The 72,089-nt window shown below is 40.9% G+C and overlaps 1 protein-coding gene across 1 annotated transcript; it reads right to left on the reverse strand.

Annotated features, from left to right (window-relative positions):
• Positions 1-19,329: 19,329 nt before the first annotated feature.
• On the reverse strand, positions 19,330-21,762 carry LOC149022150 (uncharacterized). The gene is made up of 2 exons (XM_089147557.1): positions 20,964-21,762; positions 19,330-19,400 (listed from the first exon to the last, which is right to left on the reverse strand). The coding sequence occupies exons 1-2, from the start codon at positions 21,760-21,762 to the stop codon at positions 19,330-19,332; spliced, it is 870 nt and encodes a 289-aa protein (XP_089003683.1).
• Between the last annotated feature and the right edge of the window lie 50,327 nt (positions 21,763-72,089).

The following is a 72,089-nucleotide window of genomic DNA, read 5'->3' on the forward strand; positions in this document are numbered from 1 at the left end:
CTCCAAAACATTCTCTTTGGAAATACCAAGATACTTTGATATAACAATCACATGAACCAAGTAAACACATTTACTCATGAAAATTGTAAACCCAATGAACTGCTGTAGTTCCAAAAGAATCATGCCTTTAACTTTGTTATGAAACAATAAACTCAAGGCTAACAACTTTGATCATTTAGAGTTTTTGCATCCAACCCAACAAAAGCAAATCATATTAAATAAAACATGATAAAGTTGGGTAAATATCTTGAACAAAGTATCTCACAGAAGAATAATATTCACAAGATGAACTTAAAATCTTTTTTTCTTCCCATACTTCTTAACGGATTTTTAGTCGTCACAATTCAATATGTACTAGATGAACTAATTGAAATCATAATTTCAAAACACCTAGTATTTGAAACTAATAAGAACCAATGTAATGGTGCCTTGAGCTTGAGTAAGCAATTCTTTGGAAAAAAAACCTTTTACTTACCCATATTTAGCACAGGAAGATGAAAAAACCATATAATCAATACACATCATCATCTTCTCTTCCTTTCAACTTTATTTCTCCTTACATTAAATATATAGAGAAAGTAAAGTAAATAACATTATAACTTATAATGACGGTTAACATTTTAAACAACCAAATAAATAGATGAAAACCCATGGTTGTCATCCTTGTAAATTCATTCTCAGAATTAAAGGAAGGTTTTCATACTAAAGCAACAACCACTATATAATATCTCAATGAGGATTTTCATTAGAATTACATATAATAAGCAAACATATAACAGTCTTGTACTGATGGTTCAAACATCAAAATTGGTAAACATATCATATGGTCCCCTTTCATTAGGTCTTTAGGAAAGGAGCATCAAGCAATTTAGATAGTAGTTCATGGAGTTTCTTAACAGCTAAAGAGTCTAAGAAACTCTCTACCCTTACCATGATGTCCACGGCCAAAATGGACATAACCATGAGAACTATAATTGTGCCAAGGGAATGTCTGTGTGGAGTATATCATCATTTACACAAATGGCAGAACAATTCAAGGACATCGCATCTACTGATCAGCTAGTAAAGTAAATATACTTTCACAAGGGAAGGTTCAAAGGCAAAACCTACCTATCCTATGCAGGCTTTCACCGTAGAATTCTATCACCTTGTCGGTCGTTGTTTATTTTGTTTTTTCCATCGTTATTTTCATTCATGTGGGGGGATTGTTGGAATATTCTCTTTGAGCATGAGTGAATGTGAATGAAAAACCATTCATATGGAGAGTTTGTGGAAATAAATGAATTTGTGGATATATGTGTATAGAATACCAATGGACTATTTGGTGATTCATTGCACTAAGAGAGGTCATGAATGAAGGGTTATGGGAATACCTATGGACTATTGGGTGTTTCATCTCCCAAGGAGAATTCATGAATGGAGGTTATGGGACCTTCTATTTCCTAACAACAAACTTCTCATTTCCCTAAGATAATTATGGAGGGTTTTGGGGACTCTTGATTTCCAAGAAATTTCTCTTTTCTAGCTTGGTTATTAATAAAGCTTTTCATTTCCATAACTTAATTCATTAAGTTTGGGGAATAATGACTATGGCTTTTCATCTTTCAAGCTAGTTAAAGAGACATAGAATTCCTCTATAAATAGGGATCCCCCCTTGGTGAAGATAGGTAGTTTTGTGTTGTGTTTTCTTTTATGATTTAAGAAGAATGCTAAGTGTGTTTTAAGGGTCTTCTTAAAAATGATTTGTGAGTGTTGTCAATGGTTTGAGTTTGGCTTCGAGTTTGGTTTCCTATTTGAATCATGTGGTGATAGAAGGAAGGCACATGCCAAGTTCGTCGTTGCGATATACTTTGTGCTAAGTACATCGTTGTTCATCGTTGTATCCTGGGAGACAGACGTCTGTTGAATCTTCAAGCACACTGTGGAGGGGACGAATCTGTTTTAAGGAAAGCGTCTAACGCGCCTCGATGGTTTTCCTTTACTCTTCTTTTTCGGTTCAAGTTCTGTCTTTCCGGATCTTCTCTTAATTCTTTGTTTCCTTTATTATATTATCAATTTTGGCTAACAGAAGGTGGGTGGAGAAACCTGACATTAAAGGGTGAATAAGTAGCAGTGATGTTTGCTCTCCTGCGTGTAGGTTTCGTGACTTTCCAACTTAGAAGTTGGACGGAGGGAAGGAATCACTTTATCTTGCTACTAGAAAGTTCAAAAAGTTTGAAAGGAACGAATTGTTTGGGGAAATTATACCTCTTGGGAGGAAGCACTATTAGTTGTATCTATTCTAGATAAATCAAGTGTTTTGGTTTAATGGATGAACGTGTCAAAATTAAATTGAGTTTGCATATAACAGTGCACAAGGGTGGTTTGGAATTGAGTTTGTATATGATATTGCATGAGGGTGGTTTCAAAGAGTATGTTATTTGCTAAAGTTTGAAAGGGTATGTCCAATGATGGGAAAGTATGTTGTTTTCAATAAAGGGTATTTTGGTCTAGTGAAAAAAGAAACCATAACCGAATTGAAGTTTTACTTTTATATAGTTGTATGATGTATGATTGTATGATATGTAGTATGAGAGCATAGTATAGTATAGTATAGTATGATAACATGATTTTATCTAGTAGTATGATAGGTGGAAAATAAGGGAGGTGACTACCATTTGGGTAGAAGGTGTGAATCAAGTTTTTGAGGGGTGCTTTGTTTTGAAAGGTTGTGTTCCATGACAAGGGATATGTTGCTTTGTAGGAAGGGTATTTTGGTCCAATCAGAGATCGTCCATAACAAAGTTGAGGTCTTACTTTGAAATAGGTACTTTCAAGGGATGGATTATGAATCTGAATCTAAGATGTTTGAAAAGGTATGTATACTTTGGGAAGGGGTGTCTATAGTTAGGAAACTGTATTTTGGTCTAGTGAAAAAACGAACCATTACTGAATTGAGGTTTTCCTTGTATATAGTAGTATGATAGTATGATATGATATGATAGGGGATGGGAATATTACATATGTCGTCTATGAGAATCGAACCCATGGCCTCTTCACTAAGAGGTGTTGGTCATTACCAACCGAAGTGATAATTTCTTTAGTATTTTGTTACCATGTAAAAATGGGGAAAATTTTTGTTTTTTACTCTCCTTTCCTTTTGTTAGTTAATATTTTAATCTTATCAATCATACTATCATACTATTATTATAATAGTATGAACTCAAGGGACATGGCTACATTCCGTTTTCCACAAATACCCTTTTGTGTTCAATCAACTAGACCTTTGAATCAGTATCAAATGATGTCTAGAATTGTAAATTGAAAATTTTAAATTAAATTTAATTCTCAATTTCTCCTATTCTCATTTTTCAATAAATCATTAATTACCTGATACGATGTCACTTTGTTTTTTTCCGCAAAAATGAGATCCAAATTAATTAGATATATTTATCACCTAACCGAGAAAATCTATGAAGTAATGGGTGAAACAACACCAAGCACAAAGCAAGAAGAAACGATTAGAAGAAGAGATGTTGGAATAGGATTATGGGAGATAAAACCCTTAATCGATTCCTCTTCTTCTCTTTCTCATCATTTCTCCTCCTCGTTTTTCTCTAACAAACCCGCAAATCTGCTACTGCTCTATTTCTCCTCTTCGGTCTTCTCTACCAAAGCCTGGCAAATCTGTTGCTCGAAGAACTCACTAATTGTCACACCCCACCCACCGGTCTCGGTTACCCACCTGACAACCTGTGGGAGTGATCCGTCACAGGATTCACGGTTTTTGTCCATCAATAATAATAAATGCAAGTAAAGACAATCATGAGCAATAATAAGTTCAATAATTAAATAAAAGGATTACAGGAGTCCAAATACTCCAATAAAATAGTCAAGGAAAGAATAAATAATCAAAAAGAATATGAGTTCAGCGGAAGCAATAAAAAGAATCAAATGATTTTCTTTCCAGTTTCTTTCTCTAAAAGCTAGATAATGTTTCTCATGTATTTCAAGAAAAGGGGTCGTCCAATTCTTCTCCATACGATGGGCAAACTGCTAGGCAACCTGTCTCCTCCGCCCATCAATGGGTGCTATAAGCGCATTCTATGCACTCGCAGGAGCTCCCGCATAGGCTATCGCCATTTCCCATTGCCGATGCCACATCTTCTTCATACGAGAAGGCTCCTTCATGGGAAACCAATCCATCTTCCGGCGTATATCCTTCATCTGTACAGGCTAATATAACATAGACAAATAAAGGAATGAGTTATGACGAACTCAATAAGAACAACAATAATTCTCATCCATATGTCAAACCATCAGAAATGCATATATGATATGTATGGAGTTCAAAGTATGAATACCGCTAAGATCTACTATGCAAGTCTTTAACAGTTGACATGCTTTAAGATATACACCAGCCCTCCTCTGGGTAGGTCTAGTCACTCTGATCCAGCAAGGACTGGTTACCTCTGTAGGGATCTTGGGTAAAATGGAAAGCCCACACCTGGCTCTCAAACCATGGCTGGGGTTAAATCAACACTCTCTCACCACGACCATTGGCATGAGTACTGGCGCATGTTGGGGTTTCTAATCCAACGCAGGTCATAATGGTAACATACTACATGAAGTCCAGATACATCCCCTATGGCACCAACCAACTCGGTTCAGTATCCTTCGCAACCTAGAAATGAGAACCCTCACGGACTGGCTACCGCTATTGGACTCCATTCCATAACCCTATGGTCATCCACATATTGTTGGGGCGGAATGCTCTCATGACTCCTCACGACACCCGGTCCATTCCTTGGACATCCATGAGCTCAACCCTACCATTGTATGACCAACAGTGGACCACTGAGTCTTCGCAAGGACAGGTTACCGCTGTAGGATGAAACAGAGTCACATCACCGTCGTCACGGGTCATCTGGCTTCAATTTCCCTACCAAAAGGGTAGTAGTATGTGGGGTACCTGGCCATGCAACTCTAGACTCTACCTAGGTATGTCATTCAGTAGTTATGACAGTGTTGGAGACATCAGCAGGCATGTGTCCCATACCACAGCCCTCTAATATCTCAAGCCAAGATATCCCAATGGAATACCCTTTCCATCAGAACCACAATACATCAACCATCATCATACTACATTCACAATTGACAAAGTATATGTAAAGATAGTACAAACAGCAAGCATACATTAAGATCAGCAAGCTATTCATGGTTACAGTAGTATATAAAATGAAAGAGCAGTATTGAAAGACACTGGACTAGCATGTTCAAGTCATTTTATAAAGATGAGATTGTATGTCCTTACCTATAAATAAGTAGAGTTCCTCTGGATTGCAAACAAGAAACAATTATAAAACTTTTACTTGGAACAGAGGACACCTATAAACAGGGTTACAATAATATGTAACTCGAATGAATCAAATTGAACAAAATCCAAAAGTTACAAGCTCACTAGAAACCAGCCGGTCGCTTAGGCTCGCGACCGCCCCAAAAACAAGTGAGTTTCAATCCGAAACTTAGGCTTCTGATCATCCGTTTTCAATCCGATTTTTGGATGATTATAGTCCGAATTTCAAATCTAACACTCCCACAGCCAAGGGTAATACGAAACCTAACAATTGACACCAAATTGGTTATTCAGACTCCTCCCCTTGATTAGATCAGTCCTTTTCACGAAAGCAGGGTTTCGTTTTCGGACTTGATCTCATCAAGATCATTAAAAAGGTAGGTACTGTAATAGAAAGATGTTGGAATTTATTAATATAATTAATAAATTAAATGCCCAAGGGCAAATTTGGAAACTCACTATTAGGGCGGTTACAAAATAGGGTTATATATTTTGGTAACCACCGCAAAAGTGAGTGAGTTTACATTACGTAAGTTTTTCCAAGAAAAGGGGGCGGCTCCCATCTCTTTCTCCCTCTCTCCAAGAAACGCAGGAAGGAGAAACCCACTGGAGGTAACTTCCTTTGCCTTAGATCATTCTTCCATCTTCTTTCCACACGGCATTTGGGTTGTGGAAATACTTCCCTTTCCTTGTGATTGTGGAATCATCCCGGTAGAGATTTGGTGGTGGAACGAGAACGTGGATCCAAACTTACTTCCGCTGCGAATACTTCATAAAAGGGAAAGCGAATCCAGGTAAGGAATCTTTCCCTCATCAATTAAATAATATTGATACATATGGAGAATTACCAACATTGGCATCAGAGCCATTGGTTCCCACGATTCTCAGTTCCTCCCCATTGTTTAATTTCATTGTATGGATCCAATGGGAGGATTAAGAGTTTATGAAAACCCACGGAGAATCCAGGGTTTAATACGAAACCCATGGGAGAATTGATAGGGTGTTTTGGAAACCCTTATGTTTTTTGTTTGGATCCTTAATGGGAGGATCCTTGTATTTTTCCCTTGTGATTTTTTGCATGAATTGATAATCCATGATAATTATTTTTGTTAAAAATTTATTGTTGGATTTTTTTCATGTGTTTTTTGATGATTTTTTGAAAGAAAAAAAACGTGATTTTCCGTTTTTTTGAAAAATTTTCGTTCAAGAAAATTGAAAAAAAAAAAAAACCGCCGTTTTTGGTCACTTGGGACCAAACGGACGTCCGTCTATTGTCAAACTGATCACAGTGACCCAGACGGAAATTCCGTCTGGGCAGACGGTCATCCGTCTGGGTACAAAAGGCAGACGGTCATCCATCTGGGCATAAAAGGCGAACGAAATTCCATCTGGGCAGACGGCAGTCCGTCTGGGAGATGGATTTTTTTTGGATATTGGTCTGTCCAGTTCAGAATGTGTTTCTAACTTACTGGACACCAATGGCCCGACAATCTATGTGATGTTTGGGCATTGAGGGCCTAATGGGGCCTAGTGGGAGCTAATGAGGTAGAAGTGTTCGTGTGAACCACCTCATAGCATTAACATGATTGCATGTTTTATTTTATTAAAACTTTTTTTAATTATGGGTCTATCAATCATGTTTCTTGCACAAAATGAAACTAGTATATAAGTCTATGTGGGTTTGCATGAGAATTTGATTGAATGTTTGTGAGCATCTCTTTTGGTTTAAATGCTTACCCCATAGGTTGACTATGCTAGTGTGATTTGTTGTTGCTTGAGTTGTGTTTTATGCTAGAATAGTTAAACTCATCCTAGTATATAATGTCTCTAGAATAAAACTGCTACCAAGAGCATTGTTGCTAACTTCGTGAAAGGAGATAAACTAAATGAGAGGTATTATGACCTTTGGCACCAAAAGGTGCAGTATCTCCTAGAAGAACAGAACATGTTGGAAACCGTAAACTAGACCATGTCCCCACCTAAGGAAGGTACCACTGCACAGTATCGCAGGAACCTTGAGCTTTACAATGCCTGGAAGAGGAAAGACCGGGTAGCTAGGATTAGTATCCTAAGCTCCATGAGGGATGACCTGATGCTTCGATTTGAGAAGCATAGGACTGCAATGTCCCTGTGGGAGGCTGTGAAGTTCCAGTACGGAGGGACTTCCACCACAATAGGCCGCCAGCTCGAACTCACCTTTGACGGTTATAAAATGCGCTAGGGTCACACCATGAGGCAGTATATAACCATCATGTCTAACATGATTAGTGAGTTGAGCGCATGTGGGCGCCAAAAGACTGATGAGGAGCAAGTCTCCATAGTCATCAGGTCATTGCCAAAGACTTGGGAGCATATGAAGATCTTCTTGACTCATGCTGATGATGTCAAATCTTTTGATCAAGCTGCCAAGCACCTGGAGCTAGAGGAGGATCGGATGTTGGCCGATGCCCCTCAAACTGAAGTACTTGCTGTTGAAGCTAGCACTAGTAAGGGTGCAGGCTTCAAGCGCAAGAAGGAGAGAGCTCAACCTCAGCGGTCTAGGCAAAGTAATAGAGGTGGGAACAGAAACAAGAGTGGTTTATGAGACATGGTTTTTAGAGTTGTATTAGAAAACAATTCTTTGGTTTTGTATCTGGGTGATACAGTTTATGGTTATGGTTTTCTTAATAATGGTTTTATTGTATTGAATGCAATTGATAATTTATCTAATCCTAGTAATGCTTTTGTTTGCCAAAATATTGTATGTATTGATTCTAATTTGTGGCATGCTAGACTAGGACATATTGGCTTAGATAGGATGAACAGGTTGGCAAGTCTCTTAGGCCAAGGGTCACTATCTGATTTGCCAACCTGTGAGTCATGTCTAGTAGGAAAAGCAACTAGAAAACCATTTAAAAAGGCTTTGAGAGCCTCTCTTCCTTTAGAACTTATCCATTCAGATGTGTGTGGACCCATGAATGTGCATACTAGAAAAGGACAGGCTTATTTTATCACATTCATAGATGACTATACACAGTATGGTCACATTTATCTAATTTCTCATAAGTCAGAAGCTCTGGAATGTTTTAAGAAATTCATGAGCTTAGTTGAGAATCAGTTAGATAAAAGGATTAAAACTCTTAGAACGGATAGAGGTAGAGAATATCTCTCCGATAAGTTTAAAGGGTTATGTGATGAAAAGGAGATATCTAGACAACTTACTATTCCAGGGACTCCACAACAAAATGGGGTTGTTGAGAGGAGGAATAGAACCTTGCTAGATATGGTGAGATCCATGATGGCGCAGGCAAATCTACCCATCTCTTATTGGGGAGATGCTTTGCTGACTGCGGCCTATATCCTCAACAGAGTTCCAACCAAATCGGTTCCTTCCACACCATATGAGTTGTGGACCGGAAGGAAGCCAGATTTGAGTTACTTGCGCGCATGGGGATGTGCAGCATATGTTCACTCTACTTCTCACCAATATGGAAAGCTTGGACCCAGAGGAAGAAAATGTATCTTTGTGAGTTATTCTGAACCCTCAAAGGGCCATGTCTTCATTGGACTAGATAAGGGTGAGAGGAGAACGAAACTTGAGTCTAGGGATGCAACATTCTTGGAGAATGATTTTCTATCTCTTTCAGGAGTTAACAAAGAATCATCGGAATTCTTTGAGATACAAGATAGTGGTCTTGTCACTCCAGGGATTCAAATTCTGGATAATGAACCTGGGGTTCATCCAGAAGATCCTAGTGGGAGTGGGAGTGCAGATGTGATAGCTACCTCAGATGGTGAGCAATCTGATATGCACTTGTGCCGTAGTGGGCGCGGGCTAGTTCCTCGTCGACGTTTCGACATAGAGGATGAAGCCTACATGGTAACTCCTGAAGAGATCAACTGTGATATGACTTCAGTCGATGAGCATGAACCGAAGAGCGTGCAGGAAGCTCTTGCAGGGTCAAGCTCAAAGGAATGGTTGAAACAATAAAGGAAGAGTTGGAGTCGATGAAAGTTAATCATGTCTGGGACTTGGTTAACTTGCCGTCGGGCCGAAAGGCAATTGGGAACAAGTGGGTTCTCAAGATCAGAGAAAGGCGGATGGATCTATTGAGAGATTCAAGGATTTTTTAGTGGCTAAGGGTTACACCCAACGAGAGGGTGTTGATTATGAGGAAACTTTTTCCCTTGTGGTTAGGTTTGTGTCAATTCGCCTCATTCTAGCCATTGTTGCTCAGTTGGACTTGGAGCTTTATCAGATGGATGTAAAAACTGCTTTTCTCAATGGAGAACTTGAGGAAGAGATCTATATGGATCAACCTGAAGGCTTTGAAGCTAATGGACTTGAGCGCAAAGTGTGCAAGCTTAAGAAGTCCATATATAGCTTAAAGCAAGCATCTAGACAGTGGAATGTGCGCTTCCACCAAGCTATGATGGAAAATGGTTTTTTCATGCTTGAGGAAGACCACTGTGTTTACACCAAGAGATTTGATGGTAATTATGTCATTCTGACACTGTATGTAGATGACATACGTATGGCTAGCAATAGCAAGGAGCTATTGGAAACCATTAAGAAATGGTTGTCCTCTATAAATGATATGAAGGACATGGGTGAAACAAGCTATGTGCTTGGTGTCAAGATTGTTAGAAATAGGCAAAAGAGATTACTGAGTTTATCTCAGGAGACCTATATTGATAATGTCTTGACAAGATACCAGATGCACAACTGCAAACCAATTGATACTCCAATGGAGAAGGGTTTGCATTTGAGTCTTAATATGGGTCCTAAGACTCCAGAGGAGAAAACCAAGATGGAAAGAGTTCCATATTCTAGTGCAGTGGGTAGCCTTATGTACGCTATGATGTGTACTAGGCCGGATATTTGTTATGCAGTGGGTTTGGTTAGTTAGTACCAATCAAACCCAGGCATAGAGCACTGGAAAGCAGTCAAGAGGATATTGAGATATCTCAGAGGAACGAGTAACTACATGTTGTGTTACCAAGGATTGGATTAGCGCTTAGTTGGCTATAGTGATGCCGACTGGGCTGGAGACATTGATGAGGGCAAATCAACCTCTGGATATGCTTTCTTGCTGAATGGCGGGGCCATTTCATGGTGTAGCAAGAAGCATACTTGTATATCCCTCTCGACCATGGAAGCAGAGTATGTGGCATGCTCATCTGCGGTTCAAGAGACTGTTTGGTTGAGGAGATTCCTTCGACATACTGGGATTGTGATGACATCCAAAGAGGCTACCCTTGTCTACTGTGATAGTACGGCAGCTCTTAGCTATGTCAAGGACCCCAAGTATCATGGGAAGACCAAACATATACAGTTGAGATATCACTTTGTTAGAGACATTACATCAAGGAAGAAAGTTGTACTTAAGCACATATCTACTAGTCAGATGGTAGCTGACCCTCTTACCAAACCTATAGCCAAGGATGTTTTTATTTCTCATGTAAAATCCTTGGGTTTGCGTAGATTGTGACTTATTTTTGTACTGAGACTTTCTTATTATTGAGTAATATGAGTTCATTCCAGCATTTATTTTATTCACTTTCTGTGTGATTGTGTTTCTTCTAGCATAAAACAAGATATGTCAATAGGCAAGAGAATGGCTCACTCACACGAGCATTCGCCTCTAGCGCCTTAGAGGCGAGCAGAGATGAGACGGATTGTGAATGACTTTGTGTAGGTCAATTCATAATCATGATGTCGCCTTGATTTGGAATCAAGATGAGTTTCTCTATTGTGAAGAGAATCGACATGAATGTTCCCACTATTCATGTTGTCTATAAGAGCTAGGTGCGAGTACTTTATGTGGCGCTAGGGTGGCGACAATAAAGAAACTCGAGTTAGGCGCAAGAGGTTGCGACTAGACTAAGACCTGTATGGTGTTGAGATGGACATACGTTCTATTGTATATAGAATGCTCCACCATAGCACGTATATCATACTATGTGTGCTTAGCGATCATTGGAAATGAGAGGATGGATCCATGTTCCTCTCATTGTGTGAGTCCTGGACTTTATGGTCCGTTAGTGTTCTTAGTGACTTTCAACGACATCATGAAACGAAGGGTTGATGTGGCTACTTTGGGGTGTTACCTATGGTCATGATAGATTCGACCTAAAGGGGCACTACTGGGAAAGGAGTCAATCCTAAGTGTAGTGATGGTCTAGGGCAAAAGGAAAGGTTTGATTCAACTGCACCCTAAAAGTGTTTGCTGGCGCCAACTGTATGTGTTACAGTAGTGAACATTTTAAATGACAAGAAGGTGATCTCTCAGAGGGATCGAGATACCTTTGGTCTGGTGAGTTTGAATAAACCTAGGACACTGTGTTATACTAATGCTTATTTGATTTGTTTCTTTGAGTGATGTGGCATTCTGGCCTTCTGGGAAGGTTTCTAGTTTGGGGCTCACGCGTGCAGGTATATCACCGGTCGCACGACCCATTTGCTAGTACGACTTGTGGATATTAGTGTCTAGGACACAGGTGGTCTATGTATCTGGGATCATAGTGAAGAAATCAATATATATATATATATATATATATATATATATATATATATATATATATATATATATATATATACTATATATATATGTATGTATATATGGGATATACATATGTGTCTAGGACACAAGAGGTCTATGTATTTGGGATACATAGGCGAGAGGTTTCTCTACCCTATACTTTTTTATAATACTTTTCGTTTTTCTGCCATTAATTTGTTGTGCTGGTGATCCCCCGGATAAAAATCCGGTATACACCACCAGCTTATTATTATACAACAAAGGAGAAACAACATAATATATTGGTTCCCTACCTCTTGAGATCGCCGGATCCCTAAGAATCTCATTCGTCTTCGAGATCATAACCCCTTGTCATCAAACATGCCAGAGTCACCGAATATATCATTTCCCGCGTGGTAACCTTCTGACAACTCGTGGGGCGTTGGAATTAATTTGCTGGAATATTGAGGAGGCAGACTAATTGGGGTCGGGGATCGAGGTTCGGTTCGGGGGGGGATATGAGGCGGGACGGTTGGGCTCGTGGGTAGTGGTGTTTGGGTTCAGCGAGGTTCGAGGCAAGGATAGATTCAATATGTATAATTCATGATTACTGTCCAATTATCCTGCAACTAAAGGCATAAAAAAAAAGAAAATTTTTTTTGGTTTTTAAAAAAATAGAGGGGAGGGAGGGGGGGGAAAAGGTTTGGGGAAAAGGTAGAGTCATGCTTTCATGTAGTAGTATGATATATATATATATATATATATATATATATATATATATATATGTGTGTTGTCTAGGACACAAGAGGTCTATGTATTTGGGATACATAGCGGGGGATATATAGCAGAGAGATTGAATGTGTATATCTGGGATATATATGTGTGTTTGGGACACATTGAAAGATTAACATTTGCCCTTGTGCAAGTGGGAGCTGTTGGAATTTATTAATATAATTAATAGATTAAATGCCCAAGGGCAAATTTGGAAACTCACTATTAGGGCGGTTACAAAATAGAGTTATATATTTTAGTAACCACCGCATAAGTGAGTGAGTTTACATTACGTAAGTTTTTCCAAGAAAAGGGGGCGGCTCCCATCTCTCTCTCCCTCTCTCCAAGAAACGCAGGAAGGAGAAACCCACTGGAGGTTTCCTTCATTTGCCTTAGATCATTCTTCCATCTTCTTTCCACACGGCATTTGGGTTGTGGAAATACTTCCCTTTCCTTGTGATTGTGGAATCATCCCGGTAGAGATTTGGTGGTGGAACGAGAATATGGATCCAAACTTACTTCCGCTGCGAATACTTCATAAAAGGGAAAGCGAATCCAAGTAAGGAATCTTTCCCTCGTCAATTAAATAATATTGATATATATGGAGAATTACCAACAAAAGATCATGAACAACCAAAGAGGAAAACTAATCTACTTTAATCATAGTCAAAGGTAGAGTATGAGTGAACAGGAAATCACTTACCTCAACCAGATCAATTAGAAAAGATAGTAGAATCTGGAACACTAACAACACTTCAGATCACCTTCCAGCACGTCTCCACAGCCGCCTAACCACCAAAAACAACAATCCCGAATATAATATTTGTAAAATAGACGAAGGTTGCTATTTATAGAAGTCTGGGGGCAAAATAGGGCAAAACCCCGCAACCAGGACCAGGCGGTCGCTTGGTCCAATCAATCGCCACTGGCAACCGCCCCTTAGTATATCGCTATATAAGGGTGCTTTGCTCAGGGGGTTGAAGTCCAAATACAACCTAACCCTAATGAACACATGGGGGAGGTTTTACCTTCATTTCGGACATCTCTGGACATCATTTGCCTTCCAGAGGTCCAACTATCAAGCAATGCAGGCTCTTCAATAAGAGAATCTAGATCCATGGGTTCAGGAGGGTATGGATCATGGACTTCTATCTGGACACTCCACAAAGTTACCCGGCTAGACCTTCATGTTTTCGGACCTACAATACAGATCCCGGGTTAGAAATACGGGGGTTGTTACACTAACAACAACAGCAATCTCTGCAAACAAATTGAAGATTCAATAATCTTAGAGTTAGTCTACTTCGATTCCCTTCTTTGGGAAGAATGGCTTCAGAATCTCCGAGTTCGGTTCTCAAAAGTTAGTACAACACTTCTAAATCTCCTCTTATCATAATCTTTCGTTTGACTAATTTCATGAAATTAATCCATCTGTGATTTCAAAACAGTATTCTAGTGTTTTCTTCTAATTCTATTTGATGTACATAAGTCTTAATGTTTCCCTTCCTAATTTAAGTTTGATGTAGTTTTCACCGTTCCTCATTTGCCGATCTCATTGCAAAATGGTAAAGATCAAACCCTCACAGTCCCATTGTGAAAATCCCTCAATTACATGTAATCTGGCCATATATTTCATTTACACCAGCTTGGATCTGCATATTTCTTTCGGTTTCTTCTCTCCTCTAATTGAATCAGTAGAAATTCCATCATTATTAATTTCTCAGGGTAATATTTCCTATTTTTATTGATTGATCTCGCATATATTTTTTAAAGAAAGGTTTGGTAGTTATTGTTAGGGCGGTGATCGCTTATTTTTAATGGATGGGAAAAATAGATCTATCTGTGCGTGATTTCAATGCTTCTCAGTATTCTCTTTCTTCTCTGGTTTGCTGCAAAATACATGAACATGTTAAATGTATAGATTAGCTGTAGAGAAATTTCCACTTGTTTGAAATATGATACCTCTGGCATATTAATCAGCAGTTTAGGTTATTTTGTGTTCCACCTTCATTCTGTGATCTACCATGTGCTATGTTACTTTGTCTTGAAATTTATCTGTCAATCTCTCTCTCTCTTTAAATTAAAAAGAAAGCCTCTAAAGACGATTTTGCTTTGCCATGGGATGTGCGCTTTGGCTGGGATTTACCTTCTTATTAAATTGGAATGACCAATATTTGCAGCCTCTTTTGGATTGTCTATCAAGTAAGCTTCCAGTTTTACAATAAGCTCATCTAGATTTTTAAATTGATACTCAGCTAGCTAGATTTCTACATGTTGATTGCATTAATTGGAAGCGTACAAATTAGTTCTTATAGTTAGTCCAAGGATGAGCACTCATTGTTCAAACAGAGTAGATTTTGATTTGACTCCATTTGTTAGGCATTTGAGGAGTGGACTATAGGATTTCCTATATTTATTCTATTGCCAATTAAATGCATATGAATCACCTGTGAAAAGGGTGCGGAAGTGTACTATTCATGTCGAGCAATAACTAAATAACATCCGTCAAATTGGTACAATACTAGATGTAAACCAATCGCCAAGTCAACAACAGAATTATCAGTATACCAATGGCATCCAAGCAAGCTAACAAAGCTCAGTCCATTTTGGTTTACTTTATATTGTAAGGGAGTTGCCTTTGGCTTGATTCCAGTCCCTGTTAATATATTATCATATTTAATGAAATATTATGACATATACAAAGGGAGAGTTTCAAGGACTGACTCTGGTTCCTATGTGTTTAGAAGGATGTTAATGCACTCAGTTGAGTTTTTGTGTGGATGATCTGTGATGCGGATCACTTATGCTTTTGGATCCGGTTGAGTCACCTCTCGTATCCGGGACGATGAGTCCTGCAAAAAGGGTTAGATGCGGGCCGGCCGGCTTGTGTACCGGGCAACCGCCTCCGATGATGAAGTCAGAATACGAAGAGCGAGAGGTCTCGTGTTAAAGCTACACAAGAATAGACTCAGTGTGTCTTGGTTTCTTACCGGAAGGGTAGGTATATGCATTTATAGTGTGAGTGTTACCTTTCGTGTACATGTTAAGTCAGCTGGACGAGGGCTGATGTCTCTCCTTGGATCATGCTCCCTTGTCGTTAGTCCCTTTTAATCAGCTATTGAGTTGACCTTCTATAACAAGGACGATTGCCATATCTGTGACGTGCATTACGCTTTTGGTCATGGATGATCGGCATCCTTCCCGATCAACTGTCATGTGGAGCCCAATCCGGTCCGAACCCGATCACATTTCGTCCTATTAGAACCGGGTGTAACCCGACTAACATGACAATGTGTAATATTCGGGTTATACCCGTTTGGTGCTCATCTTTCCGTATCATAAGCCCCCTATCCCGATCGTTGCTTGCGATGTTCGGGATAGCTAAGTGATTGGAGTGAGTTGTTCCTCGGTAGATTCCTGAGGTTCCTTTACCTCGGGAGATTCCAAGAATACTCCTTAATGGACGCATTAAATGCCTGCGCACTAAAGTGATCAGCCGTTTTTTGTAACGGCTATCCTCAAGACTTCGCCCAGCCTGGGATTGACACGTCAGGTGGCTAGGCGTAGGCTCATAATGAGAGCCTCGGGGGAGGCGAACCGTCTCCACTTTGTAACCGTCGATCATCAAGAGTCGTAACCGTCTGATCAAGAAGTGTAACGCCTCTTCCGGCAATATAAATAGGAACCTTCCTCTTCATTTTCTTCCTACTGCTTTCTTTGCTCTCGACTAAGCAACGCTCCCGACTGACTTCTGAAGTTCCTCAAGCCTTTTCTTGCTTTTAATCAGTAAGTTTTCTTTTCTTATGGCCTCGAGGAGATATAAGGCCCCGAAGAAGCCGAAAGTAAGTTTGAGAGGGTTTAGGCATCAAAATAAGGTCCCCGTTCCCATCTATCGTGATAGGCGTCGTCGGGCCGAGGGTTATACGAGTGAGGGTGATAGCGATCAAACCAAGAGGTATAATCTGACCGGGGATCATCTGAAAGAACTCCATGAGCAATCCTCTGATGAGGAGAAATCCAAATCTAACAGCTGCTCCATCCCGGACGACGATCTTCGGCTCTATAATGAGATCCAGGAGATGTTCCGCAAGGACAAAGAGAAACAAGCGATGCAAGCCCTGACTACGTCCCTTGTACCCGATGAAGTAGAAGGGGAGGTAGAGGCCGGGGTAGAGGCCGAGGAAGAGGCCGAAGTTGAGGCCGAAGTTGAGGCTGAAGTAGAAGTCATTCCTAGTTCAAATTCGAACCCTGCCCCTGCTTCTGATTCTGCTACTCCTTCTGCCCAGAGTGCCCTAAGACCTGAGTCTACGGCCACTTCCCGAGATCCCCCTGCTGTATCTTCCCAAGCTTTCCTTCAGACGGATGTCCCGTCTACCTCCCGGGTATCTAGATCGAAAGCTCCCCCTCGACCACCTTTTCAACGTCCTAGCGGTTTTCGGGGGGCCATTCCCCGTAAACCTGACTGTAAGAAACTCGACTCCGCAGCCTTAGAAATGCTTCGAGCCGAACCCTTAACTCCCTGGCACATTAATTTCGTCCAGAATTCCTCGGGACCTGAATTCTATCTCTGCTCCCTGTTTCCCGAGGATCTGGATAGATTTTTGGGTAGTTTTGGTATTCCTGAGGGTTATCAGGTTATTATCCCGACCGACAGCCAAAGAGTAAACAGTCCTCCCGAGGGATTCTATCCCTTGTATTATGATGCCTTTATCGGGGGGTTACGTCTCCCGTTGCATGATCTTTTCATAGATGTGCTTGACCATTATAAGCTCAGCCCTTCTAATTTGAGCCCAAACAGTTGGAGGATTATGATCGGGTTCGTTGGCTTTTGTAAGTCAATAGGGGTCTTCCCGACTTTCGGCTTATTCCACCATTATTACTCCCTTCATCCTCACAGCCAACGCGGTTGGTTTTTCCTATCCAAGAGAATTTCCCCTTCTCAAGGGAACTTCATCTTAAAGGATTCCCTCCCGTCCACCACCAAGAAATGGCGGGAGTTTTACCTTTTCTTTAAACCACCTTCTCTCCGAGCCCTTCCGTACTCAATTCCAAGAAATCCCCAAGGGGAAGATCGACCGTCTGAATATTCCTGTCGCCCTACATCCCGAGGAGGAAAACTATATTGACATAATAAACTCGGTTGACGATGACGAGCTCGCAGTCCATGGGTACTCCATGGAGTACGAGTCAGTTCTTCAGCTATGGGGTTTCTCCCCGAGTAAGTCTCTGTTTTATTGTTTCTGTGTCATCTATGTTGTGCTGACCTGATACGTATTCTTTGTTTTTCAGTGAGCCAAAATATCTCTGAGGATGATCTTCTGGCAATGGCGCTCGGGAACATGGACGAGGCAAGGAGACGGAAACCTGTGCCTTCCAGCAAACCTCCTTCGGGAGTACTCAAAAAAGCCCCAGCACAAGTTCCTGCGGCTGCAAAGACGATTCCCCCCTCCAACCGATCTTCTCCCGAGAAGAGTCTGAAGAAGAAAGCTCCTTCCTCTAGAGCTGAGAAGCGTAAAGCGGGCGGCCTGCCTCGTCTTCAAAAAAGGGTTCGTATCGACGAACCAACTCGGGAGGTCGCCCCCTCTTCTTCAGCCGGTGATTTCGGTTTTAACACTGTTTTCAGTGATTCCGAATATGCCGAACAGTGGCTGAATGAAGCTACAAATGATGCTGATACAACGTATCTGCGCAATCTCCCGAATAGGGAATTTTTTAATGAAGGATTCAGGTACCTATCTTTTCCTCCCTTTGTTTCCCGAATCATTACCATCATTCTTCTTATCCGGGAAATCTTTCTTCAGATATGTTGCTGGTGCCGTCCACATTTTTTCTGAGTCTCTTCGTAGGGCTCGGGACCAGGCTAACCAGTTAGCGCTGGCCGAACAGCTCCACGGGGAGTCGAACGTTCGGGCCCGCACTGCTATCACGGAAAAAGAAGAGGCGGAGAAGAAGCTGAAAGACGCCGAAGACAAAGCGGCCAAGCTGAAGAAGGAAAGGGATGTCCTTTCCAAAAGCAAAAGCAAGTACAAAGGGAAGGTCAGTGACCTGGAAGAGAAAGTCGGGAAGGTGTCTGAAGATTTGAGGGCGTCTGAAGCCCTCTTATTGGCGGAGAAGAATGAGAATGCCCAGCTGAGAGACAAGTTGAAAGAGCTGGAGTCCTCGGGTCCTGGAGCCTCAAGACGAGGTGTGCTGGAGGAATACTTCACGACTCAAGAGTCTCACTCTGGCTGTTGCTACTCCCGCCTTTAAGAGAGGTATGCGAGTTGCCTTTAAAAAGGCTCTGGAGCAGACAGATCTTCCTCGTCCCCGAGAGTTGGAGAAGCTGCTGGACCCTCTGATTTACGATGAGCTCAAACGCCCTCGTCCCGAAGGTCTTCCCGAGCTTGAGGATTTCCCTTTTCCCGATGCTGTGGATTATATTAATCCTCTTCCCCAACCCTCTCCTGAAGACAAAGTAAGAGAGGAAGGTGAAGATGAAGAAACAATAGCTCGGGAAGAAGATAGTGAGTTGCCAGAGGAGCACGATCGGGGCGAGGAAGAGATCCAAGGTTCCCCTGCCAATACTGTAGGCATGCTGGAGTCCCTAGAAGGCGCGACTGAACCAGCTGCTGGAGAAGACCTTCCCGGAAGTCCTTCAGTGAAAATTGATTAAGTCTTGATGCTGAATATTATAATCTTTTTATGAATGAATCAAGTTTTTTCTCCATTTGTGTTGCACATAAGCTACCAAACAATTTCCCCCTGTGGATTATCGAGATAAGCCCGAGTGATTTGTATCTCCTCGATGTAAGTTCCTTCAAAAAAGGAGTAAACGATAGTAAGCCGGGTGACTTGTATTTTTTAAGAAAAGATAAGTTCCTTTAAAAAAAGGAATTGTTAATTAATCACACGGGAGTGACCCGAGCGAATGGTATCTTTAAGGAAAGATGTAAATCCTTGATCAAGGAATTGTTAATTAATCGGGAATGAACCCGAGTGAATGGTATCTTTCAGAAAAGATGCAATTTCCCTCAAAAAAGGAATTATTAATCAAACGAGAGTTAACCCGAGTGAATGGTATCTTTAAGAAAAGATGCAATTTCCCTCAAAAAAGGAATTATTAATCAAACGAGAGTTAACCCGAGTGAATGGTATCTTTAAGAAAAGATGCAATTTCCCTCAAAAAAGGAATTATTAATCAAATGGGAGTTAACCCAAGTGAATGGTATCTTTAAGAAAAGATTCAGTTTCCCTCAAAAAAGGAATTATTAATCAAACGGGAGTTAACCCGAGTGAATGGTATCTTTAAGAAAAGATGCATGTTCCTTCAACAAGGGTTGATCAAACGGGAATGAACCCAAATTTATTGTATCTTCCTTAGAAAGATTTGATCTGGTAAAAGACGAAGTCACAAACGGAATTGACCCGATGTCTATAGTGGTTATTGGTAGAACTTCTCAAATTTGTGGAATGCCATGAACGATCAATCGGTTTTCCGTCTTCTATTCTCTTCAGTCGATATGATCCCGGCCTTGTTTCTTTTTCTACCAGGTAAGGTCCTTCCCATGTTGGAGCTAGCTTTCCTTGATTTCTCGGGTCTGAAGCCCCAGTACGTCTTAAAACCAGATCTCCCGATCTATATCTTCGGTTCTTAACCCGAGAGTTGTAGTGTTGTGCCGCTCTCCTTTGATACAATAGATTCTTCTGTTGTGCTTTTGTCCGGGATTCTTGCAAAAGATCTAAATTCTCCCTGAGCCCTTGATCATTTTGTTGTTCGTTAAACGCATCATAACGCAATGATCCAGCCAATACTTCCACGGGAGCTAGGGCTTCAGTCCCATAAGCTAAACAAAAAGGGGTTTCGCCAGTTGGGGTTCGCACCGTAGTTCTGTATGACCAGAGTACACTCGGGAGTTCCTTGACCCACATTGCCCGATTATCTTCCAACCTTTTTTTGATCCCATCGATAAGTGTCCTGTTGGTAACCTCCACTTGTCCATTGCTCTGGGGGTAGGCAACCGAAGCAAATCGATGTTCTATATGGTACCTCGTACAAAAGGATTTGAACCCGGCGCCTTCAAATTGTTTGCCATTATCCGTCACTAAGATCCGGGGTATCCCGAACCTATATATTATCTTCTCTTCGAAAAATTTTTCCATCTGTTTCTCCGTGATGGAAGATAATGGTTCAGCCTCGACCCACTTTGTGAAGTAATCTATTGCAACCACCATATATTCCCGATTCTTAGGAGCTTTTGGTAGTTTCCCGACTAGATCCATTCCCCACATCGCAAATGGCGTCGGGATGGAGACGGATATCATGGGGACCGCTGGTAACTTTGGAACATTAGCGTGTTTCTGGCATCGTTCGCACTTACGGACATAGTCAATCGCGTCCTTCTGTACTGTAGGCCAGAATATTCCCGACCTTAATACCTTTTGTGCCAATGCCTTCCCGCCCATGTGTGCCCCACATATGCCTTCGTGGATTTCAGCTAGGGCATAACTTGCTCGGGATGGCCCAACACATCTCAAGAGAGGATTCGTGAAGGACCTCCTATACAGCTGATCCCCGACCATGGTGAACCGAGCGGCTTGATTCCGGATTCTTTTTGCTTCCTTTGGACCAGTCGGGAGAATGTCATCCCGAATATACGCAATCAGAGGCGTCGTCCAGTCTGGTTCCTTACTGATCTCAAAGGTTTCTATTTCCTGGATACTCGGGCTACTTAATTCTTCAATATAAACAGCCGAGTCCAAGTTCTTGTAACTTGCCATTGACAGTCGGGAGAGCTCATCTGCATTTTCATTCTCCTTTCTTGGTATCTGTCGGTATGTTACCCGTTCAAAGAAAGTCTGAAACTGTCCAACCTTGACTAAATACTTAGCCATTCTTTCATCCTTTGCTTCATACTCCCCCTTGATTTGGTTGACAACCAGTTGGGAATCGCTTCTTACTTCCAGCTCCCGAACCCTAAGGGCTCGGGCCACTCGCAAGCCTGCTATGACAGCCTCATACTCTGCTTCATTGTTTGAGGCTGGGAATTTAAACCTTATAGCATAGCTAATAGTGAAGTTTTCGGGACTACAGAGGGTCAAGCCTGCTCCCGATCCGGAAACATTGCTCGAACCATCAACATGTAGAATCCACAACTCGGATACTTCATCCGTCGGCATTTGGTCGTTCCTCTATGGTATAGTGCTTTCGACAACAAAGTCGGCCAATACCTGGGCCTTTATGGCTGTCCTTGGTCTAAACTCAATTTGGTACTCGCTAAGTTCCACGGACCACCCGACCATCCTCCCTGCTACATCAGGTCTTTGTAGTATTTTCTTTAATGGAAAATTAGTCGGGACTATTATCGGGTGTGATTGGAAGTAAGGCCTGAGTTTTCGTGATGCCACGAGAAGCGCCAACGCCTGTTTATCGATGTCCGGGTACCGCTTTTCAGCATCTATAAGCACATGGCTCACATAGTAGATTGGGTTCTGAACGGTATCACCCCGAACCAAAACTGCACTGACCGCCGTAGGCGAAATTGCCAGATAGATCGTAAGGGCCTCTCCAGACAGGGGTCGGGCCAAGACAGGTGTTGTCCCGAGATACGTTACAAGATGATCGAAGGCCTGCTGGCATTCCGGTGTCCAAGTGACTGTTCCCGAGCTTGATGTAGTCTTCAAGGCTTTGAAGAACGTGTTGCACTTTTCCCCAGCTCGGGATATGAACCGGTTCAAAGCGGCCACCCTCCCGGTTAAACACTGGATTTCTTTTATTGTAGCTGGTGGTGTCATCTCAATCAGTGCTTGAATCTTTTCTGGATTAGCCTCGATTCCTCTTTGGGAAACCATGAACCCAAGGAACTTTCCCGAGGAAACCCCGAAGGCGCATTTTTCAGGGTTCAGGCGCATTCGGTATGTCCTGAGAACATCAAATGTCTCTTCCAAGTCAGCCAAATGTCCTGCCCGAACCAAGCTTTTTACAAGCATGTCGTCTACATATACCTCCATGTTCCGCCCGATTTGCCTTTGAAAAATTCTATTGACAGCTCTCTAATAAGTTGCCCCTGCATTTTTCAACCCGAACGGCATTACTCGGTAGTAATAACTCTCCCGATCAGTCATAAAGGAAGTGTGTTTCTCATCCTCCCGACTCATCAAGATCTGGTTATATCCCGAGTATGCGTCCATGAAACTAAGGACTTCGTGACCAGCAGTGGCATCGATCAGAAGATCAATCCTCGGGAGAGGGTAGCAATCCTTAGGGCAGGCTTTGTTTAAGTCAGTGTAGTCGGTACACATTCTCCATTTCCCGTTTGCTTTCTTAACCATAACTACATTGGCAAGCCAGGTCGGGCATTCGATTGGTTCTATGAAACCCGACCTCTCCAATTTTTCAACCTCGACCTTGATTGCCTCATGCTTTTCAATCGCAAAATTTCTTCGTCTTTGGATGATCGGAGTTGCATCCTTTTGTATCCAGAGTTTGTGCTCTGCAACCCGTCTGTTTATCCCGGGCATATCATTTGCTGACCACACGAAGATATCCGCATTATCACACAAGAACCGGGTAAGTTCCTCCTTAAAATCGTCTGGCTGCTCTGAGCCAATAAACGTTCCTCGATCAGGAAGGGATTGACTAAGTTGGATCCTTTCCAGCTTTTCCACGGGTTCCGCCCGTTGCATGCTTTCCTCATCACGATCATCCCGAACCTCGACGTTCATGGCCGTTCCCGAACTTTCTGGCTTACGCTTTTCCTTCAAGTAGTTTGTATAACATTGTCGGGAAGCCGATTGATCTGAGCAACATTCCCCGACTCCTGATTCGGTCGGGAACTTTAACTTCATATGTCTGGGGGACACCACTGCTTCAAGTGCGTTCAATGTTGGTCGTCCCAGAATGACGTTATATGCCGACAGCTCCCTGACCACCATGAAGTTCACCTGAACCAAAGTATCTCGGGGTGACTTTCCAACTTTGAGATCCAAATGGATCGTTCCTTCTGCCACTGTGGATGATCCTGCGAAACCATATAGTGGCGTTGATGATGGGGTTAACAAATCATCAGCCAACTTCAATCTTCTGAAGGCATCATACGAGATGAGATCGACAGAGGATCCTGTGTCCACCAGAACTCGGTGAACCTCCCGGTTTGCTATTTTGACTTTAATGATAATCGCGTCATCATGTGGTGACGTGACACCATCTAAGTCTGCGTCCGTAAAAGTTATGGGCTCGGGACATACCGGATTTTGCCTTTTCTTAGGCAAATGAACAGCTCCCACGAACCGAGCCTTTTGTTTTGCCTTTCTGATTGACTCCACAGTTGGTCCCCCCATAATGACATACACAGGTGTTTCTTCCCGATCAACCTTCTCCTTTCCCTTGTCCGCTTTTTTGACAAGCTCTTTTGGACTTGGGGATCGTCCTCTTTTCTTGGGCGCAGGTGAATACGCTTGGCTCTTCCCTGACTGCCTTACATATTGACCCATCTTTCCTTGTTGAATCAATTTCTCTATTTCAAACTTCAGATTCCGACAAGCATCCGTATGGTGGCCATAATCTTGGTGGAATCGGCAATATTTTGTCATATCCCGATCCTCTGGAGGTGCACGTATCTTCCCGGGTCATTTCAACTCCTTTTTATCCCGAATATTCATCAAAATCTCTGACGGCTTCGAGTTTAAGGGAGTATAGTTTACTTGTTCACGCTTCCAGTTACTTTTTGGCCTCTGATGCTTGTCACTCGGGGATGGTTTTTCCACGTCCCGATCTGATCTTCTGTCCCGATCTGCCTTAACCCGAGCATCTATCACTTCACAAACACTGGCTTGCTTTTGACACCTGCGTAACAGCATTCCGTACGTTCTAGGCTTGTCCGTCAGCAAGACTTCCAGAAGCCTTTGGTGAGTAATGCCACTCCAAAGCGCACTGTATGCTACTTGATCATCGAGCTCCTCGATCTCGATGGCAACTTCGTCAAATCTTTTCAGATAATCCCGAATGGACTCATTTCGGCCTTGTCGTATGCCAAAGAGACTGTCGGACGTCTTTTTACTCCCGATCGCACTTCGGAACAGGGCTATGAATTTCTGGGCCAACTCCCGGAAATTATTTATTGATGCCGGTCGTAGACTGCTAAACCATTTAATAGCCGGGCCCTTAAGTGACGCTGGAAAAGTTCTGCAGAGCAATTCATCCTCCCGACCTAGCACAGTCATTACTGATTTAAAGTAGCTGATATGCTCCTTTGGATTTGTTTTCCCTTCAAAAGGGGTGAAGGTCGGCATGATAAAGTTTCTTGGGAGAGGCATGTTCATGATTTCGTCTGAGAACGGCTCCCGATCTACTACGTCAAGATCCTCGTCATGATCCCGATCTTCCAGCTTTCGCTCGACCTCGGCCACTTGCCTTCGCAGCCGGTTCTGCCTTGTACCATCCTCATCGGATTCGACACGTTCCAACTTTGAACGAGGGTTTTTTGTCTCCTTCCTTTGGGATGGTGCCCGAGATGTCGAAATTCTCGACCTTGAAGGTTGGGGTTGGCTTTCCCCTTCTTCCTCCTTATCCACGATCTCATCGACCTCTTCCCGACGATCCCTGGGGGGCAAGGATCCTGTTTTAGGCGGCAACGAAATGAGTTCTAAAGCACTGATCCTTGTCCCATTAGGCGTGGTTTGGCGCTTGCTACGATCGGGTTGTATTTCCCTTTGTTCCCGAGTAATTTTTGTTCTCGGGATGCGCCTTGGATGTCGGGCTCCTCGTACCGTCCTGAAGGCTTTCATTAGCCTTCCAGACTGGGTATTACGCTTTGGTCCTTGTTCGACCCCAATTTGATGCACTAAACCACGTAACACCCCTTGCATTTCGAGCATACCTTTGCGTATTTCATCCATATCTGCCATAATGGCCTGGTCCCGGGGACCTCGCGATGTTCCTTCTTCATTTGGATCGTCCAGAACCATGTTGTCTGGAAGTACCTCTTGTTCCTCGTGAACCGATGGATTAATCATTTCTTCGGGAATTACTCGATCATCCCCTGTACTTTCTTGTCGGGAACGTCCGTTAGTTCGCCGCACCATGACTTCCAAGCTTTGTCGTTCCCACAGACGGCGCCAAACTGATGCGGATCACTTATGCTTCTGGATCCGGTTGAGTCACCTCTCGTATCCGGGACAATGAGTCCTGCAAAAAGGGTTAGATGCGGGCCGGCTTGTGTACCGGGCAACCGCCTCCGATGATGAAGTCAGAATACGAAGAGCGAGAGGTCTCGTGTTAAAGCTACACAAGAATAGACTCAGTGTGTCTTGGTTTCTTACCGGAAGGGTAGGTATATGCATTTATAGTGTGAGTGTTACCTTTCGTGTACATGTTAAGTCAGCTGGACGAGGGCTGATGTCTCTCCTTGGATCATGCTCCCTTGTCGTTAGTCCCTTTTAATCAGCTATTGAGTTGACCTTCTATAACAAGGACGATTGCCATATCTGTGACGTGCATTACGCTTTTGGTCATGGATGATCGGCATCCTTCCCGATCAACTGTCATGTGGAGCCCAATCCGGTCCGAACCCGATCACATTTCGTCCTATTAGAACCGGGTGTAACCCGACTAACATGACAATGTGTAATATTCGGGTTATACCCGTTTGGTGCTCATCTTTCCGTATCAATCTGATATTTCATTCTTGTACTTGACTAATAGCTGACAATAATTTCGTAAAATTTTTTTCTTTGCTCCTACTTTATCATTCAAAACTTAAAATACCTTTGAGTTATTTTGATATTTTCAGATGACTTAAGGTGCCTTGCACATCGGAAGGTGGAGAAGTTTGAGAACAACATTACAAAGAGAGGAACAATGCTTGAAATGACTACAAAGAAAGGAAATGACTACCTAGTTGGACATTAGTATTGGGGTTCTTTGTCTTTGTCGTCATTGGATCTTGTAAGTTTCTTCAACACTCTATTCATTGAAGAAACTTTACTGAATATTCTTCTACACTCCAAAGAATATTCTTTGAGAACTTCACTGTTACTACTCCTTGGTTGAGCTGTATTCTATGATAAAAATGCCTGGATTTTTCACCTGGATGCATGATTACTGATATCAAATTAATTTTCAGACAGAGTGGATGCATGAAGAGGTCATTCAATGGAGGTATTGTGAGGGAAGTGATTTCATTAATTAGGAATATTAGATTACAACATACATATAATGAGTAATTCAAGTACAAGAACGGAAGGATGGTAACACGTGAACAAACAGTAACCATATGATATACCATCCAACAGATATCACTTGGACAGAAAGGGAACAACTTCCACGTGGAATCATAGAATAAGGTAGAACAACTAATTTATTCTTCATTTCATTACCAGTGATAACTTACTGAACTTAAATTCAAATATAACTTTTCCATTTTATCATTATTGCTTACTTCTTTTCTAGCCCATATTGTTGGAGGATCGATGACTTGCTCTGTGGATCTTCTGTGGAAAGTTGGAACTCTAGGGGTGCATGGATGGAGGTTCAAGCAAAACACACACAAAATGAAAATTTGAAGGACTGAGGTGAGTAGGGCTCTTAAGTTCTGTTTTCTCGTAATTTGTGGTGAGGGAACATGAAAATTTCTAATTTATAGCATGGACTGGATGGTGAACTGTTTAGTCCAATCTAATTGTTGCATAGATATGGTTCTTCATTGCACTACAAAAAAAAGGGCATATTACCGCGGAATTTTTCGCAGTAAAATGTACCGAAATCCGTAGTAATAGCCTATAGCTACAGATTACATGCGGTTTATTATCTGTCGCAACAGGCTCCGTCGCAAATGCAATAGCTACATATAAAATACTGCATGTACAAGGTTGTCCATAGCTATGGTTTTTTAGTTACAGGTAATTATGTAGCTATATCTATAGCTACGGATTGTTAGTTACAGATTTTTCCACACCCAACTTCTAGCTATACGTATTGAAGTGGTGCATATTTTCGTGGTTATATATCATTTAGCTGTGGAAAAAATAACTGCGGATGTTTCCGTGGTTACCCTATAGCTACGAAAAATATAACCTTGGATGTTTCCGTATCTAACTTCTACCTTCATATATTATAACGACAGATAATTCCACGGTTATATATCCTCTAGCTGCGGAAAGTATAACTACCTATGTTACCGCGGCTACCCTATAGCTACGAAAACTATGACTGTGGATATTCTACAGCTAACTTCTAACTACACATATTGTAGCGCCAGATGTTTCTGTGGCTATATATCTTTTAGCTGTGGATGTGTTTGCATCTCACTTCTTGGTATACACATTGTAGCGACTGACATTTCCGTGGCTAATCTATAGTATATTAACTACGAATGTTTCTGCTACAATGCTTTAGGTGTGGAAATTTATTTGTAGGTATTTCATCCACAATGAAGATGTGACTACAGATTTTATTCTATAAATGTATTCACAGGTCGTCTAGGTACCAATATTAGTGTGGATTGTTTTATAAAATTGATAAGTACAAACTCTTTTGATAAGTACAAACTCTTTATAGATGCTATAACATATATAGACACAAATTAGTAGATATACATTTCTTCACAATAAATATATATTTACTGAATTCATTGTCATATGAAATCCATACACATAACTTAAAAATAAAAAGAAAGTTACTTGTCATCCAACTGACTCAAACTAGGATAACTGCAAATTAAAACTTAATTCTAGATAAAAGGTCTATGCTAAAGTTCAAAGTGTACTTAAAAAAAAAACACTAGAATCAACTAGTCGATCCAAGCCTCTGTGCTTTATGCTATGTGCAACCCTGCAATGGTTGAATCACTTCTTAATAAATTATCCTGCAATCAATATAAAAATAAATAGATAAATAACAATTAATAATATTGTAACAAAAATTCATAAGAAACCCAAAGCTTAGAGTATCAATTACCTTCAATTACCTTCATGAGAGCAAGATGCATCATTGCTCCTAGAAGAGTGATTTCCTTCATGACTATTGAAATGATTAAGCCCCTATCATAGGGATACAATATTTACAAAATTAATAACAACAAGAATCATAAAATTTTAGGAATAAAATAAGCTTTAGAGATAGATAAAATTTTAGTAACATTACCTGTTCCTCAGTTGAAAAATCTTCCGTCTGACAATCTGGATTTGATTGACAATCGAGAAAATCCTGGTGACTTGAGCTTCTAACATATTAACTTTATTTTTCAGAAAAGTAACTTGTTCAGGATCATCTTCTCTTCTGTTTTCTTTAGAGGTAAGCCTAGCTCCCTAGCCCTTGAATGCGTCTACGTTTATCTTTCTTTAACACTTGAGAAAAGATGTCGGTGTCTCAATTATTACTCTCGCCATTACCTTGAGAGGCATCAATTTCTGCTTTCTTTTCCTTGATTTTTTTCCTGCAATTAACATATAAAATATACATATCATACACATTTATTATGCTTGATTTTATTTGGAAAAAAAAATTAGCTGACTCATATTTTAATTTAAACATAAATAAAAAATGAAGGAAAACATACAATTGTTTTTTGTGCAATCCCATTAACTGGACGTCAATCTGCATGTTTATGAGTGATTATGTACAAACCAGCACGGTCTAGTTGTACTCCTATTTTTTTCAGCTATTTTAACATTGTAAATATCATAGTTAAATATTTGATACTATAATATTTATAAATATATAAAATATAAGAGTTCTATAGTTAGCTTTTCAAATATTACATTTTCATGGCGAATTCGTGCAAAACTCTTCTGACCTGCAGTATGTGGTGGACCTTGATTAACCACTCCAAATACAAGACTATAAAGTAATGATGTCTTGTCTTGACTGAGAACCTTTTACACACCAAAGATCAGATATCAGTAACATATCTTATAACTGCCTTAGTCATATAAGGACATTATGACCCTATGCAAAACAAACAAGCATTCAACCACAACAAAAATACACATGGAAAAGAGAAGTATTAGAGAACAACCGAAAGAAAAATATGATCCACTGAAAACTGCCCCTTTAATCTAACCAACACAAAGCAGATTTACTGAAAGCAGGGGTTTATGCAACCATATCAATCACGTACATGAAAAGAGTGCAGAAAGCACTATGCAAGTATTGAAAATTTGCACGATGTACAGTACAGCGAGAGAAAAAAAATTCTGTAGCAAGGTGATTGGCATTGCAAAATTCATTTAACAAAATGGTAAACAAGCCCCAATGATAGTTGTCAGAGTCTAGGCAATTCAAGGTGTTGGACAGGCCTAGATGCATACCAATGTCTCAACGTCTATGGACCAAATATCTGCATAGATTCTGGGCATAAAGTGACAGCTTTATCAAATATAATCATTCCTTACAAATTATCAACACACTGCAAGAGATATTACTCTTCCACAGATCCTCACTAGAATGGATGCCAAATAAGCTAATAATTCACAAGCTTCTTACGCGGCACCCCTAAATAAAGGAAGGAAGTCCGTTACATCTCTAGCATCCTTACCTTGAGAATTAAACACAAATTGCATATGAAATCACTAATTCACCAGAACCGAATTAATACATGGGAACAAACACTACGTGAAGGGAATATGTTCCTTGAGAATTAAATAACTTTCAACACTTTGAGAGATAATACCAAAACACAGTGCTCATTTGAAGAGAGATTAGAACATAGAAAAGGCAATATGGCTTTTGGTTTTTCCCACCAACAAGGCCTAGATCAGAATCTCTCTAATCCTAGAGTTTCACAGCTGAGTCTCACAGCAGCAAAGAGGTAATACAATTGCTTCATTAATAAAATCGTAGGATGCCATAGTAACTTAAAAGCTGTTTTTCTAAAAAAGGAAGACCATAGCTAAGTAAGAGAAAATACTCACTTGGTAAAGATCTTTAAGTGAAACAAATAAAACAACTTAAAGGAAACCATCTGAACTGTTTTTAAATTTTTTTTTAATCATATAATAACACCAACAAACTCGTTGGTTCAATTGGTCCCCATTTAGTCATGGTCAGTCATGTGGGCTAAGGTTGCTAAATTAGAAGCCCAGGATATCTACTTTTTATTTTCACTTTAAGTAGTAGGTTTCTATTTTCAGAACTAGTAGCTGAGAAGAGTTAGCAGTCCACATTGATAAGGGATAGACTTGTAAATTCTGTAATTGTTAGAGGACAAAGTGATAAGATCATAATGTATGTTTTACATACTGTAATTACCATATATAATAAAGGTAAGATCTCAAATGGAATACAATCTGAGAAGGATATTTCTAACTTGGTATCATCAAGTCAAACAGATTCCTTGGGCATTCTGTTTCTTTTTCTTACGGTTTTCTTGCTTTTCTTGAGGTTTTCTTGCTTTTCTTGGGGGTTTCTTGCTCGTTTTCTGCAAATTTCTCTCATGGCTTCCGCTTCCTCTCCCTCTATGTTTTCCTTTTCTAATATTCACCATTTTCTTTCCATCAAACTCTCTTCTTCCAATTACCTGGTATGGCGATCTCAATTTCTGCCTCTTCTTCGTGGATCTGATCTTGAAGGATTTGTTACTGGTTCTGTGGTTGCCCCAATCGAGACTCTGGTTTCTTCTTCTGGCTTATCTGAACCTAATCCGGCATATATCGCTTGGATGCGTCAAGATCAAATGGTGTTAGGTTGGCTACTCTCTTCTCTGACCGAGGATGTTCATTCTCAGGTCGTTGGCTTGTCTTCCTCTGCTGCGGTTTGGCAAGCTTTAGAGACGACTTATGCTTCTCATAGCCAGGCTCGAGTGATGCAACTTCGTCTTTCTCTTCACAATTTGCATAAAGGTTCTGATTCAATGGAGCTCTATCTTCTGCGTCTCAAGAAGATTGCTGATCAACTGGCTTTGATTGGAAAACCTGTTTCTGATGATGAACTTGTTCTTTTCACGCTTGGTGGTTTAGGATCTGAATTTGCTTCCTTTGTTACCTCTGTTACTACAAGGGAAAATCCGCTCAAGATGCGAGATCTTCATGGTTTGTTGTTGAGTGAGGAGATTCGCACTTCGTCTGTTCTTCAGGAATTGACCAATGTTGTTGCAAATGTTGCTACTACTCCTGGAGTTTCTCAACCAGTTGCTTCTGCCACTGTTTCTACGGCTTCTCCTGATTTTGATTATGGCCGACCGCTCAGATCTCCTTCCAGATTTACTCGTGGTAGAGGCGGTTATCGTGGTTCTGGTTATCGTGGAAATTATTCGCGCTTTGATAGGACTCCTACTTGTAATTACTGTGGTCGTCTTGGTCATTTTGCTCGCACCTGCTATCAACGTAATCCTAGCTCTCGTCCTCCGGTGCTGCCTCAAGCTCATTTTTCAGCCTCTGCTCCTCAGACTTGGTTTCCTGATACAGGTGCTACGCACCATATGACTTCTAATCTTCAAGCTCTTCATGCTCCTCATGAGTACACTGGTTCTGATTCCGTGTGTATTGGTAATGGATCAGGTCTGCGAATTGCTCACTCTGGCTCTTCAATTCTTCATTGTTCTGATAAGTCATTTGCTCTTAATCAGATGCTTCATGTTCCTGACTTGACTTATAATCTGTTATCTGTGCGTAAATTTGCTGAGGATAATTCTGTATATTTTGAGTTCTTTGCTGACCGATTTCATGTTAAGGATCAATCCTCGGGGACTTTGCTGCTCAAAGGCCATGTTGAAAGAGGCCTCTACAAGCTTGATGTTCCTGCCTCACCTGTTGTTACTGATTCTGTTGCTTTGGCTTCTGTTCGAGCTTCTTCTTCCCTTTGGCATGCTCGGTTAGGACATGCTGCTGCTGACATTGTTCGTCGTGTTCTTACAACTGCAAGTCTTCCTGTTACTTCTTCAACCGACCCTGCTGTTAGTGTTTGTTCTTCATGTCAACTAGGGAAGGCTCATCAGCTTCCTTTTGGTAGTTCTACTTCTCTTACTACTGCCCCTTTACACCTTATTCATTCGGATTTGTGGGGACCAGCACCTGTTCTTTCTCTTAATGGACATCGTTACTATGTTTTGTTCATTGATGATTACACTCGCTTTACATGGGTTTATACTTTAGCTAAGAAATCTGATGCATTGCAAGCCTTTCAATTGTTTAAAGCTTTGGTTGAGAATCAATTTAGTTCTTCTATTAAGACTTTCCAGTCTGATTGGGGTGATGAGTTTAGGAGTTTTTCTCAATTTCTCTCTTCATGTGGTATTCATCATCGGTTGTCTTGCCCTCATACTTCAGCTCAGAATGGGGTGGCTGAGCGTAAACACCGGCATATTGTTGATATGGGACTTGCTTTACTTGCACATAGTCACTTACCTTTTGAATTTTGGGGGGATGCATTTGCAACTGCTGTTTTTGTCATCAATCGTCTTCCTACTGCTGTATTACAATACAAATCTCCTTTTGAGCTTGTATCTGCTGTTTTACCTGACTATACTCAGTTCAAGGTGTTTGGTTGTCTCTGTTACCCATTACTTCGCCCTTTTAATCAACATAAGTTCAGTTTCAGAACTGCTCAATGTATTTTTGTTGGGTATAGTCCTCAGCATAAAGGTTTTAAATGCTTTAATCCTCTTACCAGGAAGACTATTATTTCCAGAAATGTCACATTTGATGAAGCTTCATTTCCTGGTTTTCCTTCTTCTTTTTCTTCAATTTCTCCTCATGTTTTTTGGCCTGCATTTCCTCCTATGTTTGTTTCTTCCCCTACTCCTGACTCTAGTTTAAATCGTGACCCATCTTTAAGTTCCTCTTCTCCTGCTTCTTCATTTCTTAATGAAGGTTTACATGGGCCTGCTAGTACTCTTCATACTTCAAATTCTGTTTTTAGTCCATCTACAATTCATGGTTCTGCTTCTCTACCTAGTACTTCCAGCCCACCTTCTTCAGGCCCACCTTCTTCTCTTACACCACTTGTAAGCCCATCTTCTGTTATACAGCCCATTAGGCAGCATTCTATGGTCACTCGGTCTATGGATGGCACACGTGTTCTTCGGGTTCCTTTGAGTTTATGTGCAACCCAATTTCCTATACCTATGGCTTTGTTAACTTCCATGGACACCGAACCTACTTGCTATTCCCAGGCTGTTAAGCATCAAGTCTGGCGGGCTGCTATGGATACTGAATTTGCTGCTTTACTTCAAAATAAAACATGGTCTCTTACTTCTCTCCCACCAGGGTGTCGGGCTATTGGTTGCAAATGGATATATCGAATTAAACGTAAATCTGATGGCAGTGTTGATCGTTACAAAGCTAGATTAGTGGCGAAAGGATTTTCTCAAGAATATGGCATTGATTATTTTGATACATTTAGTCCTGTTGTTAAGACTACCACCATACGGTTATTGCTTTCTTTGGCTGTGTCTCATGGTTGGACTATTCGGCAACTTGACGTTACTAATGCGTTCTTGCATGGTTCCCTTACTGAAGATATCTATATGATGCAACCAACAGGCTATATTGATTCTCACCAACCCTCCTTTGTTTGCAAACTTCACAAGTCTCTGTATGGTTTGAAACAAGCCCCGCGGGCCTGGTTTTTCCGGTTGAGTTCTTACTTGGAAGTTTTGGGTTTTGTTGGGTCTCATACAGATACTTCCTTATTTTATCGTATTGATTCTCATGGCCCAGTCTTTATTTTAATCTACGTTGATGACATTCTTGTTCTTGGGCCATCCACTATGGTGATTGATGATATATTGGTTTCTTTAGCTCATGAGTTTGCAATTAAAGACTTGGGCCCAGCCCGCTACTTCTTGGGCATCGATTTAACAGCAAATTCAGATGGACTCTTACTTTCTCAAAGAAAGTATATTTTTGATTTACTAAAACGAACTAATATGCATGATTGTAAGCCCATCGGTTCTCCAATGAACTCTTCTGCTGCCTTGTCTCGCACCGATGGATCTCTTTTGACAGATTCAACAGAATATCGAAGTGTGGTAGGGGCTTTACAATATGCCACTCTCACACGTCCTGATATTGCGTTTTCAGTGAACAAGTTATGTCAATTTCTTGCTTGCCCTACTGATATTCATTGGATGGCTGTAAAGCGTGTCTTACGCTACTTGAAGGGTACTTTGTTTTATGGGCTTCAGCTTTATCGGTCCTCTTCTATGGATTTACATGCTTACTCCGATGCTGATTGGGCCGGCTGTATTGATGATCGAAAATCAACCGGTGGTTATCTCATTTTCTTGGGCTCCAACCTCATATCATGGCAATCTCGCAAGCAAACTGTGGTAGCCCGTTCAAGTACCGAAAGTGAGTATCGCGCTCTTGCTTTAGCTACTGCTGAACTCACTTGGATTCAGTCCTTACTTCGGGAACTTCATCTTCCCTTGATTCGTGCTCCTACGCTATGGTGTGACAATATTGGGGCCGCTTATCTCTCTTCCAATCCGGTTTTTCACGCGCGTACCAAGCATATTGAAATCGATTTTCATTTTGTTCGTGATAAGGTCTCTCGTGGTGATTTGTTGGTTCGTTTTGTTTCCAGCGCAGATCAGTTGGCTGATCTTCTTACAAAGCCTTTGCCTGCACCTCGATTTACAATTTTGCGTACCAAACTCAATCTCCTTGATGGCGAGTTGAGTTTGCGGGTGATAAGGGATAGACTTGTAAATTCTGTAATTGTTAGAGGACAAAGTGATAAGATCATAATGTATGTTTTACATACTGTAATTACCATATATAATAAAGGTAAGATCTCAGATGGAATACAATCTGAGAAGGATATTTCTAACTCACATCAATCTTAGAAACTGATAGTGTCTTGTAATTTGTAGTAAGTGGTCAACGTTGGAAGCTTCTATTTTAAGGCCTCATAATTTTGATCCCTGCCATTATCTGTTTTCTTTGCAATCAATAATACAACCCAGAGACAAAAGGGACACAGCAGGCCGTGATTTGTGATTCACTATTCTTGTCAAGCTACCACATCTACTGATGTGTCCCTCAGTGTTTGATCCTTGGACAAGGAGCAGGTGCGAATCATATTTACTCCCTGCAGCATGAAACCCAGGGGGGCACTTCTCCAGGGCTTAAAGCCATCAGAAGACTTATCCACGAAATTGAAACAACCTGCTCCTGCCTCTTCAGTTCCTTGGTTTTCAATTGCTCAACCAAACCCCTTATCAGAGCCTTCCTTTTTTAGTCTTCTGAAATAAGTGTGATTGAGTTGATACATATCGAAAAGAGTAACATGCACAATCAAATGTTGTACAAAACTCATGGTCACCTAGGATCCTTGAGAAAAAACAGACAATTCAACGCCCACCTCCAGGTCAAGAGCACACCAGCATCTCTGCCTCATCCAACTGAATTGGCTGAGTTCTTTTATCCAATGCTTTCTTTTTTTTTTCTTGGGGGAAGGGGGTGGTTGTTAAGAATCCAACACAAATTTTAATTTGCCAATATTTCAAACAGAGAATACATTTCCAAAGGATAAAAAGACTAATATTTAATATGACTTAAAAACAAAACATTTACTAATATGGTAGTTGAACTCACATTCCTCCTATTCTAGTACTGGACTTGCCTAAATTGTGATGCAGGCCTGGTACACCACCCCTCTCTCCTTTGGCTCCCTGATTCTGGTAAAATTCTGCAGAAGCTCAACTTGCTGCCCTTTAAGAACAATTTGAATATCTATTTTTCAAATATTGCTACTGGGTTGTTGTTCTCACAAGTTAATGCATAACATTTTACAAGATGTAAAATGTTTAGCAAACACCCATTAACAAAAAAGTAAATCCATTTTCATTAATCAAAATTACAAACTCTCATTCAAAGAAAAAGAGAAAAGAACCAAGGAGTTCAAAAATACATCCGATACAAACACTATCAAGCTTACAATGAGACCCACACTAAAATAAAAGCAACTAATAAAGTTATAATGGCTTATGAAACAACTGAAACATGGCACCTTCCCCTGTCTCTCAACCACAATTATTATTGACTCAAATTATAAGTCTTCAAAGCAATTAGGGGGGGTTTAAAGACGAAGCAAGAAATCACAATCCCTAAATACAAAATCAGATATGTGGGTCTTGAAGGAACTATGTGAAATAACACAAAGATAAGGTTTTAGAACTGTGGGTGTGTTCAAAACATAATCCAATCCCTAAATTCAAAATCATATTTGAAATCAGGGATTAAATACCACAGAGAACTACAAACCAGCAAGATATACGACCAATCAGGGTCTATAAACTGAGTCATCTAACAGTAGAAGCCATTGGTACTCACCTTGCAAAATTTGGAATTGGTAGGAGATCAATCCTATCTACAGAAAATGGAGGAACCACCGATGAGATTCTGACTCGTGCGATCGAACATGAAAAAACAAACAACACATCAGAGTTGTGTTGATTCATCAGTTCAGAAAGAAGAAAAAAAATGAACAGAGAACAATTCTGGATTAACCAACAACGATTATGTTGGCAATACTCCAATTAGTTCAATTCAATTAATTGAAGGGGGAAAGATTCCTTACCTGGATTTGCTTTCCCTTTTGTGAAGTATTCGCAGCGGAAGTAAATCTGGATCCACATTTTCGTTCCACCACCAAATCTCTACCAGGATGATTCCACAATCACAAGGAAAGGGAAGTATTTCCACAACCCAAATGCCGTGTGGAAAAAAGATGGAAGAGAGATCTAAGGCAAAGGAAGGAAACATCCACTAGGTTTCTCCTTCCTGCGTTTCTTGAAGAGAGGGAGAGAGATGGGAGCCGCCTCCTTTTCTTTTGAAAACTTACGTAATGTAAACACACTCACTTATGCGGTAGTTACCAAAATATATAACCCTATTTTGTAATCGCCCTAATAGTGAGTTTCCAAATTTTTCCTTGGGCATTTAATTTATTAATTATATTAATAAATTGCAACAGCTCCCACTTGCACAAGGGCAAGTGTTAATCTTTCAATGTGTCCCAGACACACATGTATATCCCAGATATACACATTCAATCTCTCTACTATGTATCCCAAATACATAGACCTCTTGTGTCCCAGACACACATGTATATCCTAGATATACATATTCAATCTCTCTACTATGTATCACAGATACATAGACCTCTTGTGTCCCAGACACATATGAATATCCTAGATATACATATATATTGATCTCTTCGCTATGTATCCCAGATACATAGACCACCTGTGTCCCAGACACTAACATCCACAAGTCATACTGGAAAAATGGGTCATGCGACCGGTGATATACCTGCACGTGTGAGCCCCAAACTAGAAACCTTCCCAGAAGGCCAGAATGACACATTACTCAAAGAAACATATCAAATAAGTATTAGTATACCACAGTGTCCTAGGTTTATTCAAACTCACCAGACTGAAGGTATCTCGATCCCTCTGAGAGATCACCTTCTTGTCCTTAAAATGTTCACTACTGTAACACATACAGTTGGCGCCAGCAAACACTTTTAGGGTGCAGTTGAATCAAACCTTTCCTTTCGCCCCAGACCATCACTACACTTAGGATTGACTCCTTTCTCGGTAGTGCCCCTTTAGGTCCAATCTATCATGACCATAGGTAACATCCCAAAGTAGCCACATCAATCCTTCGTTTCATGATGTCGTTGAAAGTCACTAAGAACACTAACAGACCATAAAATCCAAGACTCACTATACTTGGGTGATTTGTCATCCGGTTGATCCTCGACACCATTCTAACTTGAACCAACACGTGGGGGGGGTCCTTACCTTGATCTCAGACATCTTCAAACTCAACTTGTCTCAAACTAGAGATGCACCTTCCCAGTCCATCAAGGTTTCCGCTGGATCTCCTTCAGGTTCCCAGTATGTCAGGTTCTTCATTGGTAGAATCTAGATCCATGGGCTTAGGGTATGGATCATGGGCTTCAATCTGGATAGCCCATAGCTTCTTTGGGTTGGAATTTCATGTACTCGTCCCTGCAGTACAAATCTCGGGTTAGAATTACAAGAGTTATTACACCTTGTCTTCCCATATTCAACCTTCCTCTTCATTGAAGATTACATTTGTGCTTATGATAATTTTCCCATTCATAGTATTTTATATTTTATATGCCTTTGATTGGGTGGAATACACTACAAAAATGCATGTCGTGGATTTCTCTCATAGTTTGCCTCTTTCATGAGAATCAATGTGCACGTACGCCACACATTCAAACACTTTTAAATGATTCACAGATGGTTTCTTACCATGCCACTCCTCAAATGGAGTTTTATTTTGGCCAACCTTTCTAGGAGAAATATTCAGTAGATACACTACTGTGGTTACCCCCTCAACCCAAAACATATCATGTAAACCCTTTGTTTTCATCATGCTTCTTGCCATTTCAACAATTGTTCTGTTCTTTCTCTCGACAATGCCATTCTGCTCTGGTGTATAAGGAGCTATCAGTTCTCTATGAATTCCATGTTTCTAACTGTAACTGATGAACTCTATGGGTAAGAACTCCCCTCCTCTATCTATTCAAAGTTTCTTCAAATTGCTAGTACTCTGCTTTTCCACGAGAGCTTTAAATTTGACAAACTTCTCAAATGCTTCGATTTCAATCTCCAGAAAATATATTCATCTTACTTTAATCATCAACAAAAAGTAAGAAATACTCACTTCCACCCTATGACTCTCTTCTCATTGGACCTCATAAATCAGTGTGTGCTAGCTCTAAAGGTGCTAAAGCTCTCCATGATTGCACAATAGGAAATGGCCTCCAACTATGTTTTCCATATGCACAACCTTCATGTACCTTAGTTGGTTCTTCAATCTATGTCAAACCACACCATATCTTCCTCGTTTAGCAACTTTAAACCTTAGCATTCAAATGACCATATCTAAGATGCCATAATTGTGACGTATCTTTAAACACTGCAACAAGAGCTTGTCCTTCTAATTTAAAAGGAAACATATGATTTTTTTGCCATACTAACCCCAGCTAGTAAATGGTTGGTACTTTTCTCAATGATTAGAAATGACGCACGTGCATGTACACGTATGATGTGTTCTCACAAAATCAGTTTCTTATGATTTAAACAAAGGAGAATAACAGACTTACCTATTTGAAGGAAGATGCAAACAGGATGTTCAATGTAAATTAATAACATCCACATTGTGAAATTGTTTGAGTGCCTTTAATTGTAAGTTCTTGGAAGGGGAACTAATTTACAAATGTTTAACAGACTAACGGGAAGGGCTACTAGGTAGGTATTGTAAGGGATATATTTCAAATGGAGCGTTCTTGCAATTCTTAATAAGTATAATTCATCTTAATATTTGCATTGTAGAGAATTGGATTAAAATCCTAAAAATGTTGTGATGAAGTTCTATTTCACAACTCACGGGAGCTTATGTAGGTTGCATTTTACAAACCAGTAGATTTTCATGTCATGAAAGTTTTATCTAAAACAAGTTCACAAAAAATGTGTGATCCACAAGTCAAGGGTCAATTTATCAATAAGTAATAGAAAATCACAGGGATAATTACTATTGCCCCCTTGTACTCTGATTTTATTACTACTTTATCCCCTATACTTTTTAAAATTGCTAATCCAACCTTTTACTTTGTCTAAAATTACTAATGCCCCCTTCAGTTAAGCTCAGTTAGTTTACTGATGATGTGGCATCTATATATTTTTTCAAAAACCCAAAAATAACCCTACAATTATCTCTTTACTTATTTACTCTTTTGCAAGTTATAATACTATCCTTAATTAACTATGGAGAAAAATTAACTTTAAATTAATTTTTCTTTTCTAAAAAGAAACTACCGAATAAAGAAAAGACTTGATTTTTCTTCTCTAAAAAGAAATCGCCGAATAAAGGAAATATGTGATTAAATAAAACTTAAAATAGAAACTAAAATATTAGGAAATATCAAATATAATTCAAAGTTGGAAATTAAAAATCTCCTAATATATGCTAACCATTGTACAAAGTGTGTGGTCCCACCAAAGCCAAAATTTATTGTAAAATATAAGATTTTAAGGATATAATTGACATTCAATATAGTTTCTAAAAATGAAGGTAATGTCATATTTTTTTAACTTCTTAATTTTAATGAAGGGCAAAATAGATATTACATATTAGATGTTAACAACCACTTAACATCGTCCCAAAATCAAATGATACAACATAAAAAATCCATAAAACAAACTAATTGGTTGAAGCAAAAGGTCAAATTTGTGTGAATCACTTGTTTTAGGAAATTGGGAATTAATACAAGTTAAATCAATCAATTAAATACCATTCAAAAAATCAACAGATTGAATCACCTTCAAATTTGGATTCTCAGGGTACTAATTTTGTGGTTTATCTATCTTGCAAGGCACCAAGTACACAATAAAAGGAATCACTGAAGATGGATCCCTACAAGGCTCAGTTGCATTAGAATGCTCCAATCCATCCAATTTGGTATCTAACATCCAGTAATGTGGTCCTAGAAATCAACACTACTCACATGTTCCTACCTTGCCAAACCTAATAATCAAGAATCAACACTCTTGTGCAATGAATTGAACCCAAAACTTCTTAAACAATTGCTGCTGAAATCTAGAATAATTCTTCAATCAAGCCATCAACTGATGCTTTATATCATCACCAGAAGAGGTATTGAATCATACCTAGCTTATTCCAATCCTACCGACTATAACAATTGAAATAACCTTGCTTTGAAGAGGGCTTTCAAACATCGAACTATACCAGAAGCATCTCATTCAATCCTCATTTGAAGTGTTGCAATTAGCTGGATTGTCGTGTGCATCAAGATTTACCTCACAAATTTCAGCTAGCCCCTTCTAACTCTTATTGTCATCCTGTAGATATTTCAGATCTTGCAAGTGTGCATTATCCAGCCCTATTCTAACCCTAACCCTAACCCGGATCCACTGTTGTATTCACGTCCGAAGACCCGAAGCGATGGTAGAAGAGACCTATGGACCATTCTGATTGATGATCATGATTCGAAGACCAAGCCTATGGACATTGATGATAATACCCCTTGCTTAAATGCATTATCAGTGTTTAAGGAAAGTCTGCGCATCGGAGAAGATTAATCTAGTTGATGTACCTAATGACCTCCTGTGCACAATCCAAAGGTATTCCCCGAAACTAGACTTCTTGATTTAATTGTGGAAGAAAACCTCACTCAAATTGACCTTGTATAGCCTTTCAAATCCCTACTTGAAGTTGTTGAAGTAAACCTGTTTTTCTGCTAAGAAACATTTTGGTCGATCCTTTTGGTCGATGCCATCGACCAAAGTTTCCCAGTCTACCAAGTTAAAGATTCCATGGAATATTCCTATTCTATTTATTATGACCTCGAGCCTTGAGCCCTTGTGCAATCATTTTCTCACCTGAAATCATGGGGAGAACTTCCTAAGGCATCTCCTTGGCTAATGTGAAGGGCACCTCATCAAAAACTCATTGTTTACTATTGATTCTTGTCTACATCTTCCACACCAAGGTATGAATCACCATTCCACTCTCTATCCTACCATTTTCTATTCTTTTCTATTCCTTTCTTGCTGGTGAGACATTGGAAATGGTGCTGCAACCTTGCAACCACCAGTACTCCAAATGTCTACACATGATTAACCTATGATTTTCTTAGCCATCCATTGATGCTATGCCTCCACCTCATGCCTAGCATATGTATTCCTCAATTTTTCTATTAACATCATGTCATTTTGTACCAAACTGAGTTGTAGGACATGCTATGTTCAGGTTTATCACTTCTATATGATTCCAATCGAAATTCTATTAGTTCCCCTAGCTATTACATGCTATTTCCATGACAATGCAATCAATCCCAACTCATGCCATGATGTTTGTCACTTGAACTTGTTAGCTCAATTTGGGGCTTTTTGTTTGAACCATTGGATTGGGTAAATTTCTTGACTTATAGTGTCCTACTACTGTTGTTAAGTATTCCTCCAAGTTTCAGATTGATCCGAACACCGAAAAACCAATTTCGGATGAAAACACCCAAAATCCATCATTCTGTCCCGAAGGAAATTTTGGTCGATTCTTTTGGTTGATACCATCGACCAAAGTTGTTGCTGACAGCAACCTTGGCCAATTTTGATCCAATTAATATCCAATCTTCCTAATTTCTTCTCTAACTTATTATTGATGTTTGTTTAGGGCCTTAACAATTATTTTGGACTATTTCTTGGTACTCTCAATTCATCATCAATTCAACCCAAGGTAAGGATGGTTATCTCCATAAACATATAGATCACCAACTTATGATTTATGTTCTTGTTTATGAATAGAACATTTTGATTACTTTTAAATCTTTATGAGACTGTTATATATGTGTTAGAACAGTAGTATTGACATCTTCATACTTTTTTCATGTTACCTTACTATTCTTGTTTACTTATGTCTATGATGATTCATTTCAATATCATGATTTAAATGTTATGATAAGATGCATTGGATGCATGAAAGATGATGAACTTGAATATGTGATTGCTTACGTATGACTTGGGATTGGGGAGTGTTCTATTGACACTTTTGTCCTTCGGCATCGGAGGGAATAGTATGGGATATTCTCCGATGGTGCCTATAGACACTTTCCCAGGTTATTGGATGACATACATAGGACTATCTAGTTGGTTGGCTAGGTTTATCCTTGTCGTGTCAGACCCGAATCGGAAGGGCATTGAGACCGAACAACCCGTGGTAGTGTATGGTTGGATGGGCGCTCTAGGCCGGTAACCAATCCGGTAGGGGACATAAACCATGCTACGGATACCCGAAAGGGGCCATTTATTGGTAGGGTTGCAAATGGCTAGACTTGGGCTCACGAGCGCTCAAGACCGGTAACCAATCCGTGAGAGGACGTGAGAGCTTCCCATTTACTATTTGTGGATGACCAATAGGGTTGATGAGTCCGAAATCCGGGATTTCGCTGACTCTAGTGTGAAGGATACCGGAAAGGATCGCCGGGGACGAGGAATGGACGTATCTAGATCTGACTTGACCGACTGAGTAGATGACTTGCATTGGGCTAGGCTTTACTATGACATGCGCCAGTACTTATACCAAATGGTGATGTGAGAGAGCGGTGACCTATTCCCTTACCATGGTTTTTGAGATGACTTTATCGAACTTCCCTGGCAGACCCAAGATATCTTGTATGATTGAGGGGGAGTGACTGACCACCCAAAGAAGTATGGTGCTATGACTTAAAGCATGTCTACCCTAGAGACTAGCATTCATAGAGTTAGAATCACACTACATCATATGTTCCATATCACATTGCATTATGTATGTTTTGTATGTGTATGATTTCTCAATATGGAATAACTACCTTACTAAGTTCTTCGAACTCATTCCTTTTGTACAAATGTTTTTAGATTATTCTACAGGTACCGAAGACTATGATGGCACCCCCTTCCAGACGGACGATGATTCCGCATACTACCCTTCGGGTAGTGGCATCTGTGAAGATCCGAGTGTTGGTGCCGAGGAGGATTACTATCCGCACCCAGGTTAGCCCCACGGTTGTGAGGGAGCAGCAAAGCTGGGTTTACTTCATTCGTACCATTGAGGAGACTATTATTAGAGTAGAAGAAACCCTAGCTTAGTGCCCCATTACCCTGGTGTATTTTTGGAGTATTTGGGCCTGTAATTAACTTGTTGGATTTATCTTTCAGATACTTGAACATGTAATTAACGTTATCACACTTCTTTTCCGCTGCTCTGAGAGAGTGGTTATCATACCTTCTCTCACCTTTATGATTATGTTCACACTTTACTGTTATCTGACTTCCGCACTCTGATTTATTTAATCTTATCTTATTCATGATACTTAGTATTAATTATTTTTACTTTGATTATCTTTGTTCATGATTATGTCATTGTGTATGTGGGAGGCATGGACCTACAAATCTTGATCCTTGGACTGTGGATCACATTCCCAGGTATTCCAAATGGGGTACCGGCTGAGTGGATGTGACATCTACTCTCCGGACTTGAGAAAGGAGAGACTTTACAACTATATCTAGCTACTTCACAATCTGCCACAAGCGCGGTTCTTATTCGGGAAAAAGAAAAGCAGCAACGGCTTATATATTACATCAGTCATGTGCTTTTGGATGCAGAAACGAGGTATTCAACGATCGAAAAATAGGCTCTGGCACTTCTGATGGCGGCCAGAAAACTAAGACCAAATTTCCAGGCATATCCGATCGAGGTATTAACCAATTTTTCCTCTCAAAAAGGTTTTATTTAAATCTAATTTATCTGGAAGGATGGTGGCATGGTTAGTAGAGTTGGGGGAATTTTAGATAGATTTCAAACCCCGGACCGCTATAAAAGCGCAAGCCTTGGCAGGTTTCATAGTCAAATCAACAACCCCAATCGAAGAAGAAAACAAATTTACTCTTCCAAGTATGTGGCATATATACGTTGATGGTTCTAGCAACAAATACGGATCGGGAGCGGGCGTCTTATTAAAGAGTCCAGGGGGATTTCTTATTTGATACGCTCTGAGGTTCAGATTCGAGGCGAGTAACAACAAAGCAGAGTACGAAGCTTTCATTATAGGATTTCGACTCGCTAAAGCATTAGCAATAACATAAATGACTATTTATAGCGATTCCCAGCTCATCGTCAACCAAGTGGAAGGAGGGTACGGGATAAAAGAGCCTCGTTTACAGAGGTATCAGGAGCTAATTCGGACTCTCCGAAAAGAGTTTCGGGAGGTTAAGGTATGTCAAATACTCAGAAAGGAAAACACAATAGCAGACGGACTCTCGAGGTTGGCCAATGCTAAAGAAAAGACTTTAGGACCATCGGTTTACATCGAGGAATTGAGCTCCCCGAGTGCCCAGGCGAACAAGGTATCCTACATAGAAAGTAGAAGATGATGGATGGATCCAATTATGGAATACATCAGATAACAAGCTTCCCGAAGATTCAAAAGAAGCTCGATCTCTGAGAATTCGGGCAGCCAGATATACCATTCAGAATGGCAGGCTTTACCGAAGGTCCTTTGCCAAACCATTACTTAGGTGTATCGGGCTAGAAGGAGCTGAAAGTGCCCTGGCAGAGGTACACGAAGGAATTTGCGGAGCACATGTGGGAGGTTGAGCATTAGTGCATAAGATCCTCTGGCACGGCTTATATTGGCCCAAGATACAAGAAGATGCTATGAGATACGTTCGGGCATGCGATCAATGTCAAGTACATTCGAACGTGCCAAAGTTACCCACCACGATCTTAACATCAATCTTAGCCCAATTCCGTTCGCAATGTGGGGAATTGATCTAATGGGAAAATTTCCTAAAGCATCGGGGGGAAGGGAATACCTGGTCGTAGCAATCAACTATTTTACCAAATGGGCCGAAGCAATTCCCTTGGCCTCAATTACGGAGAAGAAGATGGAAAAGTTCATACTAGAGTCAATCATCCATCGATTCGGGATTCCGAAAATACTCGTAACCGATCATGGAACACAGTTTGACAATCCCCAGTTCGAACTATTCTGCAATACTTATATTTTCGAGCATCAGATGTCCTCAGTAGCCTATCCTCAGAGCAACGGTCAAGTAGAAGTCACTAACCGAACATTGCTCGAAGGAATAAAGAAAAGGCTCGAGACCAACAAGACTTTATGGGTAGAAGAACTGCCAAATGTCCTGTGGGCGTACCGAACTACCATCCGAACACCCACTGGAGAGACGCCATTCAAATTAACTTATGGCTCAAAAGCATTAGCACCAATAGAGATAATGGCAGGAACTCTCTGAGAAAGAGAATTCGAGGAAAAGGCAAACGAACAAGGTTTGTTGGATAACCTTGAATTATTAGACGAGGTTCGGGAGAAAGCGATCGTCCGAATCCAACAATACCACAGGAATATAGCATCTCACTACAACGCTCGAGTAAAGCATCCCCAATTCCGAGCAAGTGATTTGGTTCTAAGGAACACCCTGGCGTTGGACCCACGTCATCAACGCAAGCTGGACCCAACATGGGAAGGACCATACATGATCGTTAAACAAATGGGTTCGGGAGCATACAAGCTAAAGGACTTAGCAGCTGATCGAGAGCTTGATTGAACTTGGAATGCGAAGCATCTGAAGAAGTATTTTTCTTAATGATCTATATTTGATCAATTTTGATGTAGGAAGATCTGCGAATATTTAATGCAATTCTCAATTTTTTCACCATCAAATCTTTTGATTGGGGAACACATATAAGGCATCGGGTAAAACCAAGTGGGACCCTTGAAAGCCTCAAAAAAATTCTAAGGAATCTTTTAAGGTCAAGGATATCGGTCAAAACCGAACAGAACCTTAGAAAGCCTACAAAATTCAAGTTTTGTAGGTAAAAGGCATCGGGTAGCACCGAGTGGGTCCTTCAAACACCTGCAAAATTCAAATTTTGTAGGTAAAAGGCCGATTAGCACCGAATGGGTCCTTCGAACACCTGTAAAATTCGTTTTATAGGTAAAAGGCATCAGGTAACACCGAGTGAGTCCTTTAAACGACTGATAATTCAAGGAAGTTTTCTAAGGAAAGGCTTTGAGAGGCCACCGAAAGATACCTAACACTTAGAAAAATTCTCCTAGAATTGATCACGTTGGACAATAATAAAGTTCGATGAAATTGAAATACAACAAGTCACGATCGGGCAATCAAGACAAACGACAGATATTTTATAAGTTCTTTTTCATTTATAGAGGGGCCAACCTTTATAATACTAAGGATATTTTACAAACTGCTTCTGATTCAAAGATGAATGTCAACAAGCGGTCTCTCCGATTGGTATGAGGAGCTTCTGATGTAAAGATGAATGTTGTTAAAGATCCTTCATTCGGGCAAAGATAATATTACGAAGAAAGAATAGTTCTTCGAGAGGAACAAGAGCTTGACCAACGACTGGGAAAGCTTGACTAAAGACTGGGAGGAACATTTCCATACCCTTCATCTAGCTTTTCCAGGATCCAAACCCTTCGGCTAGTAGGAGAACTTCATCTTCGGTTGCTAAGAAGAGTTCTATAAGCTCCCACCACGTAAAGGTAAGAAGAAGGAAGAGCCGGACGATGAGTCCTAGACTTGGTCTCGCGCTCCGATCATTGTGGAAGTAAGATTGACGCCTTCGGGATTGACATTTGGGGGCGCCATCTTCTTCCTCCTCAGCTTATCCTGCTTTGATCATTGTGGAAGAACGATCGATGCCTTTTGGATTGACATTTGGGGCGCCATCTTCTTCCTCTTCTTCTGAGAGCTCTATTATAATCGGAGTCACAGGAGGTGAATCGTCAAGAAAGAGCGTTATATCCAGATCAGGATCGGGCAAATCTACGACTTCTTCAGCCCAATCGGGAAGAGGAAGCTGTAGTTTGGTGAAGACTTCAGGATGACAATGTTTCTGATGAGGAGCTGTGTCGAAGTTCGGGTCCCTCCTCAGAATTGATTGGAATACCTCATTCTCACCATCCCGATAAACCTAATTATTGAAAATATCCATCAACTTATAAAAAGGCTTACTGTCCAAGTATTTACGGATGCAAGCCTTCCGGGTTTTGGCAAGGATACAATAGAGATCGGGAGGAACTATTTGATTCCGTAGCTCATCAACCTTTGCTTCAGAATCATTCAATTCCCCCGAAAGACTCATGATCCTCCACTTGAAGCTGCGAATACTCTTCTTGGCAGCATCCAAATCTTGGTAAAGACGCTCGATCTTTATGTTCCTTACCTTTACCTCCTCCCAAAGCGTGTCCCGAAGACGTGCAATCTCCCGATCCTTAGCCGAAGACTCCGCCCGAAGCTTAGAAAGATCAGAATGCATCCTCCCAATCCGGTAGGCTGCCTCTGCCTATTTGTGGATGTTATCCACAGTACTCCTACAACATCAAGAGAGTCGTTCGGGAGTCAGAAGCATATATATATATAAAATAATTAAAGAGAAGAAAATGATTTCAGCATTATGAGACTTACATCACTAACGATTTCATGAACACATTGTTAGGAACAGAATAGAAGGATTCGCTTTCAGCTGGCGTTTGGGCAAGAGTGCACCATTCCAGCGCTCTGTCAAAATCGTCCGTCATGCGATCAGACCTTTTCAACTTCCATAAAAGTCTGTAAATTTCTTCATCAGACTATGAGGGCCTCCTTGATGCAGAAGAGGCTAGCACTTTAGAAGGAGAACATTTTGAAGACACTGCAACAGAGGTAATAATGTCAGCCAAGTTCAATATCAACTAAGCAAGAAGATGCCTAGATTCTAAGGAACTCAAAAGGGACAATGGAGTCTGAAACCCTATCTACAAAAAACAAGGGAAACAGTAGAGGAAGGAAAACAGAACTTCAAAAGCATCAAAACTTACTTCTCTAGCTGTTATTTCTCTTAAATATTCCAGGCGATGAAGCAGAAAACTTATAGAAATCCTTCCTTAAGGCCTTCAAGTTTTCAATATCTGAGGCAAGCGACTTCTGAACGTCGTGCAATTGGAAAGCTTGAAGCAAAGAAATGAATGAAGAAGAAGCAGAGAAGGGTTTAAATAGTGTGAAAGGAAAAATGAAAAGACTTGTGCTAGTAAATCAACGGTCACAAATCAGTGACGGTTCGAAAGCTACAAGATGAATGGTGGTGATTGAGCAACCTTTCAAATTTCGAAAAAAGAGTTTAAACTTGTCACATTCGTCTACGTGGCAATTTTGGCGCTGGTTACGAAGACGGCTGGCTTGAGTAGTGAACCATCAATCAAAGTAATTAAGGCTAAGTGACATTTGCACTTCCCAACGAAGATTGCACGAGTAATTTTCATAGCAAATCAAAGGATCGGGATGAACCGCAAAAACGCTCGAACGTTACATCATGGAGAAAGATTACCAGAACATAAGTCTGGCCGAACGCCAAAGCCTATAATTTTTTGATTGGGGGACCATATGAAGAAATAAAGGATGTGATAGTATAACATAGTCAATTCAAAAGATTTCGGCTTTGATCAATCGAGTCTTAGAGAAAGGCGCACCTAAACGAGAATCTTGAAAGTCTACGGTTAAGCTAATTACAACGAGCAATATCAAGAAGAAGAAGATTTTCATTAAGATAGAAGACCCAAAAAGGGAGGGTCTGCCCTTACCCAAAAAAAAAAAGAGAATTCTTGAAAACATCATAAACTCGCAAGAGGATCAGAGGCTTGGTTTGCAGTAGCTTCGGGAGTTCGATTTTCAGAAGCCTGATTCTAGGCATTTGGTTGGGCATTGTTCTTAGCCGCACCCTCCCCCTCAGGAGTCATCGGAGGCTCATCACTCAAGTATCCTTCAATGGATGGATTAACAGGTGGTGGATTGTTCTTTTCCACAACCCAGCTTGGGATAGGCTACTGCAAATGCTCGAAGATCTCTTCATAGATGAGATCTTTGTGCTCTTCGATCGGGTAGGAAGGCTCCACCACCAAAATACTCTTCCAGATATCATTGACGCCAGCACGATAAGCTATCACATTATATCGGTTGAGCAATTTGCCAAATGGCTGGTTATTCAGATACTTATGAATATAGGCCTTCCGAACCTCTGGCTTCAAATTTGCAGGACCCTCAGGATCAATGGTGGCCCTTAGTCTTTCCTTTAGCTTTTGCTTCTCCAGAATCAAGTCCCCAATCTTGGATTTTGAGGTCAAGACAGTATTCCTCAGCTGTCCCAGTTCTCTATCCATCTCCTCCATGCTGGATTTGGCCACCACAAGTTCCCCGGCAGAAGAGCGCAGTCGGGCAGTCTCCTCCTTTAGCTTCGAGACCTCCCCTTGACTTTTTTTAGCGATATCATCGTTGTGTTTTGCTTGAGCGCTCAGCCGGCCAATCCTCAAGTTTGATTCCATCTCACGATGGAAATTCTCTACAAGAACTCTACGACAAATAAGCATTTGAGAACGAGTCAGTAATGCATAACAAGATTAGCCAAAAGAAAAGATGAATATTCGGGATATACCTAATGTTGGAATTCACCAACTCATCATTGGGCACCGTTTTCAAAGCTTTGACATCGCTTGGCATTCGAGCATTGATGGCCCAATCAATGGACGCGTCTGTGTCCATTAGGATCGGGTCAAAAAGATTTACTTTCCAGTTGGGGGTGTAAATGGCCCCCTCAACCTTGCTTCTCTTGGAAGCAACATCATCGGTCACCTCCCGTCTCCTCTTGACGAGAGCAATATCATCATGGGTGGACTCCTTGACCTCCACCATCTCCTTTCCTTTGGCAGCATGGTCCTGCCTGGTCCTCATAAGCCCCTTCAAGGAACGAGTTACCCCCTTTGGTGCAGCAACCGATGAAGCTCCCTTTGGGGAAGGGACACTCTTGGGAGCCTCCCTGATTTTTCTTCTTCGGGGAACTCTCTCTTCAGCAGCAACAAAACTCTGCTGGGCCAGTGATTTAACAACGTTATGGTTGAACTTAAGAGGCACTGCAAGATCAGCAAAAGACTAGAATTATCACAGGTGTAATAAAGAAATACGCAATGAAGAAAAACTAAAGCTTCGGGCGCTCACCATGGCCCAGACCCCCAGTAGCGAACAATTGCTTTGTACTCCATGGCATACCCATGGATTTCCGAACACCAGGAAATGGCTTTGATGGCCCGAACCGCTTCTTTTTCGCGGTCGGGCAGGAAAGAAGGACGATTGATCTGGGTGAAGGAGTCCGGGGTGCTCCATCTCATCGGGAATTTCAGATTGGATTTAGGAACCCTACAGAAAACAAACTTTTCCCACCATCCTTTATTATTGGAAGGGTAGGTACCCTCTGCGAGGAGTCCCCCTTGCCAGTTTAAGTCGGTCTTCGGGCGCTTGGAAAAGAATACCCACCCGGAAGGGTTCGACTTACTCAAAGTATAAAAATGACAAAAAAACATCTAAAGAGGGGGTTAACTCGAGTTCATAGCAGAGCCCCAGGTAACCAATTATATGCCTCCAGCTATTCGGGAGGAGCATACCAGGGCAAATATTCCAATGGTCAAGAATCTCGGGGATTACAGGAGAAAAGAAAGGAAGTCGAACCCACTCTTGAAAGAATCAAGGTAAAGAGAGAACTCCCTTAGAGGATTGGAGTTGACCCTTTCATCCAAGTTTGGGGCACGAAGAACACAGTACACGGAATTGAATAATCGGAATAAAGACTTTTGAGGTCTGCTGAAACGAACCTCGAAATGATGTATGAGTGGCTGATGGAAGGTCTTCGACGGGCGGGAACTCTCCGCCGTCGTTTTCTTAGGAGCTTTCCTCTTCTTTGAGGAAGTCCTTTTGATGATAGGGGCATTGCCAGGTGGGTCTCTAGGGCTAGTCAGGGCTGATTGCAACCAGTGTTCGGTCACCCTATGGTCCTGATCACCGGAGAGTTCAATAGAATCCGTAGGAGTTCCCTTTTCGGCAGATTCGTCGCCCTCTATCAAGCGGTCTACAGAATCGCCTTCCTCTGAAGTCTTACCACTACCCATTTTTTGATAGAAAGGGATGGACAGAATAGCAGAGATAGAATAAACTGTGTGAATGCAAAAGAGAAAATAGAAAGATGTAACAAAAGTAAGGAAAGTAAACTTACTTGTGATCTTGAGAAAACTAGAAGGACAAGCTTGAATCACACAGGCCGAAACTGAAGACTTGCAAGAGCACAAGTTGAAGAACTCGAAAGCAAGAGTGTTTTCTGATGCAGGAGAGTAGAGAAGTGAAAAGAGAAAATGAGGCAAGAAAAGCCTTTTTATAGATTCAAAATTCAAATGAACGCACAAGATTGAATTTGACTAACGGGTAAGATTGTGCTTTGGATCAAGTGAAATGCACAAACAACTGAGAGGAAAAATCATCGACGGTCTATATTCAACGATGGTTCAAAAATATTTGCAATGATGAAATAAGCTTGAGACATGATGGTTTGAACGACAAGGCGTAATGTTCGCCCCCCCCTGATCGCCACGTGGCACACTATACACAGGGAACGAGGCATTGGAAAAGTTTAATGGCACCTTGCTGGAAGTAAATGTCAAAAACATTAAATGCGAGGATATCTTAATATGAAAAGACTTCTTGCCTTCACTCATATTCGGGAAGAATGCAAAACCAAACCAAACATTCCACGGCGTTGCTCGAACTCTCAGTCTGCGGGGCAAATGATATGAGGAAAATTGCACCGAACTCATATAGACCGGGTTTGCATCTATCACCTTGGTTAGACCATAATCGGTGCCCGTTCTAACCTAATCTAAACAATCAGGAGGGCACCGCTTTGTAAGTTACTGGCCATGAACTCCCTCCCGAATCTGGCGGTAGATGAAGCTTCCTAGTAGGAAGCAACTATCGACAGGACGGTGAGGGAATCGTGAGAAGTTCGGTAACTACTATCACCCCCGAATATTCAGGGGAAAAACCCTACAATCGGACGGTAACCCGCAAAGATCACAAATTCATCTGACGATCTAGAATCAAGAGTAAATCCTATATAAACAGGTGATTGGTTAACGCAAGAGGTATCTGAATCGTTTCCCTACTATTAACATTCAAGTTTATGCTCTGCAATTAGCTAGAGCCTTTTGTGATCAGTTCAGCAACTGACTTAAGCTTCGGAGGTGGCCTCCCGACCCCAGCGGTCGGGCCATGTCTAACCTTGTTTTGCAGGCATTGCCAGGAGATCCGAAGGCTTAACAATTTCTGGACGCATCAGTTCAAAATCACATTATCTAGAAGCATAGAATTTTAGAAAGAAAGGAAAGAAGGAGGATGATAAGGCAGGAATGTCTAGTACGATTGTAATGGACTTGTCTTGCTAAAAGCGGAGGCAAAAGAAAAATACAATTTGAGGATTGGCAAGAAGATCTATGGAACTCATAGTTTATAATAGAGTTTTCAAAAAGACATTATCCTTTCTTCTAATGAGTCTAACCCCTTGCAAGCAAGGTACACCATTTTGCCGAATTTCGGCAGTTTCGTTGAACGGCGAAGCGAAATGGCTGGTGAAAATGAATTTTTCAAAAATCGCCTGAAAATTCCTGAAAAATCTCCGATTTTCTCGCGAACTAGCGAAATACACCAAAAATTGCCCCTGGACGTTGCCGGTATCTCCCACTTTCGTTCGACTCCTCGAATCAAACTGAACCCTTACCATATATGTAGAGAAACAACGATTGAGAGATAGATTGAAACAACATCATTTTAGCGTTTCAGAGAGAAAAGAAGTGAGAGGAGAGACTGAGGAGAGCTTGTTGAGTTCACAGTTGTCGGAGATGTGGTCGTCATCGTCCATGACGATGGCTTCGAGCCTTCGACGCAAATCTTTGGAAACGAAGATGGTGGTCAGCAAGTCTGCAACTCTACAACTCAGCAAGAAGAAACAAGGAAAAATGAAAGAATGAGTCTGATTGTTGAGACTCTGAATGACTTAAAAAATAAAGAAGAAGAAAAAACCAAACATTACGTTGAGATGTGTTGACCACACAAGTGGTAATGCATTTAAAGCATTTAATGATGACTTGATGAGGGATGAGTGGATGGCTTGCCTTACCCACCTTACGTGAGTAATTAATGGGGAAATGGAAGTGATGAGGAAAGAATAAATAAACTTGAACCAGTTCGGTTTGAGCCCAGATCGGAATCAAACCAGTTCGGTTTGAGCCTAGCCCGACCAGCTCGGATCAAGTTAGACCGACCAAGTCAAGGTCGGTCGAATAAGTGCAAAGGCTGAATAGCAAGGTAAATCTGAATAAGACTCTAGCCAAAGAAACGGTATTCAGTCAAGAATCAACTACTCATATTTGAGTAGGACTCAATGACTAAGATTCGGATCGCAACCTAACTAAAGTTTGAGTCCCACTCAAACTCATACTTAGAAAAGCTATAAAAAGGTATGAGAACACAAGAGAAACGTACGCTGAATAGAACTATCACTATTCGTATTATTATTGTTCACTACTTTCTAGTCTTCCTTAGTCGGATTCCTAACAAGATCGTCGGAGGTGAAAACTCGACCTCCATGGTCGAGCTCATTCTTGCAGGTTCAACTGGCTGAAGGGACGAACAAGATTGTGCAGCAACAATTGGCGCCGTCTGTGGGAAACTTTGATCAAAAAGCCATTATGAGGACAAGATCAGGTTTGGTAATCGAAGATGGGTCTGACGGAGAAAAGGAGGTCAACCAAGGCAACTTGGGGGGCATTCTAAACCTCCCAGGAATGGAAAAAATTTCCGAACTCCAAATTCAGCAAGATCCTCCAATCCTTCCAGACCCTCAAGCAAGTCAATACGCGACGATGCATCAAATTGTCGAAGTTCAAAAGGAGCAGTCTGCGATGAGGAAGGAAATCTCATCTCTGGGTGAGTTGATCAAGATAGCCATGCGTCACATAATCGCTCCCAAAGCAGATTCTCAGAAAAAACAAAAAAATCTTGAAGGGAGTAGGCGTGACCGACCACCCGCGATCGACTAGATATCTCAAAAAGAGCTGCAAAAAGAGACAGCAAAGTCTGGAACTTCGAAAGAAGTTATTCCAGAAAAGAATCCTCCGGTCGACAAGACGGAGATCGACGAAGCAGTACAGATCCAGCAAAAGCTTCAAAGGACAAAAAGAACCACAATGGTTCAAACAAGCGGGATGAAGAGATGAATAGACGCATCACCGACCTTGACGAAACCGTCAAAAAATTGAAGAATCCTGGCAAAGACGAGCTATACACCATCTCACAAGAGGATCCTTTCATCAAAAGCGTCTCGGAAGCAGAGATGCCAAAAGGTTTCAAATGCCCTACCTTCATTGCATATGACGGATCGAAGTGTCCCAAACATCACATCACCCATTATAAATCCATCATGTCTACTTTTAGACATAATGAAGTAGCTATGTGCCGTAGTTTTCTGGCCTCATTGACCAGAGCAGCATTAGATTGGTACCAGGCTCTGCCTAACGGCACAATAAAAAGTTTCGACCATCAACGTCGGACTTTCTTATTGCGTTTCCAAAGCGGAGTAGAAACCAAAAAGAGGGAGGATACCTTGTTCGCTGTAAAATAAGGGCAAACGGAATCCATTAGAGACTTCCTTGCAAGATTTAATAATCTAACCATGCAGATCGAAAATCTGGACGAAAAGATAGCCTTCCACGCCTTATACCAAGGACTCAGCCATGAAGGCCTACTCGAGAGACTCTTGCTTGACATGCCTAAAACGTATGATGATGATCTCAGGGAACGATGCCACAAACAAGCAGAGATATCAGAAACAATTGAATCTCGAAAGAAGGAGCATCCAACCACTAAAGCAAGAGCACACAAAGAAAAACACCAACTCATCAGAAGATCGACCATAGACCCGACCAGGGATGGTCGACCTGACCAAGTAGGGTCACCAGCTATGAGGAGATCAGAAATCCTAATGCAAATTAAAGATCGAGGAATTCTCCAGTGGCCCGGTAAGCTACACTCCCATCCAGGAGATTCTGATAAAAGAAAATATTGCGAGTTTCACAAAGATCACGGACACTGGACAGATGATTGCCGACAACTAAAAGCAGAAATTGACAGGATCATCTCTCAAGGGCAGCTCACAAAATACCTCCGACCTACCCAACCTGGTCAAAAGCAAGTAGAAGGGGGTAAGAAAAGATATAGATCTCCAAGCAGAGAAAGACGCCCAAAGAAGTCCCGGCCACGGGAGGGAGGAGATGATAAAAACGACCACCAATATTTACCGTGTTCGGTGGCCCAACCGAAGAGTCAAGTAGACATGCCAAAAGAAAAGCACGATATGTGGGGAATGCCGAGCTTGAAAAGCTAGATGAGAAGGTCACTTCAGAACCAATCACCTTCTCATCCAAAGACAAACAAGGGGTAAACACTCCCCACGACGATGCCCTTGTCATCAAAGTCACTTTGGCTAGAACAGAGGTCCATAGAGTCCTGGTAGATACAGGGTCATCAGCAGATATCTTGTCACTAGAAGCCTTCAGAAAATTACAGCTGGATGAGAAAATGCTGGTGCCCTGTGGAACACAACCCTGTACGGCTTTATAGGAACCTCAACCCGAGCAGAAGGCACCATTAGATTAGATCTCCGCATCGGCAAATACCCTAGAGACAGGGTCATACAATCAAATTTTATGGTCGTCCGAGATCTATCTGCTTATAATGTGATTTTAGGACAACCAACCCTTTGCACTTTAGAAGCGGTAATGTCATCCTTACACATGAGGATGAAATTCCCTACAAAAAGGGGCATAGGAGAATGTTCCACCGACCAAAAAGGAAGCCGGCAGAGTTACGCCAACTACATGAGAAAAAGAGTAAAAACAAGCTCTACCATGGAGGTCGAAGTCAGAGATGATCACGACAAAGAAAGCATGCAAAGGGCGGAACCAGTAGAAAAGTTGGAAAAGATTAGACTGAATTCAAAAGAAGATCAGGGAACAATGATCGGAGCAGAACAAGAGGAAAAGTTCAAAATCAGTCTAACCAAATTCCTACAAGAAAATGCTAACGTCTTAGCATGGTCGGCAAAAGATATGCCAGGAATAGACAGAAAAGTAGCCGAGCACAGGCTAAACATCGATCCCCAAGCAATTCCAGTGATACAAAAGAGAAGAAATTTTTCTCTAGAAAAGCATGAAGCCATCCGAACAGAGGCTCAGAAGCTAAAGCAATCCGGATTCATTAAACCATTGACCACCCAACCTAGTTGGCCAATGTGGTAATGGTAAAAAAGGCAACCGAAAAATGGAAGATGTGCACAGACTATACCGACCTCAACAAGGCCTGTCCAAAGGATTGTTATCCTTTACCAAGAATAGACCTACTCATCGACGCAACGGCCGGTCATGAGATGCTCAGTTTCATGGATGCCTACTCGGGATACAACCAAATCTTAATGGATCTAGCCGATCAGAAACACACAGCATTCATGACAGATAGGGATAGTTACTACTACAAAGTAATGCCCTTCGGTCTAAAAAATGCTGGGGGCAACCTACCACGAGCGGTCAACAAAATTTTCGAGCAGCAGATAGGCCGGAATATGGAGGTATACGTTGATGATATGCTGATAAAGAGCACATCTCAATCCGATCACCTCAAAGACCTAGCAGAAGTATTTGAGGTACTCCGAGCATACAAAATGAAGCTCAACCCAAAAAAATGCGCTTTTGGAGTATCTTCAGCAAAATTCCTGGGATTCATGGTGTCCCAAAGAGGAATAGAAGCTAATCCGGAGAAGATAAAAGCCATACAAGAGATGAAACCACCAAAAAGCATCAAGGAGATACAAAGTCTCACTGGTCGGGTGGCAACATTAAACAGGTTCATAGCCCGATCAGGAGAGAGATGTTTTCCTTTCTTTCAAGCTCTAAAAAACATCTCCAAAAAGGGAGTACCAGATAGGAGCAAGGAGTGTCAACAAGTGTTAGAGCATCTAAAAGAAAAGTTGACTACTCCACCCCTACTCGTACGACCGACCACAAGAAAGGAACTGGTCATCTACCTGGCATCTTCGCCCCTGGCTGTTAGCGCAGTGCTAGTGCAAGATGAAGGAAAACAAAAAAAACCCGTTTACTACGTGAGCCATGTACTACTTGATGCTGAAACAAGATATCCAAAGGTGGACAAACAAGCTTTGGCCCTAGTCATAGCAGCCAGAAAGCTGAGACCGTATTTTCAGTCACATCCTATCGAAGTATTAACAAACTTTCCCTTAAAGAAAATACTGCACTGACCAGACTTGGCCGGAAGACTGGTATCATGGGTAGTTGAGCTAAGCGAACATCAAATTGAGTTCCAACCAAGACCAGCTATTAAAGCACAGGTTCTAGCTGATTTCATCCTCGAAACTTCTGAACCAAAGCATAAGCAAGAAGAAGAAGCCGCCTCCGAAAGTATCAAAAGATGGATACTGTCGGTAGATGGTTCTAGCAACGCACAAGGGAGTGGAGCGGGATTACTCCTAATAAGCCCAGGAGGATTCCAAATACGGTATGCACTACGCTTCCAATTCAGGGCCTCAAACAATGAAGCAGAATACGAAGCATTAATAGCAGGTCTTCGTATAGAAAAAGCCCTCAATATCCAAAACATCGAAGTTAGAAGCGACTCACAGTTAATTGTGAATCAAGTGAACGGGCTATATGAAGCAAAAGAAAAGAGGATGACTAGATATCTGACCATGGTCAACCAATACAGACAATGCTTCAAAGAAATCCAAATCCAACAAGTCCCTAGAGCAGAAAATGAGCAACCAGATGCCCTATCTAGGTTGGCTACAGATGAAATGGTTGCAGAACCAGTCGTATATATAGAAGAACTACAGTTTTCGAGCATCAGTCTAACCGACCAGATGCACATACAAACCGAGCATGGTTGGATGACTCCAATAATCAATTATCTGTAAAGTGATTTACTACCAAAAGATCCAAAAGAAGCTAGAACTGTAAAGCAAAGAGCAATTAGATACACCGTAAAAAATGACAAGTTATACAAAAAGTCTCTAACCCGGCCATTGTTACGATTCATAGAGGCTCCAGAGGCAGCTGTCATCCTAAAAGAAATTGATGAAGGAAACTGTGGAAGTCATATAGGAGCCGAGCCTTAGCCAGATAAGGTAATAAGGCAAGGGTACTATTGGCCCACACTACAGGAGGACTCAAAAACTTATGTCCGCAAATGTGACAAATGTCAAGCACACGCCAACGTACCTCATGCCCCCGCAATGCCCCTAACATCAACCCTCTCTCGCTCCAATTCCATTTGCTAGATGGGGGATAGACCTGGTAGGAAAACTACCAAAAGCTACAGGGAGCAGAGAATATCTGGTGGTGGCGATTGATTACTTTACTAAATGGGTGGAGGCTGAAGCACTGGCATCCATCAATACCGACCAGATGAAAAAATTCGTCATACATAATATCATGTATCGGTATGGTATCCCAAAGATCATCGTCACCAACCACGGCAAACAGTTCGAAAATTCTGAATTCGAACGATTCTGCAAAGAGCAAGGCATAAAACACCGTTGGTCTTCTGTAGCATATCCACAGAGTAATGGTCAAGTAGAAATTACTAATAGATCAATGCTCGAAGGATTGAAGAAAAGATTGGATCAATCTAAAGGTAGATAGGTAGAGGAATTACCTAAAGTTTTGTGGTCTTACCGAACTACTGCCAGAACGACCACCGGCGAATCTCCATTTCGACTAGCTTATGGAGTCGAAGCTCAGATTCCCGTGGAGGTTAAGGTCGGATCTATCAGAGAAGAAGAATTCAATGAAGAAGCAAACATTGAAGGAATGAGGGCAAACATAGACTTCATTGAGGAAATCAGACATAAAGCACAATATCGCCTGGAAGAATACCAAAGACGCATTGCAACGTATTACAATGCAAGGGTTAAACCGTGACAGTATCTCCCTGGAGATCTAGTCCTCTACAAATCATCTGCTTCTGACCCCACGAATCAAGGAAAGCTTGCTCCAAACTGGGAAGGACCATACATTATAGTGCAACAAGTAGCCCCTGGAGCATACAAGCTGCGAGATCCAGAGACCGGGCAACTAATACCTCGGACTTGGAATTCGAACAACTTAAGGAAATACTATCAATAGTATAGTATTAAGTCCTTAACAAATTTTGGAATTTTTCAGTCTTTTTAGACATTCACGCCATAGTCTGTGATTTAGACATTATGAATTTTTTCTACATTGAATAAAGTTTTTGAAGTTTCTAGATATCATTATAGCTCAAGATAGAATTCCTAGCTAAGATGATCGGGGGAGTACTGTGAAATCCAGCCCAAAACCTAAATTAGACACCCTATTTGTTTTGGATGAAGAATAACTTGTTTGATGTTTGACCTTGAAGTTGGACCTTGAGTATGGTGTTGATATGTTTAGAAGATCCTAGAAAGTCAAGTCAGACCTCTCCCTTAGTATAGATTCGAAAACTCGAAGTGAAGGAAGAAGGCTTGTTGGCCATCTCAGTTGAAGACATGGTCTTTGAACCCAAACCCATAGAAAATTGATGATGGAATTCCCTATTTGAAAACCTTGTCTGATTTGGAGATGAAATGCACCTTGATGAAGAGAAGATTGGTTGATGACCTTAGAGCATGGTTAGATATGATTTAAAGCCATTTTCCTATGCTAGGTAAGTTATAGTTGTTGTGTTTAAAATTTCGTTTGATTCCGATAAGAGAAAGGCCCTCAAATCCCTATTTTAGGCTATCTGTTCAACCTGGGTCGACTGGCTGGGTCGACTGGGCCAATCAACCCAACCCACTCGACCCAAGTAAACAAAATTCGAGCAGAATCTTCTGTTTAGGTCATTATTGCTATATATACCATAAGACTTCGTGTTTTTAGCATCCCTAGCCTCCAAAACACCTAGAGAACGAAGGGAACTCATCTCCAAGCCTCCATTGATGTGGAAGAAGATCTACATTCAACTCTCAAGCTTTCTCTCTCTTGTTCTTCAATCAAAGGTTAGTATTCAATCTATTATGCTATTGATTCATTCTTACTAGGATCATTCTCTTCTCTGATCTGAGATTATGAGGAAGATATTGCATCTCTGCAATCATATCTTCTACAATCTCTTCTCATTCTATATGCTATGATTTCATATTCATTCTCTACATGATTTTCATGATTTCTTCTTAAACTATGATCATGTTCTTATTTTGATTTCTTCTAGCATATTAGATGCATCTCTATGATCCTTCTTACTCTTGATTTACTGTGTTCATGTACTCGAATGAGATCTCATCATCTCTAGTTCATCTATTTCATTCATAGCATGTTTTCTATGAAAACTATGATTTTTACCAAAATAGAAAGTATGATTCCAAATTAGTAAGGAATGGTTTTGATCGTTGTTTGATGTCTAAAATATGCTTTTTAGTCTTAGACTACTATGTTAGACATTCCCTCCAAGTTTCGTAGCATTCCGGATTGTATAGAATAGGTTTCGAATCAAAATTCTGTTTTTGGACTCGAATTACTCTCTAGGCAGATTGCCCTGGTAGACTGAATCAATCAACCCAGCCAATCAACCCGCAGTGACAGCAACTCTGTTTTTGATCCATTTCGACTCCAATCTTTTGGAATCACTTCTTATGACCTATACATGTTTTGTCAAGCTTGTTTAGGTGATTTTGGATTTGTTCTCTAATCTCTTATTTGAAGACTGTAAGTTCGGATTACGAGGTGAGTATTCCAACTCACAATATGCCTATTTATATGTTTTTATGTATTATGATATGAATGCATGATTTAACTAATGTTGTTTGGTTTTCTTTACATCATGATACTTTTGCAACTACAGCAGCTTGTCCACATTGTTAATTTCATATTAGAATTGATTATTGATTATGAGAATATGATATGGACTATGATGTGGATATGAGTGTGATTATGATATGTTTGGAATCATGATGTGATGTGGATGCTTAGGTCGTACTTGTGATATGGGGAATGCCCTATTGGTGTTTCTGTCTTTGGACATCAGTGGAAGTGGTATGGGACGCTTTCCTATGGTGCCCCTTGACTCTTTCCCTAACTACTGGTTGACATACCTAGGATTGGTCTAGCAGTGTTTGGCTAGGAATACCCCTGTTATATCAGACCCGAATCGGAAGGGTATTGAGACCGAATGACCCGTGGCAACAATGGGGATTCATGGGCACTCAAGACTGGTAACCAACCCGTGAGGGGACATGAATCACATTGTGGGAGCCATTTATTGGTAGGGTTGCATATGGATAGACTTGGGGGTGCTCAAGACCAGTAACCAACCCGTGAGAGGACATGAGAGCTTCCCGTTTACTATATGTAGATGACCTATAGGGTTGATGAGTCCGTATTTGAGAGAGTCGGATACGCTGACTCTAGTGTGAAGGATACCGGAAAGGATTCCGAGAGGGGAGGAATGGACGTATCTGGATCTGAGTTGATATAACTACGTAGATGACTTGCATTGGGCTAGGCTTAACCCTGACATGCGCCAGTACTTAGACCAATGGTGATGTGAGAGAGCGGTGACTTAACCCCCAGCCATGGATTGTCCAAGATGGATGAAGGACCCATTGCCAACCGAGGATGAGTGAATTGAGACCTACCCAAAGAAGTACGGTGCTATGACTTAAAGCATGTCTGCCAATAGAGACCAACATACATATATAGAGTTAGAAGCATATTTGCATATATTGTTTCATATCATTGCATATGTGTTTGTTTGTGAATGCATGTGAAGATGCTTATTGTGTTTGGATTACTTGCTAAGTTCTTTTGAGCTTACCCTTCGGGGGACTTGTTTTTAGATGAAATTGCAGGATTAAAAGAGAACTCGTGCCCCAGCACGAAGAACCTTTCCTTATATGGTTCAGCTCCAGAAGTCCTTGGACAAGATAATGAATAGCGAGGCAGCCAACACTCGGATTTGGACTGCATTAATGGCTCCTATTGATGGCAACCGGCATCGTCTTATTTGTCAATGGGATCGTGCGCTAGATGCTGATCTGAAGCTTCAAGAGCATGACCCTAAACTGAAGAAGAAGAAGAGCCGACTGAAGATGTGGATTTTTTTTTTGGTTAAAAGAAGATGTGGATTAGATTCTCTTGTTTCTTCTAGACTTTTATTTTACTTGTATTAGCTTAGAGCTTGCTTTAGATTTCGATCTTCCTTCCGCATATGTTGTGGGGTATATTTCCGCTATACTCTACAGTTGTCTTTTGATTTGGTATCTTGTTATTCCGCACTCTGATATTCTTTAGTGATCCTTCTGTGATCCTTTCTTGACTTTTATTATTAACTTATTAGAATACAATGATTTGTTCTTGCTTTTGATTATGTTATTGTGCTAAATGGATATGATCGTTCCTAAACTTGATCTTTTGGGTTGTGGATCACTCCCCCGGGTAACCCAGATAGGGTATAGGCTGGGTGTATTTGGGCAGGATGTGACAAGTACAGACAGGAGTTAAAATTCATAAACCGACCTGCTAAGGTCGGTAACAAAAAGACCTAAGCTACTTAGGCATAAAAAGACCTAAGCTATTTAGGCACTAAAAGACCTAAGATACTTAGGCACTAAAAGACCTAAGTAACTTAGGCACAAAAACCCCTAAGCTACTTAGGTCTTTTAGTGCCTAAGCTACTTAGGCACAATAAGACCTAAGCTACTTACGCACTAAAAGACCTAAGATACTTAGGCACTACAAGACCTAAGATACTTAGGCACTAAAAGACCTAAGATACTTAGGCACTAAAAGACCTAATTCACTTAGGCATAAAAACCGACCTACTAAGGTCGGAAAGAAAAGACCTAAGCTACTTAGGCACAAAAAAGACCTAATTCACTTAGGCACTAAAAGACCTAATTCACTTAGGCATAAAAACCGACCTACTAAGGTCGGGAAGAAAAGACCTACACTACTTAGGCACAAAAAAGACCTAAGTCACTTAGGCACAAAAAGCCCAAGTCACTTAGGCACAAAAAACCCTAAGATCCTTAGGCATAAAAATCGACCCACTAAGGTCGGGAAGAAAAGCCCTAAGCTACTTAGACACTAATAGACCTAAGATCCTTAGGCATAAAAACCGACCTACTAAGGTCGGGAAGAAAAGTCCTAAGTCACTTAGGCACAAAAAGCCCTAAGATCCTTAGGCATAGAAACCAACCTACTAAGGTCGGGAAGAAAAGCCCTAAGCTACTTAGGCACTAAAAGACCTAAGATCTTTAGGCACAAAATGTGAAACCCAGCCTTAACCTTGACCCGAAAACCCTGTTGTTTGTAGGTCCGACAACCCGAAGCAAGGCAAGAAGTCAGCTTTGGGCCATTTCTATAGAAGACTTGGTGGCTGGATTGAAATCCATGAGTGTTGATGTCAGTGTTCCATTTATGGAAACTGCATCCTGTTGAAGATCGGATTAGTTGATGGACTTGGAGTGCTCTCTATATTGGTTCGAAGACATTTCTACCTACTAGGTAAGTCACTTTAAGTGTGTGCAAAACCTCGTTATGTTTGGACTTGATCTGAGCCTTCAAATCCACTGTTTGAACTTGCTGTCCTAATTGGTCGACTCATTGGTCGACTGGACCAGTCAACCAATCAATCGACCAATTGGTTTTGTTTTGCTAATTAGGTCGTGGCTACTCTATTTAAGTCTAAATCTCGGGATTACTCCGCCTCTTAAGCCTCTAAAACGAGTTAGAACTCCATTCTAATCAATTTCCTTACATCCTTGGTTGATATCTCACAAGAACTCAAGTAATCTCTTTCCTCCTGCATCAAAGGTATGTCTACGCTCTCTTTTTCTTCTACATCTCTGAATTTCTTTTCTTTAATCTTGTTCTTGATTGAGATCAGGAAGGAGATGCTGCATTCTTGCAACCATCTATTCCATGATCTCATTCTATTCTTTGAGATCTATGATCATCTTCATGATCTTAACCCTAGCCAAATATTTTCTTGAAACCCTAACCCTTGAATGATCTTTCTGGAAACCTTTGGTAACCTCCCATGCGAGGGAAACCTCATGGGAAATATTTATGTTAATCTAAACTTGATCATTGAATGATTTTCTTGTTGTCTTTGACCAAATAATTCATTCCCTTTCATCCTGTAATCACAACCTTTTCATGAGAGCCATAAAGGTTGAAACCCTAGTTTCTTGGGTCAAATCAAGAACCCATATTTTGATCATATTAATATCCAATCAATGTGTTTTCTTTACAAGATTTGTAACCTATCATCCTCTAGTTCTTTATCCTTGATCATACCATACTTTCTTCATGATCCATGATTAACCTAATTAGGGTAACTTTTTGGTTCCTAATTTGTAACTTGAAAACTTGATTCGATTAGTGTTTTGATGTCCTCTATATACTAGTATGATGCCATTATAGTTTCCCCCTGATTTTGTACCCATTTGAACCACCAAATTCGGTTCTATTTTCCCAAAATTCTGATTCTTGAAGGCCACTGTCTCGGTTGGTCGACTCATTGGTCGGCCATGGGCGATAGACCAATCCAATCGACCAATGAGTACAGTAACCTCATTTTTTGTCTGTTTTGATTGTTTTGATATCTTTCCTTCTAGGTATCTTTCCTAATATGTTGTATACACTTGTTTAGGAGTTTCTTCTCAGGTTTAGTCAAGGTCTTACTTGATTCCCTAAGATTCATTTGAGAGTTATAAGGTAAGGACAGTTATTTCATAATTACATAGATCGCATACTCTCTGGTTTCTACTTTATGAAACTATAAGTTTGTTTACTGTTGTTGTACTTTATACTTCTGTTGTACTACTGTAACTACAGTAGCATTTGTTTATGTATTCTTTTCATTATTCAATTATATGAGATGTTATTACTGCTTGATTGGATTATGCTTTTACATTCTCTTTTATATGATGAATTGTTGGTTGTGTATGTCATGATTGATCTGAGAATGTGTTTGATTAAGTATGGTTTGGGATTGGGAGGTGTCCTTTTGATGCTTCTGTCCTTGGACATCGGAGGGAATAGTATGGGATGTTCTTCGAAGATGCCCATTGACGCTTTCCCGAATCATTGGATGTCATACCTAGGACTGTCTAGCAGTGTTTGGCTATGATGTCCCCGTTATATCAGACCCAAATAGGAAGGGTATTGAGACCGAACGACCAGTGGTAGCAGTGTGCTTCACGGGCGCTTAAGACCGGTAACCAACCCGTGAGAGGACGGGAATCATATTGTGGGGGCCATTTATTGGAGGGTTGCATATGGCTAGACTTGGGCTCATGGGCGCTTAAGACCGGTAACCAACCCGTGAGAGGACATGAGAGCTTCCCGTTTACCATATGTGGATAACCAATAGAATTGATGAGTCCGTAGTCCGGGACTATTAGGACTCTAGTGGAAAGGATGCCGGAAAGGATCGCCCGGGGCGAGGAATGGAAGTATCTGGACCTGAGTTGATGTAACTGAATAGATGACTTGCATTGGGCTAGGTTTTACCCTGACATGCGCCAGTACTTAGACCAAATGGTGATGTGAGAGAGTGACTTAACCCCCAGCCATGGATTGTCCCGAGGGATGAAAGACCCACTACCAACCGGAGCCATACGCGTGACCTACCCAAAGAAGTATGGTGTTACGACTTAAAGCATGTCTGCCAATAGAGACCAGCATACATAGAGTTTAGATGCATACATATATTATCTGTTTCATATTGCATTGCATCTTGTTATGTTCTGCCACATGTTATTTATGTTGTTATGGATTAACTACCTTACAGAGTTTCTTCGAAACTCATTCCTTTTTTTTGTACAATCTCTTGTTAGACTATTCTAAAGGTACTAACTACTATGAAGAACAGTACAATGAAGCGCAAGCCGATGAAGCGTACTACACGCAAGGTGTTGGCAACAATCAAGATTACTCTGATGATCCCTCAAGCGATCACATTTCGTACTTCGATTAGAGGCAACGTGGAATTGGAACATCTCTGTTGGATTGATGAAGTCCACTATTTTGAAGATGTCATCTATAGAATAGAAGACTCTTAAGTTTAGTTATTTTCTTATTTCTATTGTTTTAGTTGTAATTCCTTTTAGACTTACATACTACGTTCCGCTGTATTTGTGGAGTGAGTTTCCGCCTCTCTCTACTTCTTTTGATATCTTCGGATATCTGGTATCATTTTCCGCACTCTGATTATATTGTTTATTCATTTCTTGATTTGAATCTTTGTTTATAATATTCAAACCCTGATTATTTCCTGTTTATGATTATGTTATTGTATATGTGGGAGGATGATTTCCTCGATACTTGATCTTCGGGGCTGTGGATCACACTCCCGGGTATACCACTTAGGGTACCGGTTGGGGGGATGTGACACAAAAACCAACCCACTAAGGTCGGGAAGAAAATACCTAAGATACTTAGGCACAAAAGAAGCCCTAAACCTATTATGCACCAAAAAGATCTGATTTTTATCAGGTATACAAACAACCAAGCTTTTATGTTCGGAAAGGCAAAGGTATCAATCGACCTAAGAAATCTTTGATATCAAACAAATTGCTCCATTCCGAACAAACAGAGATTACAAATTGAGAAGGGCATAAAATAAATAAAGGCCAAAAAGGTCATACATACAAAAAGACCCTGATAGAACAAAGTCTCAAAAAGTAAATGTTCTAAAGCTTCTTCGGTTTCTTCAGAGCTGATTCGTCTTTCGAAGTGGAGGTGTCCGAACTACCGACCTCAGGCAAGGGATCCCAGTTAGAATTCAGAAAATCAGCCACTTCAACCTCTTTAGGCTTGGGAAACCTTGGTCGATCAGCACACCAGGCAGGTCGGGGGATTTTAAGGTCGTCATAGATTCCAGGGTCGATCAAGTTTTGAAATCTCTCTAAGTCCAAATCTTTGAAAGCTGCAATAATGCCTTGATAAGCATGACGCCGAGCATAGATATATCCCGGCGCAGCTACCTTGGCCATAAACTTCCTACAGCCAGATGTCTTGACCCATCTCTTTATCACCTCAATACGAAGCTCGTGGGGGATGTCTTCGAAGACGCAGGGAGCTTTCTCCTCAACCGCCTTCATCAATTTAGCAACTTGATGATCCGAGCTCTCTAACTTAGCTCGGAGGCTGGAAATCTCAGCTTCTTTATCGACCAAGGAACCTTGTGTTTCTTCCAAGGAAGTTTGAAGAGAGGATTTCTCAAGTTCCATAGCTTCGTTTCTCCCCTTTAACGCAGCCACCTCACTGAGCAGCTCGGCTTCCCGAGCAATCAAGGAGTTGTTATTTGACTTCAGAGCTGACAGCTCCTCTTCCAACTTCTTGTTGCGCTGCTCAGCTTCCTGAAGAGAAGAAAAATCTTGCCGAGCAGAGTCAATGCTTTGACCCAGAGATTGGACCAAGGCACAAGCCATCCTGTACACAAAAAGGCAAGGAGTTTACAAATGAAATAAAGAAAAGTAACCTTCAGTACAAGAAGGAAATATCTATACCTCACAGTAATGCTATGCGCTTGCAGGCAACCAAAACTTTGAAGATATTCAAAGTCGGATGGAAGAATAGCTCCACCCAACCACTCGTTGGCAACTCTAGACATTGAGCGGGAATCGCCCCTGAATACCGAAGAGTTACCATCCAACGACCAGTCTGGTCGAAGAATATTGGTGGAGCCCGAAGAGCCTGAAGCCCTGACCTCAACTGAAGTCTCTTGACCAGAAATATCCTCACCTAAGGAGGGGTGTGGATCAAAATCCGAACTCTTCTTACTGGCCACCCTTTTTGGTGGTCGGGGAGGAATCTTAGAAGGGTTTCCTTTCCAACACGAGAAGATGACTTATCCTTAGCAACAGTCTTATCCTTAGATGGAGAAGCCCAATCAGCCTGTACTTTATCCGGCTTGGTCGAATGCTTTGCCTCCACCTCTAGCATAGTAACTGCAGCATCTTCAAAATCATCCTCACCAAGCAACACTACATCATTTCCTGAGTAAGTTAACTTGGCAAAATAAGGATAAACAAAAGGATATAGCAAAAGCAAAAGCAGGTCAAGAAACCCCAATGATGAAGGATATTGGGATATTCCGGACAGAATCCATTCACAGCAAGCAAGTTCCGATCTTCAATGGGGATCATCCGAATACGATCCCATGCTTCCTGCTTGGATGATGAAAGGGGAGGAAGAATATTTGAACCCTCCCTAGGATTTTTGGGCCAAGAGATCGGAAAATCAAAAGGAGAGGGAGGGCGAACAATGAAGTATCTGGACCTCCAACCCTTAGTATTTGAGGGAAGGGTTCCTATTCCAACGAAATTACCCTCCCATCTAGATTGGAGAGCAATTCGTTTGGAGAGATAGAACCAACGATTCTACTCTTGCTTCTTATCATTGAAAAATTGAAGGAACAAGTTTAAGGTCGGAGTCACACCGACCTCCTTTTGCTTACAGAACCCCCAAAAACAAATTATGTTACGCCAACAATTTGGCGCGAACATCCCTGGGCACATCCCAAAATGATTAAGAGCTTCAACAAAGACTGGGTGCACAGGAAGCCTAAAGCCACTAACAAAGGCATCCTCATGCACAACAAACTCACCCAAAGGAAGTCGGTGAGCACGCTCATGAGAAGTAGAGACTCTAAGCACAAAGTCATCTGGTATCGCATACCGAGCTCAGATGAGTTTCAAATCACTCTCAGTCAACTCGGAAGGAAAAAAAGCTAGGACCTGAACTACTAGGATCGAAATCTACTTGTTCGGAGGTCCTAGGACGACTTCTCTCAAAAGCAAGTTCGGAAGGAGAAAGACTTTTCAGCCATTTTCTCATGTTCGTGCTAAACCGAGCACGAATACTTAAAGTCCTAAACTCTTCATCACTAAGCAGGTTAGGACGAACACCAGGAGACAAGGACGGGTCAACAGAGGTATCACTCTCAGTATCACTGTACCTAGAAGAGGAAGCCTCACTGTCCCCAGAACGAACAGCCTCACCCTCAATAGGTGGATGTCCAGAAGGAATCTTAAAAGGTCTAAAAGCTTTCTTTTTAACACCCATCACTATGTGAAAACTACGTTTACAGTCGCAGAAATGGAAGAAATGACAAGCAGAGTCCAAGAAAAAAGAAAAGAAAATATACTCAGAATACAACATGAAACAAAAAACAAAGACCATCAAAAGATTCGTGAAGAAAAAACGAACTCACTTGTAAGAGGAATCGAAGAACAAAGCTTCTGTGAAGGTCAAAATAAGGTCTTGTAAATCCTGCAGCCTTCGTCTTCTCCACAGATACAACAAGGAGCACAGAAAAAAGTGAAATAGAAAAAGGAGAGAAATTTATATACTTCCTAAAAAATCCAGATCTAACGGATGAAAAAGGAGAAGTATAGAAAGCTCCTAATCTAATGACTTTAAAGGCTTCCTAATCCAACGATCCAGTATAAAGTTTCTTCATGAAGATTCCAATCTAGCACTGACAATATTGAATTGAAACGATTAATCTTCTCAGACTTTTGAAATCCCAAAAAGTCATTATTAATGGTCATCAATGCAGTGCCACATGTCATCAAAGGAGGACGTGCAGAAAAGACGTGCGCCGTCGTTTCACATTTTACGGCGCAGTACCATATCAGATGACGTCAACCATAAAACTTCCAAAACCAGGCTGTGAATGCACACAAGTAACACTGGTCGGAAATGTTGAAGTGTTCGGTCACCAAATCTCTAAAGCCCGAACAAGATAAAGCTCGAACTCTAGAGACTGGCGGGCTTATGATGAGGAAAGAATAAATAAACTCGAACCAGTTCGGTTTGAGCCTAGCCCGACCAGCTCGGATCAAGTTAGACCGACCAAGTCAAGGTCGGTCGAATAAGTACAAAGGCTGAATAGCAAGGTAAATCTGAATAAGACTCTAGCCAAAGAAACAGTATTTAGTCAAGACTCAACAACTCATATTTGAGGAGCCGACAAGGAATTCCATTAATAACTGGCCGTTTTGATCCTTTGGCACAACTCGATGAATTTAGTAGATCCTTTTAGGAGGCTAGGACTCAATGACTAAGATTCGGATCGCAACCTAACTAAAGTTTGAGTCCCACTCAAACTCATACTTAGAAAAGCTATAAAAAGGTATGAGAACACAAGAGAAACGTACGCTGAATAGAACTATCACTATTCGTATTATTATTGTTTACTACTTTCTGGTCTTCCTTAGTCGGATTCCTAACTAGATCGTCGGAGGTGAAAACTCGACCTCCACGGTCGAGCTCATTCTTGCAGGTTCAACCGGCTGAAGGGACAAACAAGATTGTGCAGCAACAGAAAGATTTTATAAAGCTGTAGTGCAGTACACAGTACACCACAACAATGACTTATTTTTATTATATTTCATATTTGCTTTTTGGGTAAGTCGGCGTCACCATTTCGTTGGTTTCGGCAACCAGCGAATTGGCGAACCTCGCCAAGCTTTTGCACACTGCTTGCAAGAGTTGAGTGGAGGTTTCCACTTTCACCCTTTTGGATTTTTTAAATAAATTTACTGCCATTTAAATGATAACCAGGCGATAGAAGATTAAAACAAGTAGTGGGAGAAGAATTAAGTGATTTGCTGGATGATTTCAATTTAATTGACTAAATTTAATGATAAGACTTTTAGAAATGTTCAGCCTAGGATTCTCATAACCGTCCTAATGGCTTTCTTGTTTAAAAGGTGCACGCTTATAATTATAATGCTAATGAAAGTTTGTAATCCCCGTTAACAGTATTTTTTTTATTTTTGGTATTCCTATTATATCTTTTTGGTATCCCTGTTATATCAAGGGCTATGTTTACCCAAAAGAAACAAAGAAAAAAAAAAAGGAGTAATTTTCATCTGGACCCACTGAGATTTAATCTATGTCATTTTTAGTCCAAAAAAATTGAGACTTTGCATCTGCCCTCAGTACTATAGAAAAAGTCATTTTAAGGACAAATTATATGAATTTGCCCTTATTC

This window comes from Hakea prostrata, chromosome 3 (genome assembly GCF_041222555.1).
Source record: "Hakea prostrata isolate BN-2017 chromosome 3, UWA_Hpros_2, whole genome shotgun sequence".
In the NCBI taxonomy this organism is placed as follows: Eukaryota; Viridiplantae; Streptophyta; class Magnoliopsida; order Proteales; family Proteaceae; genus Hakea; species Hakea prostrata.

What these genes read in the sequence shown, in the direction of transcription:
- LOC149022150 (XM_089147557.1), bottom strand. Translation starts at nt 21,762, where the DNA reads ATGCCGACGGATGAAGTATCCGAGTTGTGGATTCTACATGTTGATGGT. An exon ending in GGACGCGATTGACTATGTCC is followed by an intron (nt 19,401 to 20,963) that starts GTAAGTGCGAAC and finishes CCTTTTTTGAAG; the next exon opens with GAACTTACATCGAGGAGATA.